A 72089-nucleotide genomic window follows, 5' to 3' on the forward strand; every position below is an offset into this window, starting at 1 on the left:
AAAGTTTCACCCTGGAAGGGTGTGGTTCGTTTTGGTAAACGCGGCAAACTCAACCCACGGTACGTTGGACCTTTTGAAATCCTTGAGAAAATAGGCAAGGTGGCCTACAGACTGAAATTACCAGCAGAACTCGGGGCAGTTCACAACGTTTTCCATGTGTCAAATCTGAAGAAGTGTCTGTCAGATGAGACGCACGTAGTTCCTCTGAAGGAACTCACGATCGACGAACAGTTGAAATTCGTCGAAGAACCTGTCGAAATCACGGACCGGGATGTTAAGGTCCTCAAGAGCTCTAGAATACCTCTTGTACGAGTTCGTTGGAACTCACGTCGCGGCCCAGAGTTTACCTGGGAGCGCGAAGATCGAATGAAACAAAAGTATCCCCAACTGTTTGAGAACAGTACAAACGCTACTGAGGTTGAAGCTACGGAATTTCGGGACGAAATTCCAGATCAACGGGGGGTGGATGTGACACCCCAGGATAACCGGGAAAACCATGCAACTTAACTAGCTTCCTCAGTGAGTGCCATCAAATTTCGGGACGAAATTTCTTTCAACTTGGGGATGATGTGACAACTCGAAATTTAGAACCTTTCGTTGTAACTTGCTTGTACGTTATGTGACTAGTTAAAATGATAACGTGAACCTTTTTATATGATAAGTGCTTTGTTGCGTGTGTATTATATATATATGTGTACGTGTTATATGTGAACCGAGAACCCGACACGAAACAACGGACCCGACTCGAGACCAAGAGGTCTCGAGTGAATAGTGACCGAATAGGCCTTTGGGCCGAGAACCTTGTGGCCGGTTGGGCCATTGGGCCGTGAACCCCCACTCGAAACCCACTAAGGGTGCACACTCTTGGAACTTGACTATATAAACTACCCTTAGTTAGTTTTTGCCATTTGTTGAACAATACAACACACACACTCTCCTACTTTTCTCTCTAAGCCTTAAGCACACAAACCCACCTCCAAGACTCTCGGATCTAATCGGTTAGCACAAGAACTCTCGGGCTTGGAACTTCGGATCGACACACACACACACTTCATTAACCGGTTAGTGCTTTTAATGTTTATGGATTTATGTTAATCATGTTAAATGATAAAATGCATGAGATGATGTTTATTGTTAGTATTTCTTGATGATTATTGATTAGTTTATGTTATGTTTGTGTTTAAATGGATGCATGAATGAGATGAAGTTTTATGTATGTTAACAAGTTATAGTGTTGGAATGTGTTGCTAAAGAACTCATGACATCTTGTGTTAAATAGAGTTAAACTACTAGATCTTGATGATACATGAAATCGGATTTGCATTTCTCATGAAATCGGACATATATAAAAACCGAGTTGTGTGCTATGTTTAGTGTTTTGATGCTTGTTCATAGTTTTGTTTGAATAAAGGATGAATACTTGATGAATATGTGTTTGAACATAGGAAGAACACTTTGAATGATAGTTGAAGATTGAAAACCCTTGTGATTTTGATCCATCTTTGACTAATAACCTGATTAGGAAATATGTTAGTGGAATTCTATTGGTTATTTCCGGATTTGGGCCTGATTATATTGTACCATTAATCTGACCATCTGCATCAACACGTGAACTTGAAAATGACAGCTTACCGACTCGCAATCACCCGTTGCGACTCGCAACCACAGCGTGATGACTCGAGACCACGCGGTTGCGACTCGCAACCATAACAGGACAAGCCGAAACCACAGGTTACGAGTCCCGTTGCGACTCGAGACCTCAGCATGATGAACCGAGACTACGGTTGCGACACCGGTTGCGACTCGCAACCATCCATGATCAACACACAGCATGACTCGAGACCATGCTTGCGAGTCCGGTTGCGACTCGAGACCACACTTTGGGCCTAAGTTAGTGGGCCGGACATATGAACTTCTGTGCTACTGTTAACGTGTTATTTGGGCCTGTTATCACAAGCCCAACTGTTTGGGCCTCACACTTGGACTTTGGATTATGTCTGACTGTTAACTGAGAACTGTTACTGATTATACGTGATTTCCATGCGTGTTGAACATTTGTACACTACTTGGTTCGAATCTGATTATACGTGATATCCGTGTTAGGACGTTATTGACTACTTGCGACTTGATTGACTTTCTGTGATTAACTGCCGAGCAAACCGAGGTGAGTTCACACCCTTTACAAAGCATGGGATTCCCTGGGTTGGGAACGGGATTCAGGAACGTGGGTTCCTCGTCTACCTTTGGGTAGGACGTCAGTGGTTCAGGAATGTGATTCCTCGTCCGGATGGACGGATAAACGTACTAGACTAAAACTCTATCACGAAGTCCCTCCTTTTTGTATCGACTAATCGCCGGGCCAATGGCGAGCGGGTCATTAGTTAGATAGCGCTATTTAGGTCTGACAAGCCTCACACCGTGCCGCAGAGGACGGGCGTGAACTAATGGATCTGGGGCACGTCAATGATGATAGACATTGATGTTTTCAGGGCACATAAACATGACTACAGTCAGCAATCGATACGGTAACGAGTCTAGTACACACATGGGGTAGCCCCCCACGGCTGGAGAGCCAGATGATGTACATGGGGTAGCCCCCACGGCCGAAATGCCTGATAACTACATGGGGTAGCCCCCACGGCCGGAGTGCCGGAGTAACTGGGAACGAACATGTCACGTTTTTAAACTTTGGGGTAACCCCCACGGCAGGATGCCAGATAAAGTAAACTGTTTTCGAAACAACTAAAACGAACGCCCACCCGTGAACTCACTCAACTAGTTGTTGACTCGTTACTACATGCTTTGCAGGACCATAGGTACTCAGTGGGAGCTTGCATGGAGGAGGATCGTTGTGGGACAGGGATTGCTACAAGACTATGTTAAACTTGAAACTTTTGGAACTTATGTTATAACTTTAAACTTATGCTTCCGCTTGCAACTTAAACTTATTTGTTTTGGAACACCAATCGTGATGGTTAAACTTTTATAACTACTTATATGCTTGTTCAGTATGATTGGTGGCTGGATCCTGGTCAGTCACGCCTCCAAGCGGTAGTACTCCGCAGGTGGGATTTTGGGGGTGTGACAGTATGAATCATCTCCATCATATACTTACTATGAGGAACAATGGTGTGAACCATCTACCTCATATGGGTATTATGAAGGACCAAGGTTTGAACTTCCGCACTCAAGCTTTTGGGACACTTATCCCGCTCAATTTGACGAACCACCAACTATCCTCCCTGAAGCCGAAAGAATAATACAACACCTCAAAACTATCGAACGCTATATAAAAGAATCCCGCGCGAGGGAAGAGGTAGTTTGTACTAAAGAGGTAATAGTAGAAGAGGTAAAAATGGAAGAACACGTAAGTGGAAAACCGACGCATGAACCAAACAACGAAAAAGATAAGTCTGAAAAAGCTAATATTCAAAAAGAGTCAAATTTTCAAGAAATTAATCTCTTAACACCTTCTTTCGAAAACCATTGTTTGGTACCTACTCATTCTAAGTTTTTAAAAGAGTTAAACACTAACACTAAAACTGACGAAACGGTAAGCATTAAGTTAACAAATGATCAAACTACGCTAATAAAAGATGATCCGTTTGAAATTAACATTACACCGGTTCCATGTTTCTTTCAAAACACTTTTATTAGTAATATTACAATCGATAAAGATCTTTGTGTTAATATAATGCCAAACTACATTTTCGAAAAGTTAAGTAGTAGTGATTTTTCTCCACTTCAAATACCCATTTTTCTTTCTAATCGGAAAATAATAAAATCAATGGGAGTAGTTGAGGATGTGTTAGTGCAAACAAATCAAACGGTAGTCCTAACCGACTTCGTCATTCTTGATGATGCTCCACTTGTGTTGGACGACCTTTTGTGAAAACCCATAAAGCTTTGATCAATCGGAAGCAAAACAACCTACCCATTCAATTAAGTGCCGACAAAAAATATATCGATCTTGACTAATCAATGAAATATCCAATCGGCAATGACGACCCCCTAATTGAAGATGAAGATGAATCACCCGATACGGAAGACGAAATCGACCACTTTGTCGACAAAGAAGTCGCCATTGAACTAACCTTTTTGGTCCTTGACCAAAATGAGCAACCGAATAAGGAGTTTCCTAAAGACCCACCACTTGAGCTCAAAGAACTCCCAAAAGGTTTGGAATATGCTTTTCTCGACAAGGATGGTAAGCTACATGTAATTATTTCTTCAAAATTAACTAGTTTAGAAAAAGAAAAATTAATTACACTTTTGAAAAAACACAAAAACGCGATCGCATGGAAGCTTGTAGATATTAAAGGAATAAGTCCTTCCATGTGCACGCACAAAATTTTAATGAACGATTACTATAAATCGGTAATACAACAACCACGTAGAGTAAATCCAAATGTTCAAGAAGTTGTTAAAAACGAAGTTATCAAACTACTTAGAAATTATAGTTTTTTTTAATGGAAACGCTTGCTCCAACTCTATTATACTAATAATAATTCTAAATTATTTACCCTTGCCCAAGATTAAACTTGGGATCTCACCTCTAAGAGACATATGCCTCTATCAAGTGAGTTAGCCTCACGTTATAATTTTAATATTATAAAGTGTATCATATATTCTTTCTCTAAAAGCTAAAATAGAAATTATAGTTGTTTTTTTAATGGCAAAGCTTGCTCCTACTTTATTGCACTAGCAATTTTATAGTATTCACCCTTACCCATGACTAAACCTAGGATCTCTCCTCTTAGAGACATATACCTCTATTAAATGAGTTAGCCCCACATTGACTATAAAAGGAAACCCCAACCTGGTCTCTTGGGTTTCCAGTGAGCCAAGCTCACAATTTCTGATAAACCATCATTGTTCCACTGCCAAGTAAATGAGGAGGCATAAATGATAAAGGTTGAATTTAATTACTGATAAACAATCATTGTTGGATTAAACAAAGTGAAGAATTGGTCATGTGGTATCAATACAAAAGTAGTGTAACTTTTATCATTTTACGCAACATAACATATTCAATTTTGGCTGCCATTGCGTTGACACGTTCAACATGATAAAGAGGCATAAAAGTAGATTTGAAGCTTATATTTGTTATGAACCTCACAGTCTATTCATGTTCATTTTCAGCCCAATTTTAGGCTTTTAAATTTATCTTAACAATCCCTCTACCCTTTTCAGTTAAATCAGGTTTACCTGAAATTTGAAACATTATGTCGATCCTCCAACAGTTGGGTCACTTAAGGATCCCATTAGAAGATGTAAAACAGGCCACCAACAACTTTTCCGCCGAAAATTTCATCGGATATGGCGGCTACGGATTGGTGTATAGAGGAGAGCTTTTACACTCGGATGGGCTTACAATGATAGCTGCAAAGCGGGTTGATCCAAGATTTAATCACGCAGAATATCATTTCCTAAGTGAGATCGAAGTTCTTTTGTCTTATAAACACGCAAACATTGTCTCTCTTATTGGTTTTTGTGACGAGTATGATGAAAAGATCCTTGTCCAGGGTTTGGTGACACATGGAAGCCTTGACCAGTATTTAGGTAGCACAAACCTCACATGGGTTAAGCGCCTCCAAATTTGCCTTGGTGCGGCTCGTGGCTTGAGTTATCTTCACAATGGTTGGGAAGGCCAGAGTGTTGTTCATGGCGTCGTGAAGAGCAGAAGTATTTTATTAGACAATACATGGCAACCAAAGATAGGTGGTCTAGGGCTCTGCATGATTGGTCGAGTGCGTCCTAACATTTTTGTCAAAGATGGATTTCACACACCAGGCTATGTTGATCCAACATACTTGAAAAATGGGGTTATAACAACGGAATCAGATGTCTACTCTTTTGGGGTGGTCTTATTTGAAGTCCTATGTGGCCGGGAGGCATTTGATAGGGACATGAATAAACCTTTTCTTGGTCCATTGGCGCGCACACATTATGAAAAGGGGACCTTAAGTCAGATAGTTGATCCCTTTCTAACGAAACAAATGAACCATGAATCCTTGAAGGATTTTTCAGCTATTGCATATCAATGCCTGGAAAAGCTTGGAACTGCACGTCCAACCATGATTGAGATTGTGCAAAAACTTGAGAAAATTCTGAGACTTCAACAAGATTTTGAGAGGGCTTTGGCTTTTCAACAAGTAAGTTGATTTATTTTATACATTTCTAGGCAAAAGCATATAGTTCTTATTTATTTTGGAAATAAAAAGCAGTCACTTAGTTAACAACATAAGTGAAAGCTCAGTACACCAGGAGCCCAATAACTTATTATGTTAACATTCCCACTCAAACTCACAATTCACTGGCAATAAGCATTGAGACTTTGTTAGACAAGAAAGTAAGGAAATCAAGTAGCTGATTGGACCTTTGTGGATATATCATATATATGAATATGAGACATGGGTGTGTGAACCCACAAATTATGGAACCTAGAGATTCATAATCTTTTTGTTTTCTATGGCTTTAGTATAGAATAGCGTGCCATGTTTCGATTGGAATCAATATGAACTAGTGCTTCTTTTAATTCACATGCCATTGCCTTGATGTTTACTTTAGAACATAGAGGGGCTTTTTGAGTTAGCACACAACTCCTTAACTAGGTTGCAAAATATGTTACATTTTTGGTTATATATATTTATTGTAACTTTAATATTATAAAGTGTATCAAACTCTTAAAGAAAGAAACTATAGTTTTTTGGCACATCAGTTTTCTTCCATTGACAAATTCATAAGAAGGCATGAAGGTTAAAACATCAGTGTAGGATTAAACAAAGTTAAAGTTGGTAAAAGGAATCATGTGAAGCATAATACAAAATATTCTTGGTAAAACGAATCATGTGAAGTATAATACAAAATATTCTATTTTGGTGCGTTGACAAGTTCAACACATGATAAATAAATTTGAAGGTAGAATTCTATTTTGGCTGCCATTGCGTTGACAAGTTCAACATGATAAAAAAAAAATTGAAGGTAGAATTTAATTATTGATAATATTTATAAGTAGGATTAGTAGAAAATTAGTTAATATAAAAGGAGTCACTGTTAAACTTTTGCTTAAAAGTTCATTTTGCTTAAAGGTTAAACAAACGGTTAATATATTATTAGCCATTACAATTATGATCCTACTCTATAGATAATCTTAAATGATAAAGATAAACTATACTTTTAACAATAATAAACCAACTTATATTACCCTGCTCTCGTTCAAGCTACCCCAATAGACCAACACATACCACCCAAAATATCGTCCCATTCGTCATGCATATGGTTGGCTACATAAGTTAGGGCTCTCAGTCTAGATCTTGTAGCCTAACATTATAAAGGTGTGTGATAAAAATGTTTTTCTTTAAAGTTGAGAGTTCTAGTTTCATAGTGAATATTGGAGACCTTTATATGCCCATTGCATAATAGCTTAGTGGAATCTTAGGGGTGAGATAAGACTTAGAGACCATTAGGTTCTGGTGTCGATTCTCACAAGAGGGTTTTCCCAGATTTATTAGGTTTTGTCGTGAATTGGCATAAAGGCATTATTGTCTAGTGGAGATGGATATGATCGGGTGGTTCTGCTGGTAGCACGATGATACTCCAGTGGTCCGTCAGTAATCCAAATCCGCTGTTAAAAAATAGTGAATATTAGTATAGATTTAGGAGTAGATTTATCGGGTGTACAAGTTAGCTGTTTTAAAAAAAAAAAAACAACCTAAAGAGTGTGAAAGAGAGAAATAAATTGAGAAATTTTAGTGTGAATGAGAAGAATCATTCTTGAAGGTGGTCCAAGGATTATTCGTCTCACTACGAAATCAACTTTCTAATCCTTATCCTTAGTTAATACATATTATCTAGATAAGTAAATAACATTTCTGTAAGTGTTGTAGAATATACCAATAACATTAGGTATTACTTATTAGTGATATGAGAAGTAATTTGTACACAAGTATTTAATAGACAACCTTGGTTTTAAAAAAGCGTAAAGCGCACTAAAGCAACAAGGTTTAAAACAGAGACGCAAAGCGTAAAAACACAGGGCTTTAGGTACGCAAAGTGCAAGGTATTAATATAATATTTTTTAATTAATTCCATATAATATTTACTATAATGTTAATCTTTTAACACCTAAAATTTAGATAACTAAAAGATATATACCATTAAATTTATATTTTCTCTATGTACTACATAAAAAGCCATATGCACAACCTAAAGAAGCACAAATCTTCATGATGCACTTAAGAAATTAGAAAAAGAAACAAAGAAACATATTAGACAAAGTTTAGGGTCAAAACTGATAGACGTAGGTCCCGAAATCGGAGTATCGATAACACAACCTAATCCTTGTTTATAGCAAACAAAGTCACGTGTGTGGAATCCACGTAACTAAGCCAAATCAAACATTTAAGAAAGTAATGACACGGTTTAACCAATGAACCACAATCTATTGATTAAACTGGATGAGAATTCCAACTGATACAAACACAGTTTTGACAGAATAACCTTAAGGGTATGTTCTCATCTCTGCCTTCTAAGCGAAACAGAGGGTGTTTATATAGCAGCTGGGCCAAGGATTTCGACGAAACCAACATGGTCTCGACGAAACAGAACTGGGCCAATACACTGGCCCATGAGAAGCCCATCAGACGATGAAACAAGTCTGTTTCGTCGCTGATCATGACGAAACAGAATGGTATGATCATAAGCCTGTTTCGTCGATAAGTGTTCGATGAAACAGCCTGTTTCGTCGAAGGCTGCTAAAGTTGAGTTGTTTGCTGCAAACAGACAGCAAACAGCAGGCAACATATAAACACTTACATATTGACAGAAATACCCTTTATGCAACATGCATCATTCATAGATCATTACATACCAAAAGGAGACAAATAAGTCAGAGACAAGCGGATAGGAGGATATCCGACTTGGTAGACGACAAATACAGACTCGATAAACGACAAAAGACCGTACAAAATACATCGTAATTACAAGACTAGTGACAGACACAAAAGTGCATCAACAAACTCCCCTTGTCTGTTACTCGTCTTCGATGTTCAAATCTTCTTTCTTCAGTGTTGTTCGGACCACGAACTGCCCACATGAATTACCCGGTAGTAGCGGAAACAAGCGACGCGCTGGAATTTCAACGCTTGATGTGCATCCTTGTCTTCGTAGAAGATGCCGTGCCTATACAACTTTTCAATGTCTGATGCGGACATGTTAACGATCCACATCAGATCTAACATTCTGAAATTTTCACGATTGCCATTAAAAACAATCACAACCTCGTGTGTGTCGGAGTCATAACACCATAACCTCATTTCTCCAAGAAAATCTTGCTTCATCGGCATCAAGGGTATCTTATCCACCACTTTCGCTGGCTCATAAACGAGCTTGTATCTGCTAGTGTTAGTTGCTGGATCAAGAGTAAACTTGATTTGTTGATAAATGGGGAACTGAGGCTTGTATGACTTGTCTTTCCAGCCAGACTTCTTGTTCATCTTTATCAGTCGCGCGAATAAAGTTGCACCTTCAAAGTTTGAGCGATTTATGAGCTCAATCTTTGTCAATGCTGCCACATCATAAAAAGGCAAAGATAGAATGCTCAGCAACGACCGAAAATACTGAATACCAAACTCCCGTTTGATGGCGATGCAATGTATTTCTTTGACAAACAGCCAGCAGAGAATTCGCCCACTCGGCTTCGCTTTCTCGTGCCGTAAGTAATCAACTTGAGCAGCCTCTGGTACTGGCTTGGAAACCTTCGACAAGAACCGTTGGCGCCACGCGAAGAACACATCGGTGGCATTTTCTGATGTATCACGATTCTTCAAATGCTCATCAATGTCTTCCACATTTTTCTTTAGCCAATCTTCATCAAAAGGGGCGAACCCAGTCCCGTCATGTCGAACATATGAAGACTTCTTCTCATTTCCCTCAAAGACTATTTCTTCAATGTTTCCAACATCAGTAGATTCCGGCTCACTAGGCATCTTATCAATCTCATCGTCATCAATATCTCTCATTTCGTTTAGAGTAATCAACTACTGATGTGAGAGATCCTCGACAATTTCACCTTCTTCAAGAAATTCTCCAGTAATTGGATGAATAACCTGCAATGCAAGATCAACTGAACTAGGAACAGAAGATGTACCAGTCAAAGCTTCAAACAGTTGTTCTTCAGCAACTGTTCCACTGGAGGTTCCTTGAGAAGATCCGATCGCTGATGGCTGAAAGATGACGATTGCAGAGGATGTAGCGGCTGGTGGCTGCTGTGATGTAGCAGAAGGATCAGGATTTCCTTGATCTTCAGGATCATCATCCTTTTTCTGCATAACTTCTTGTTGTTTACATCTATCATCCCACAGTGTAGCAACCCGCTTTCGAAGAAACTCATATCCGACAGTTATCTTCTTCACTCCCTCAGCTATCGTTGTATTTCGTGACTCGTACCAATCTTTTATGAAGTCACATCTTCCTTTAAGATCTTCAGCCAACTTTTGAAGTACAGAACTCCTTCTCTCCCTCTCTGCGTCTACAACTTTCAAACATACGTTTTCAGCTTTGAGTAGATCAATCTCAGCTTGTTGGCGTTGTATTAAAGCTTGTTGTTCACCCACAGTAGACTTCAACTGATCTATGTCCACCTGATGACTGATCTAATCATTCTTCGTGATCCTAATGAAATCAGTCTGCCTCTGAATACGATCTGCCGCTGCCTCAACTTGAGAGAATAGGAAGTTATTCTTCTCGTCTTGAGACATTTCCGAGAAAATCCTTTGACACTCACCACTAGGCTGAGAGGTAGTTGCTCTAATTGCAGCAGCCATTGATCTTTGAGGAACAGCCTGAGGAGTTATTGTTGGAGTTTCAGCAGCTGAAGACACCACAGGAGTTTCCTGAACTGGTTCTTGAGGAACAGATTGCCGAGCCGGGGTTCTCAAGTATTTTCTAGCTTTCTTCTTCTTCTGATGTTTAGCAGCTTTCTCAGCTTTCCTTTTCTTTGAACGTTCCGCTTCAGAATCAGAAGGAACGTATTCTGGATCATCTTCCTATCGAATCTTCCTGAATCTTTTAACACCACGTTCATCGAGATACATTTCGTATCCAGGCTCGAGTAGATGATCATCATCAGAATCAGAATCAGCCTCGTCATCGCCACCTGCTGATGTATCACCTGCTGATACACCACCTGCTGATGTACCACCCGCTGATGTACCACCAACTGATGTACCACCAGTTGTACCAACACTAGATGCACCAACGACACCTATATCGCCACCATCATCACCTTCATCATCACTCTCCGACATGTCCGAATCAACTGGATCTGGACCAAACTTTTCACTCATTTTTTAGTTCACCTCCGGCTCTTCGTCATCGGATTGACTATCATTGTGACGCCATTTATCATTTTCAGGAGCAACGTAGGCAGTATTTCCTAGCGCACCGATCAACTTTCTTGGAGGATCGCTTTCTTTGTATCTTTTGTGTGCAAGATTCTTGATTATCCTTAATGAATTGAAGTTCATCGCTTCTATCTTCAGAATATCGTTGTCGGCTTTAGGAAGACCAGGATGTTGAACATTCATAATCATTTGAAGAAACCGCGGATACATCCAAAACTTGTTCCCGGTTATTCTACTTCCAGTTCTCGTCATGTTTTCCTGCATATTGCTGAAGATGTACTTTGAGATGCTAAACGGTTTGTTTAGCACCAACGCCACCATGAAACCAACTAGATCATTGCCAGCCATGTCATATCCGACACGTCTATTGCTAAGGCACTGAATGAGAACATGTAGAAGAAACTTGTAGCGTAGCGGCAAATCACCCTTGTTGATTTGAGTGCTGAAGATTTCTCCTGTACAATTCATACGTAATAAGCAGCCTCGTGTACACATGATAGGAATAGAATCTGGAGCGTCCGGATGGTCTTGTAGTTGTAACACTTTGTTCAGGATATCCGGAGAGACTATGACATCCAAATTGTTCACACGGCCCTTAATAACATCCTTTCCATCCACTTGCACAACGCTTGCGGAATCCCAGAAGGCTTTGATAAGAGATTTGTAAACCGGCGTCGAGAAAGTGACAACATAATTTATCCGCGACTCCCTGATCCATTTCGTGATATCTTTCAGTTCAGCGAGCTTTTCTTCCGGATCCAGATAAGCGATTTGATTATGACGCTTTTCAGACATAATCTCCTCTTCCGACTTGTTCTCCTTCTTTGTCGCGGGTTTCCGTTTGCCTTCTTTCGGTGCCATATGAAATTGAAAATGTCCATAATAAGCAACAATCATATCACATATGCATTTAGACATGTATGGATACAAGCACATGTATCCAATTGGCAGTTAACCTATCAAAACACATCTTCTGTGAACAAACACAATACTGAAAATTTTTCTAAGGCATGGACGACGAAACAGACATCATTCGACGAAACAGAATAACGTGCGACGAAACATAATTGACAGTTGACCAACTTCATTTCGTTGACCATTTCGTTTCGTCAATCAGTTCCTCGACGAAACAGAACATTTTGTTTCGTTGACCAGTTGTTCGACGAAACAAATTCATTTCGTTTCGTTGACTGTTCGTTTCGCCGTAGTTAGGGTTTTGATCAAATTGGGCGTTTCGTCGTATTGGGTTTAAACGAAGAACAAATCATCACAACTTAAAACCGTTACTTGTTTAACCCAACCCAAGTAGGAAACATACCCAAAATCTAGTGTTGATGTGTTTTCCGATCAAAAACCCGTTTACAACGGTAAACCCACAACAATCAACAATCCCCTGTTTTTGTTACTTAAACCAAAACCCAAAACAAAGCAGATATCATCATATATATCCTAAATCTATGTGTCTTTATGAGAAAACAAGGCACACACATGATTATAGCATGAACACAACAAGCAAAGAGGGTCTCTGAGAGTTTCGGACAAGAACAGACGGTTCAATATGTTAGAAACATGAACATAAACATTTTTGTACCTTTGATTTCTGCAAGATTTCAAGGTAAAATGATGATTTTGAGTGATGGTGAATGGATATGGTGAAGGGGTATGGCATAGTGTTTGGAGAAGATGAACAATCAAGTGGTTTGAAAAATGAGGACATGTCTGACAGTTGGGTCCCTTATACACCGACTCACTCGACGAAACTGATTCCTCGACAAAATAGGTCTGGGCCTCGACGAAACAGACAGTTGGGCTTACACTTGGGCCTTCAAACTTAGCCCATGACGAAACAAAACTGGGCTATTGCGTTTCGTCGTTACCTCAACGAAACGGCCTGTTTCTTCGATTACCAAAATAGGTTTGACCAAGATTGAAATTTTGTTAACATTTTGACTTTGACCACGCTTTGTTTCGTCGATACGAATCTGTTTCGTCGACCATAATTTGATTCGTCGACATCATTTTTCAAAAATACCAAGGCATGAAAATTTTGCACACTAAACAGATTTTGATTAGTTCAACACTTTTCCATTTTGTTTGAGTTTTCAAATGCAAGGACGTTTTATGAAGTAGGTTTCAGGCTTCCGGCAGTAACACCAAGCAACAACTTCGGCTTAATCAAAAACGAACTTACAGACTACACTAAAAACAAATTTAAAGCGCGAAAAACTAAACGAAAAGCAATTGAAAGAAATAAGTAACTGTACAAGTGCAAACTTTTTGCGAGTTTCAAGGATAAGGAATCATACTAGCTTACGGTCTTAGTCAACATGATTCTGATTTCTGTTTAAAGCTCTGGATAAGTATACTACCTCGATTATCGGTATTGTTGTCCACTTAAGCTCAAACTGATCAAACGTAATCACAATTAGGAGATACGATTTACGGTAAGGATTATAATTACAAGTCGATGTGAATCCACTCACGACACATTCCCGTATCAAGGTATGCGCGAGAGTTCATCTTACCGGTGAGTATACCGATTATCATCTGTTTGACCGTATATGATGTGAGATACTCACTTATTTTGATTTAAAACAAGCCCTATGTGATAGAATCACTTATTGATGAGGAACTTGATTTTCATATGCATGAGGGCACAGAAGCAAGTCTGTGAACAGGTCAGTACTTTCGTACAGCAGAGAGACGAACTTGACTCCCAGATAAATGTGATATTTTATCACTTATTTGTTTGGACATGTGATTGTTGTTCACTTATTGAGGTCGAATGCGATATGTACACGTATGTATGGTATCATGGAAGATCTAGACTTGCGTCCCCGTTATTTTTCGGTAAAAGATACAACCATGATACCCAGATGATAAGCAGCATAAAGACCGAATATCTCAGAACTTCGGCAATCTATCAAACGAAATTTCGGTACCAAGACCATATGCCAATGAATGGTTCCCACCTGACTTGAAGTCTGTTAGGTTTGTATCATCCTGCACATTTTAGTTTGAATTTGAGCCTACCGATACATCGTTAGTAGAGATACTTATCATTTGTTTAACATTTTTAAACACGTTGACCGACCACACCAGTGAATATCATCATCTTCCTTTTTCCAAGAAACTCATTTTGGTTTTCTAATTTTTTTGAATTTTTGAATTTTTTTTTTAATTCTTTTTTGAATTTTTCAAACGAAAAGACAGAACGTAAAGACATCTTTTTGGATTTTTTTTTGGATTTTTCAAATGTTTTTATATTTTCTTGAAATTTTCTCCCCCTAAAATGCTAAAAGGTTACGAAAATGAAAATCTTTTTGTATTTTTAGAGTTTTGAAAGAAAATATTTACAAAAACGATTAGCCAAAGAAGTTTACTCGGGTATCACCTTAATGCCATTGACCAAAAGTAGATAATCAAACCGTGATTTATCAAAAGCTTTTGTAAACAGGTCGGCACGTTGGTGATCGGTGGGGATATGAACGACATCGATTAATCTTTTGTCAAAACAATCACGTATGAAGTGATATTTAATTTCGATGTGTTTGGTCTTGGAATGCTGCATAGGATTTCTAGTGATCTGTGAGGCAGCATTGTTATCAACAAAAATAGGAGTAGATAGGAATTCAAAACCGTAGTCGCGCATTTGTTGTTGTATCCACAAGACTTGGGAGCAACAACTGGAGGCAGCAATGTATTCTACTTCACAAGTTGATGTAGCAACACACGTTTGCTTCTTGCACTGCCACGTAACCATGCGATTTCCTAAGAATTGACATCCTGCTGTTGTTGATTTGCCATCAATTTTGCAACCACCGAAATCAAAATCACTGTATGCAGTCAAGTCAAATCTATCATCCCTAGGGTACCAAAGACCGGTGTCTGGGCATCCCTTCAAATAGCGAAAAATCCTTTTAACAGCTGACAAATGAGAGGCCTTCGGGTTGGCTTGATATCTTGCAAGCAGGCACGTTGGATACATGATGTCAGGCCTCGAAGCAGTGAGATACATGAGAGATCCGATCATAGCGCGATAATATGAGGAGTTGATGCTTTCACCCTTCAAATCTGGAGTAATCCCGTGATTCTGCGGAAGTGGGGTACCAATGGGCGTTGCATCTGACATCTGGAACCGGCTCAAGATGTCACCAACATATTTAGTCTGATGGATGAATATCCCAGACTCGGTTTGTTGAACTTGTAGGCCTAAAAAGAAATTCATCTCCCCTATAGCGCTCATCTTGAACTTTTCCTGCATAATACGTTCGAATTGCCTGCACAAAGAATCATTGGTAGAACCAAATATGATATCATCAACGTATACCTGCACCAGCAGAAGATCTCCATTTTGTTCCTTGATAAAGATAGTGCAATCAATAAGACATCGTCGAAATCCATTCTCCAGAAGATAGTTGGAGAGGGTTGCGTACCAAGCTCTCGGTGCTTGATGTAAACCATAAAGAGCTTTGTTGAGCAACCAGACCCGATCGGGGTGATTGGGATCTTCAAAACCTGGAGGTTGTTCGACGTACACCTCTTCTTGAACTATCCCATGAAGAAAAGCACTTTTGACGTCTATCTGGTAGACTTTGAATCCTTTGAAAGATGCATAAGCTAGAAAGATCCGAATAGCTTCCAGACGTGCAACTAGTGCATAAACTTCATTGTAGTCAATGCCTTCAATCTGGCGAAAACCTTGAACTACCAATCTCGCCTTGTTACGAATAACTACTCCACGATCGTCCTTCTTGCATTTAAAAACCCAGCGAGTGTCAATTTTCTTGTAATTTTCCGGTCTTTCAACAAGCTTCCAAACACCAAGCTTTTGAAATTGTTGCAGTTCGTCCTGCATGGCTTCAACCCAAGCATTATCTTTTAAGCTTCCTTCCAAGATTTCGGTTCTTCTTGTGAAACGTAACACGCGAAGGACCAATCATTTTGAAGACCAGATTCTCTAATGGCTGAATATAAACCAGCATTTTGGTTATTTCTCAGCTGATTACGCGTCTGCACACCGCGTTGGACATCTCCTATAATGTTCTGCTGCGGATGGGTATCGTGAATCCTCATTTCAGGATTTTCTGGAACACGAGCATTGATACCCAAATTGTTAAGATTAAGATCAACAACCAACTCCACACCGGGAATATGTGTGGAAGTGGATGCATTCCCTTCAGCAGTATCTACATTCTGCACAAGAGGAGTTTCCAATGAAGCACCTTGAACAGGAGCAACTGGAGCTGAAGATCCTTTTGCTACATCATGATATTCATCATCTTCTGATGACTCATTGTAATCAGCAACATCTTCAAATACCTCATTTTGTACCGTATTGTTAGCCGAAGAAGAACCTTGGGGGTTAACGATAACAGGTCTAACCAATGGCGAGTCAGCAGCGTTGTCACTTTCGAATAACATTCTAGCAGCTGCAGATTCTTCGTCAAAGGTTGGCAGATTAAAGGAGTCAAATAGCCCATCGTAATCGAACATCCAAGGATCACCCGGAGCTCTAACAGGACTTGTGTACCTTTAAACCTTTACTTCACTCCATAGTTCAATCTTTTTGGTTGCCAGATTCCAGACGCGAAAATTTGGAGTTGCATATCCAAGGAAGAAGCCATCGATAGCTTTAGCGCCAAACTTTCCATCCTGCTCAATCATAGTACATGGAGCGCCAAAAGGTTCTAAGTAAGAAAGATCCGGTTTCCTTTTCGGTAGAAGTTCGAAACAAGTTTTGCCATGCCTCTTAACTGTAAGAACTCGCTTTAATGTGTAGCAAGCAGTCGACACAGCCTCCCCCCAGAATTGAACAGGGAGTTCCGACTCTACCAACATTGTTCTTGCAGTTTCTATTATCGTCCAATTCTTCCTCTCAGCGACACCGTTTTATTGTGGAGTGTAGCGAGAACTGTATTCATGAAGAATGCCTTTAGAAGTACAGAACTCATCCATCACTTGATTCTTGAACTCCATTCCATTGTCGCTTAGGATCCTCTTAACTTTCAACGAGTAGAGATTTTCCAACATTGTAAGAAGATCCTTGTGTGCCATAAAAGATACCCAAGAAAATCTGGAATAATCATCAGTAACCACCAGACAATAAGCATCCCCGAATGTTGTCTTGTGTTTCATAGGTCCAAAAAGGTCCATATGAAGACGTTCAAGAGGCATAATAACAGTGTTGATTTTCTTCAAAGGGTGAGACTTCTTTGTTTGCTCCCCTTTATGGCACGAAACACAGATATCTTGTAGATGAAAACTTCTCACAGGCACACCATTCACAAGATTGTTTTTCACCAAATGGTTCATCTTCCTCAAGTGAATGTGCCCCATTATTCTGTGCCAAGATATAGACTCCTTTTCTGTGGCTTTTGAGACAAAACATGTTACTTGTGCAGAGGTCGTAATTGCTTGGCTCATATCAAGAATATAAAGATCATTAACTCTTGGAGCCAATAAGAGAATCCATTCTTGTGGAATTTTGAACCCAAGTTTAAGCACATAACAACCGGCATCATCAAAATGCACGGTGAACTTTTTATCGCAGATCTGTGACACACTGAGAAGATTATGAACAATTTGACGAACATAATTGATCTTATCGAAACATACAACACCATTGGAGATCATTCCCTCTCCAGTGATGTATCCGCCTTTGTCTCCAGCAAATGCGACATAGCCTCCTCTAATATTTTTCACATCATATCGAAGCCGTAAGTCGCCTGTCATGTGCCTGGATGCTCCACTATCAACAATCCAATGACTATTAATAGTTCATCCTGGAACATCCTGGACATATCATTCAAAGATCAGTTGAGGATGGGGACCCAAGCCTTGGTGGTCTTGGGTCGCCCCTGAGCATCACGAAAAGTGATCTCAATTTCTTGATGATTTTCAAAAACAGCAGCTCCCCCTGAACTATCACCCGTCTTAGGTTTCCAAGTTTGTTTTTGTTTACCAGATTGAGTTTTGTACACAGATTTTGAAACTTCTGGTTTTAATGGTTGTGAAACACTTGGTTCCCTTTTTACTATTTTGACTTCTGATTTTTAAGCCTTTTCAACAGCTTTGATGTTTTTACGTCGTTGTTTCGTTTCTTGTTCCTTAACAGTTCGTTTATCATGTTTTGGTGAAACGGGACGACGTCGAGGGTGAAACTTTTCAGGTGGTGCTTTCTCAACAAATTTATCTTTTGGAGTGTTTGTGCAGTTCTTAATGATATGCCCAAACTCCCCACATTTAAAACACGTTCTCCTTTCCACAAACTTAGGAGAATCTGATTGACCAACAGATGTCGAACCCGTAGAACCTGAGGTACTTGCTTCTCATCACACCCGTTTGTATGTTGAGTGTAATTGTTGTGACTGTTACGTTTTAAAAACTTGACTTGTTGTACAAAATCGGTGTTTGATTTCTTTTCAAAAGTCTCAATTTTATCTGTACCCTTCGATGCTACAAATTTGACACTACTGTTTTTCTTCTGATAATGAGCTCCTTTTGTTTCAACTTTTGATTGAGAAACGTTAGGCTTTTGAGCTCGCCTTTCTGGTTGTTTACCCTTCGAAGCAGTAGGTTGTTTCTTTGTTGGTGGTTTTTGATTTCCAAGTTGTTTTCTAATCTCAGCTTTTGGAATTGGATCACATTGAGTTACAACGACTCCTGGAATTGTTTTTCCCAAAAACTTGTTTGTATTATCTTCAAAAACTTTATCAATCGAAGATGGATTGACATTTTTAATTGGAAAATTGTGATCTGAATAGATTTTAGAATCACCAACCAAAGTGTACAACACATTATTACTCTTAATGGTAGACACAGAGGTCTTGTCATTTTTGACAGGATCTATCACTTGTTTGACAACTGATTGAACAGCAGGAGTATCAGGATCACAAAGAATATGATTTTCAAGCGGAATTTCTACTCCTTTCATCTTGTCAAGTGATTTATCCTGATCACTAACATCTGATTCTGATTCATCATCTGACGACTCATAGTCCTCAATGATTGGAGGACTTTGTTTCGTAGATGTTGAAGTTTCTGGTTGCTCCGAGGATGTACTTGAAGAACTGTCCGGTTTGAACCCTAGGCCAGCAGAAAAATCCTCATAATCAAGAGGCACACTGGGTTCATACCGAGGCATATCCTCTTCATCAGGCATTTGAGTATAGTTGTGTCTCAAAGGGGGTGGACACTTCTCATACCCTACGCCTTTCTTGTTTCCTTTCAGTTGTTGAACGTCAATGATGTGATCGAGCACAAATCGGGAGTGAGAATAACTCTCCAATTTTTGCTTGATAGCATCATGCTCGCATTTGGCAATGGCTAGTTCCTTTTTGGTTTCCTCAACAATGTTAATATAATCGTTAATGCTAACTTGTTTATGATAAACAACTTTGTTTACTTCGGAAACACTCTTCTTTAAGGTTTCAATTACACATTTAAATTCCTTTTCGTTTCGAACTAAAGCCATATTTGCCTCTTTGCACTTAGACCGTTCAATAGCTAAACTTTGATTATGACTATGAAGCTTTTCGGATTCAAGCTTCAAATCTGCACAAGACTTACAAACACTAGGAGCAGGAGTTTCAGAATTTACCTGACTCGAAGAGCCTGAGACATTTGCCATAAAGGCAGTTTGAAAAGAAAAAGATCCATCTTCAGAGAAGAACTTCTCCATTTCTTTAGATGCTACAACAGCCTTCTTGATCAGAATTGATTTCTGACATTTCAACTCCTCTGCTTCATTTAATAATTCATCAATATCAGAACTTGCTTCTTCCTTCACATCAGATTCAGATTCAAAATGATTGTCGCCCAAAATAGAACTTTCTTCATCAGAACTCCCGGTATAACCCAAACTGTCGTCACTTTCAGAAAATTCTTCCTTGTGAACGTGCTTGATGTGATAGATGATCTTTGCATAACACACTGTTCCTCCTCCTTGATCACCTTCCCCAAACTGTATAGACCAGTCACACCCTTCGTCAGCTTGAACGGTCAATGCTCGATTGGGATTTGATGGTCCAGACTGGTTCTGATTGTTATTCACTGCTACAATCCTCCTTTCACGATTCTCTTGATGGGCATTGATATTGGAAGTACTCGTCTGATTTCTGAATGGGTTCTGATTGCCTTGTTTGCTAGGTCGGGTGCGCTCACGTTTGAAGTGCCCCTTTTCCCCACAATTGAAGCACGGGACTGCATTTATATCAAACCCGTACTTCATATCTCTTTTGCCTTCTAACGAAGTTCTTCCAGTTCGAGCCATGAAGTCCTTTGCCCTTCTAACTGCACTTGCAAATGCCCATTTGATATCCATTAACTCCATTTCATCACAGTCGATCTGTTGATAATCTTCATTGGTCATATTGATGTTTCCAATTTGACCTGCGACCAAACCGCAGTAAGCACCGAACATTGTATTAATGAGTTCCATATGCTCCTTTGCTACTTCAATGCTAACTTGTGATAGGTTTGAAGTATCGACTCGGACCGTGTTAGGGTTTTGAGGTGGAGGATTGTTGGTATAATGAGCTTGCTGTTGTGGTTGGACTTGTGGTTGTGATGGAACAGGAATGTAAGCCCTCGGATCGAACTGAGGTTGAGTAGTATTAACTGGAGGTGGAGGTTGAGGTGTTGGAATATAAGCCCTTGGATCGAAAACCGGAGTAGGAGCTGACTGAGGAAACGGAAAGGAACTTGTATTGGACACAAATGCCGTTTGCAGTTTTGGTTGGTGAGCTGCACTGGATCTGGCCAAAGAGTCGAATCCTGGAAGGTACATTTCTGTATTTTGAGGAGCAGGAGCTCGTTTAGCTTTCCGGATTTCTTCATCATTCTTGTGTTCCAGCTTCTGAATGAATTCATAGATATTGACCGTATCTAGAGTACCCGTATGCTTCAGCAACTCAATAAACGAACTCCACTTTGGAGGTAAAGCATCAGTAAACCTAGCAACCATTTCCTGTTGACTTGCCAAAACCCCATAAGCAAACATTTCACTAATCAAATGATAAAAACGTGTAGTCATATCATTTAGGGTTTCATTTTCTAAGAACTGAAATGATTCAAACTCTTTCTTTAACAGATCATGGCGAGACTTTCGAGTAGCTGCATTTCCTTCTCCTCTCGCTACCAAGGCATCCCATAATGTTTTCGTGTCTTTGCAGTAAGAGAATTGATGATAGATTTCTTTGTTAAGCGCTTGTGTAAGAATAGCAGACGCCTTTTTCTCTAAGTCATAGGCTTTGTTGTCATCTTTAAGCAAATTAGTTGATGCTGCTACTTCGAGGGCAGGGTTGAATGCATTAATGAAACACGTCCAAAGTTCGATGCTTTGCCCTTGTACGTATGTGTGAAAGCGACCTTTCCATGATGGAAAGTCGTTCATGTGATTCAACTTTGGTGGGCGATTGTTGCTACCCGTTTCACTTTCGCTAAGCAGAAGATTTTGAATACTTTGATTCTGATTCGACACTAACGCCCATTGACTTGCACTTATGGATGGTTGAGGAAACATACTCCTTGCCCACGCGGCTGCGGAAGTTTGATCTTGACCTGGTTGTGGGTCCGTACTCCAATCCCACAGACTTGTGCAACTCATCTTTGATGTATACAAGTAGAATACCTGATCAAATATTTGAAAACACAATGTTATGACACTTTTGCAAACCTTCTGTTTAAAAATGACAACACACACGACGAAACACTTCCCACGAAACAGATTCTGTTTCGTCGAAATCTCTTATGACGAAACGCAATGTGTTTCGTCAATGGATTATGGCGAAACACTTTGTGTTTCGTCGAAGATTGCTATCGGCGAAACGCTTTTGTTTCGTCGTTTGCTTGTTTCGTCGTTATCCTGTTTCGCCGAAAAAGTAACCAGAGAGTTGATGAAGTAGTTCAAATCTTATCCTCAAGCATACAAAGTACACGACTTTTTCAACTCACACCATGCTTAGACCACCAACCAAGTATGGCTAACAAATTTTTAAATGATTATAATTCTTTTCAGTTTTAATTTTAAATCTAAATTCAATGAATATTCAAGAACACCTTGAATGTTTCTTGTATATATGAAGAACAAACCCAGAAATATGAATTTTCCGGTCACCTTCAAACTTTCCGAAACATGAAATTGCACAAGACTTTCACTAAAAACCCAGTTAATCACTAGAACAATCAATCTAACAAGGTTTTTGACAAAACTCTTTAGCAAACAACAATATTTTAGCAGATTTTAAGGCACTTTTCTTGAAAATATGAGTTTTTTTAAGAACACTTTTTCTGAAAATCAACCACAAGATAAAACCGAACGATGTTTGATTTTAAACAAGGATAAAGAGCCAACGCTCTGATACCACTTGTAGGTCCCGAAATCGGAGGATCGATAACACAACCTAATCCTTGTTTATAGCAAACAAAGTCACGTGTGCGGAATCCACGTAACTAAGCCAAATCAAACATGTAAGAAAGTAACGACACGGTTTAACCAATGAACCACAATCTATTGATTAAACTGGATGAGAATTCCAACTGATACAAACACAGTTTTGACAGAATAACTTTAAGGGTATGTTCTCATCTCTGCCTTCTAAGCGAAACAGAGGGTGTTTATATAGCAGCTGGGCCAAGGATTTCGACGAAACCAACATGGTCTCGACGAAACAGAACTGGGCCAATACACTGGCCCATGAGAAGCCCATCAGACGACGAAACAAGTCTGTTTCGTCGCTGATAATGACGAAACAGAATGGTATGATCATAAGCCTGTTTCGTCGATAAGTGTTCGACGAAACAGCCTGTTTCGTCGATAAGTGTTCGACGAAACAGCTTGTTTCGTTGAAGGCTGCTAAAGTTGAGTTGTTTGCTGCAAACAGACAGCAAATAGCAGGCAACATATAAACACTTACATATTGACAGAAATACCCTTTATGCAACATGCATCGTTCATATGTCATTACATACCAAAAGGAGACAAACAAGTCGGACACAAGCGGATAGGAGGATATCCGACTTGGTCGACGAAAAATACAGACTCGATAAACGACAAAAGACCGTACAAAATACATCGTAATTACAAGACTAGTGACAGACACAAAAGTGCATCAACAATAGAAACTTAAAAATTGAGGATGAAAAACGTAATTTAGTAAAAAGAAAAATCACAAAGATATGTAACCCTAGTATCTCCATTTACCCCGTCGCATTCTACCCTAATATCCAGCCGTCACACAAAATCTGCTCCATCTACTCATCTCTTCTCCAAATCTTCATCTTCTCTACGTGTAAGCTTTATTTTCTTCTTATTCTTACATAGATTTTTAAGCATAAAGATTTAATTTTATCTCCCGTACATGAATCGCTCGCTTCTCACTTCACCTTTCTACCAGAAATGCGTCAAAGCACGCACTTTATATACAACCCTCGCCTTATGTAACACAAGGCGCAACAACTTGCACCTGAGGTCGCTTTGCGCCTAGGCGTGCTTTTTTAAACCAAGTAGACAACTAAAGCGAATTCTATGTATTTAATAGACAACTAAAAGGAATTCTTTGTATCTTTTTATAGTAATTAAGGGGCATAATATCAAAAAGCCTAGGACCGAAGCTAGTTGATATTTTGCAAAGGAATAGACATGAAAGTTGATGTTGAGAGGGAGTGGTAAAATTGCAACATCAAAGGGGGAGTGTAGTTGATCTCAAAGGGGCGGTTTTGGAGGAGGGCATAAATCTAGGGACTAAAAGTATTAATTTAGCTTAAACTTGTTAATTATGGTAGGATTGGTTTAATAGTTATCTTGTGGGTCAAGTTGTTAGCCTATATAAGGCATTGTAACTCTCAATTTTATTAAATACGAAAGAGTCGAACAAAACTGTTCAACCGTGTGTATGTTCATTGTGATAATCGCTTGGTAATTTAACATAAGTAGCATGACATGCTGTGGTTGCTGCTACAATCCCCGAGAACCTTTTGTCGTGAACCACTTGTTGGATGATAAGCATTGTTAGATAATATGTATTAACCTTTGTATGAGGTTAATTTATATTGTACATATGAGATTCTTTAGGTGTCAAAGTGTAAATGTGTTGTTTATATTGTAAATAGGATTTTATTAAATGAGAAAAGATCTTTGAAATTTCCACATGGTATTAGCCGATAACCAGAAACATTAGTTGAGTTTCCTATTTCTTTGCCCTTCCAACCCATCGCATTCTAACCTACCCATCGTAACCCTACTTCTCCCTCCATTGTCCGTCTCTCCTCTTCGATCATTTCATCATGGCTTATCATCTTCTATTGCCAATCTCTCATGTCAGGCTTGGCTCCGATGATTGCTATTAAGCTTTGCTCCACAAATTATATCTATTGGAGAACTCAAATGCTTCCAATAATCACTTATCAAGGATTGTTACCTCATGTTGATGGTTCTCTTTCACCACCATCTCTTACTATTAAAACCAATGACAAAGAAGTTCAAAACCCTGATTTTGTTACTTGGGTAAGGGATGAATAACATGTGATCATTCTTCTCAATGCGTCGTTAATTGAAGAGGCTCTCTCTGTCACGGTTGGTCTCACCTCTGCTCGTGATATTTGGACTTGAAGCGGCGTTTTGCATTACACCAGTTGAAAGAATTCACAATTTACAAGATAATCTTCGTGCACTTAAGAAAGGGGATACATCTGTTGCTGAATTTAGTTGTGCCTTCAAGGCTACTTGCGAACAAATTAGTGTTGTTGGTCACCCTATTGATGCTATGGATCAACTTCATTGGTTTCTGTGCGGTCTTGGAACCACCTTTGAAAGCTTCTCTACATCTATTTGATTTGTACGTCCTATTCCCAGCAGTTTTTTTTCCTGATCTTTTAGCAAGTGCGGAAAGCATGAATTGTTCATGAAAAACTTGCATGGAACCCATGAATCGCCTACTGTTGCTTTTGTCACCAAAATAATACCCATAAGCCTAATAATTTGGATCCACTTATAAACCAAATCGGGCTCCTTCGGCCCACTATAGGCCCAACAGGCCAAATTTCTCTAACAACAGGGGACGTAACAATATGTTGGCCGCCAAAATAGACCTCCTACATGTCAACTGTGTCGCAAATCCAGACATTATGCTTCACAATGTTTTCAACTAGCTTCTTTTGTTGCATCTGCCTCTCCATCTTCGGATCAACTAGCACAAGCTTTTCATGCTTAGTGTCACATAAACTCCTCAATCCCTGATTGGACATCTGACACCGGAGGTTCTACTCACATGCTTCCCAACAACAATACTCTTTAGAACTCCACGCCGAACTCATGAAGCTTTAATCACCACTACTCATGCATCCTTCAATTTTCTCTTTGTTTTTCGACATCTGCTTCAGCATCTCTTAATTCGAACGCATCATCGAACGCTCTATCGAAAAAATTCCAAAGATTTTGAGACTGTATCACGGTCTTAATTCGATGCTCTGGAATCTTCTTGATGATGAACACAATGATAAAGATCAATAACAAACAAACTAGTACCTTTGATTTCTGAATGAACAATGATTGTGAATCTATAAGTGAATAATTACAATTGAAATTTCTAACCCTATTTATACTAATCTAAAAGGTCTGATCCAATAGACGCGTCCCTTCACAAACAGTTGTGTCCCTTTGATCTTGTGGGTGAGATTGATTGTGAAGAGGTGTTTGTTGATGCCGCCAATTCCAACTTGTGCGACTCCAAGGAGAAGTCGTATCCTTTGATTTGTAGGTTATCAACTTTTAGTTTGACACCTTTGGCCCTTGTACTTCATAACTTCCTTTTATTCTAACATAAACTATCTTTATACTAATTTCATAACGAACCTGCTACTTTTGACCCACATGTATTAAGGAATTATAATTCAATATTCCCCCTAATTTCTTAATCCATGCCTTCAACATCTTCATGCTTTAGCATCTTCATTCTTCAAGAGAATGAAGTCTTCATCTTCCATTTGATCTTCTTTACTTGCACCATGATCGTTCTTCGTGACTTGATTGCCATCATGTGCTTCTTTATCTTTATCACGAACTTGTTGTAGAAGATCCTTGCAGTCTTCTTTGATTGCCATTAGGAGAGTTGGTTCCTCCTCTTCTTGCACGAGATTTGATTCCTCCCTTCTTTGGTTTGATTCAGGACAAGGACAATCTGATGCATAATGACCAAACTTTTGGCAGTTATAGCATTTTATCTTGCTTAAGTTCTTCCCAAACTTCTTTTGGTTGTTTCTATTCTTGTAAGCATTCTATGAGGCACTCTCCTCCCTTCTTTGTTCTCTATAGTTATCATGTGAAGAATCTTCATCCCCTTCTTCTTATCTGAACTTTCCATCACGTCACTTGCCTTGTGATGAATTGAACCTTCCTTGTCCATTGTTCCCAAAATGCCTTCCACGACCATATTTCTTGTCGCGTCGTGTAAACATAAGTTTCTCTTGATTGTATACCGGGTTTTCATCCACCTAACCGGTCCTTTCTTCATAGGCTTTCAACCTTCCAATTGTCTCATCCAGCGTCATTGTTACTAGATCGGCGAATTGTTCAATGGTTGCAACAATTTGAACGAACCTTCTCGGTATAGAACTTAGAAGTTTCCATACTAAAGTCGGTTGATCAAAAGTTGATCCAAGACCACTTGCCCTCGTAACAATACTATTTAGTCTTGCAGTGAACGAATCGATAATGTCTTCCTCTTTCATTTTTAACATCTCAAATTCTGTTTTGAGTGTTTGAAGACGTGCCTTCTACACTCAATCTGCACCGACGTGCCTTGTCTTTAACGCATCCCAAATTTCTTTTGCACTCTTGCAACTTGCAACTTGCAACTTGTACTAGTACTATCATATCTTCCGGTAGTGCTTGAAATAAATACGCAATCGTCGTCATATCCTTCTTTTCATCAAGTTGCGTATTTTCTTTGGGTTCTATCATTTCCCATGATCCATTTTCCCTAAGTATGGTTTTTATATGGATTGCCCATACTGTATAGTTTGTAGACTTTAAGATAGGACACTGAAACTGGGAGAACGAACTACCCTCTTTAATTATTACCGCATTTGACGGAGAAGTTCCACCTGAATCCGCTATAATTTCTTTCCCAACAATTTTCACTTTCTATACTTTGGTTTTCTCCTAAAACCGAAGTCTATGATTCCACAATTCACACTAACTTTCTAACGGAATCAAACCAATTTCTAAACCTTATATAAATTCAAGAAAAATAAAACATAGAACCTAGAATTTGCGAACCGACGTGATTCCGACTTCACATATCGTGATTCTCCGCACGATTTTGCTTACTTTTCTTAGCAACCCTCTTGGCTGCGTTTTTTTTCTTTTTCTGCCTGCTTGATTCGCGATTGTCTAAACACGAACAAAAAAAACAGCACCAAGCCCGCTTGATTTGCGACTAAACTTCACAACCTAACACCCTCTTGATGCTTGATTACTTGCGGTAAAACAGACCACAAAACTTCTCAGGTTTTGTCTCTTTTGTAAATTTCAAATAACCCAAACTTTTCTAATTCGCGATTGCTTCTTCAAACCAGAATACAAACTTCTCAGATTTGCTTCCGTCTTCTTAACCCGAATCGCAACCTCTTGTCATGATTTGAATTAACAAAAAAACAGAGAATCCAAACACCCTCAATGATGATTAGATAAAAAAAATCGAACACCCTCCTGATGACCGATTAACCAACGAACAACAATCGTACCCGCTTGATGCGATTTGTGTTAAAACTTGACAAGAACAACCCAATCAACGCCTTCTGCGTGATCAGAATTGTTACGGAATTCAACCACCCGCTTGATGATCGTCTTCCCGAAACGAGTTTGAGCCCTAGGCTCTGATACCACTGTTGCCAAAAATCTTCTTGATGATGAACACAATGATAAAGAACAATAACAAACAAACTAGTACCTTTGATTTCTAAATGAACAATGATTGTGAATGTATGAGTGGAAAATTACAATTGAAATTTCTAACCCTATTTATACTAATCTAAAAGGTGCGATCCAATAGACGCGTCCCTTCACGAACAATTGTGTCTTTTTGATCTTGTGGGTGAGATTGATTGTGAAGAGGTGTGTTCCTTTCCGGTTTGTTGATGCCACCAATTCCAATAGGTGCGACTCCAAGGAGAAGTCGTATTCTTTGATTTGTAGGTTATCAACTTTCAGTTTGACACCTTTGGCCCTTGTACTTCATAACTTCCTTTAATTCTAACATAAACTATCTTTATACTAATTACATAATGAATCCGCTACTTTTGACCCAATTTCAGCTAGTTGACATAATGCCGATAACCACTATGTTATCCTAAACTGAATGGAATGCTCAAAATGCTTTATCTAATTCATTTCCTTACAAAGGTTTAAATAGGCAGTATAACTGAAAAAGAAATTACAAAAAGTAAATGAAATCAAAACTGAAACATCCTACATCAACTTCCTATTTGAACCAATTTCAACGTGTTACTCAAACTTTGCCTACAATAATTGTTATTTTATTGAATACAACTAACTCGAATACCTTTTTATTGATATTATATAATATACCTCGAGATAGTTGGTAAACGGGCAACAAGCTGCGCCGCTACCCCTTTTTGAATAGCAAAACTAAGCCTTTTAAAAACTACGTCCATAGATCTCGGGGTCATAACATTACTATGCATGACCCTTTGAACTCGACTAAGTAGGTCCACAGCCTCTGGTGCCAGAACACCAAAAGTATCAAAAGCAAATGGGATAAACACGTGCTGGTTGTCAAGGCACGCTTTCTCATGCTTGATCATTTTACCCAAAGCAGCCTGACCCACTGTGAAAGCACTACTCCCTAAGCCCACAAGCGGGGAAACCCCTGTTAGATCCACACATGCGTGTTTTCCTCCTACCCATCCAAAGACCAGAATGTCGGCTGGTCGAAGGGTAGATCTCGCTTCCAACGGGTCTGTTAAGAAATTAACGGGTGCCTCCTTCTTAGCAGAAATACCAGCGCACCTAAATATGTAAAAAGGACATACTTAACCAAATCACGTCGGTATTTGAACCCGGGAGCTCTCTACAATGAACTGCATGCTCACCAAAAGAATCCAAACACGCCCCGACAAACTGGGCATACCTCATCAACTGGAATAAAGGAATCATGAGGCGATACTTAAGGATATTACGGTACTCCACCGACGACATATGCTGGCCTAACCCATCTATAGGTATAGCAAGAAGAAATTCTTGTGCATGTGGTGCTTCGAGACACTCAAAAACGGCTTTTTGTCTAACGGTCAAGTCAAACTGCACTTTGATTTATTGGACAATTTTATTAAAAAGAGCACTCGCCAATGCATGTTGGGCTTTAGGGGGGGGGTGTCCTTATTAGTGAAACCGCTGATGTCAAAGTTTGGAATCGTATCACGAAGACAAGCCAAAGCACAAACATAATCAGAATCCATACCGCATATGCCACTGTCTCTTAAGATGTGGTCCTATAGCACCCACGATTGGGCCCCCGAGGCCACAAAAGCGTAGGATGAAGCCTCTATAGCCGAATACAACCCCAAACCTCCAAACATAATAGGTAAAGAAGCAAGTCGCCACTGGAGGTCTCCAAATAAAGGACCTCCACAAACCACCAATTCCTCAATCGCCTCACGCAAACCTTTGTCAAAGATAACGCTACATCTCCCATGTGTACAGGTTGGCATATCCTCAAGCCAAAGAAAAGTTTGGCAATGCCCATACAAGATCGAAGCAAGAGTAGTTCATTCTGCGGGTCACCGAATTTCGGCAGAAGACGCATCAAATCTACTGCCTTAGCAGCTCTTTTCTTTGCCAACCCACTAATAAAGCTTGCGACTCTACTAACAGCCCCCCCCCCCCCAAGAAGCTTCACCCCATTATAATGGCCTCCCAATGTCCTTAGGAAATAACCCTTCACGAAACTTGCTACCATCAAGAAGGCCAAAATAGCTCAGTTTTCTTAATATTAAGTTCAAGACCCAATGTTGGAGCCGACACCCTAATGATGTCCAACACTCTAGCCACCTCTTCTGAACCTCCAATGACAGTCCCATCATCAAGATACCAAGCATGAAGGAGAAGCTTGCATTTGTCTCTAATCTGATGCACAAGGGGGTGCAAAAGAAGATCGAAAGAAGTAGTCCCAATGGGTCCCCTTGCTGAACTTTCGTGGTAGACCAAATGTGCCCATCTCCAAGATACAATCTTGCTGGCTACCCATATAGAAATTCCACCCACAAAGAAATAGAAGGGCACCTCATCCTGACCTCATGAAGTAAGGCTGATTTATCCACCTGGTTAAAGCATTAGAAAAATCTACCGTAAGCATTGCAAGAGACCCATCAGTGTGACGTTCACTTAGAACCCTATTGACGCTGTGTAAAATGGCCTCAGCGCCACCCGACACGCCGACCCAAACTGAAAATCATTAAGGTACTTGGTCATTTCTGTACCAACACCCTTCATAGCAACCTTGGAAACCAAACGCCTCCATATAGTACCCACTGCAATAGGTCTATTCCCATTGTCGGGTTTTAAAAGCGGTGTAAGGGGAGCAGACGCGACAAACTCTGCCAAACACGATGGACATTTCCCCTAGCCATAAGTTGACTACCGCAATGATAGTGCATAAGAGATCAGTGGCAATAGCAGACCCCTCTCCACATAAAGCATCCAAAATGTGTTGTGCCCTCAAGCCATCCCTCCCACATGAGGTTCCTTTAACAAACGATTTAATGCAGCAAAGAACACTATCCACCTCTGCGACAAGGGGAGGCTCAGAATATATAGTACCTGGCATAGATGGAGGTTCTCTGTACGGGTGTGTAGCCTCTAAAGCCTGTACGCTATAATCATTGTATGGAGCAACACCGGATGAACATAACACCTTCACTGCAACTGTAAAGTGGCCATCAGCAACCTTTTGAAGACACTGCCTAACATTGGTATTACTAACACTACTCTCCTCAGGATTATCAACACCTCCTTGACCTAGAGACCCCACCGTAGGACTATCAAATATATTTTTAACTAACATAAAAATACCATCTTCTTTCCCCCATGTGGCTAAAGAATCAGAATTGATCTTTGTTGCAATGCCTTCCTATTCCCAGACCTTCTTTCTTGCCTATTTTTTGCTCTGACCACTTGCAAAGTGCAGCGAGGAAGAAGGAACAACCTAACCCACGCTTCAATGGATCTAGGTTGGGCAACCACTTTGTAGAGAGCGGTTTTCAACGCATGAGAGAAAGCCAACCGACAGCAGCTATGAGGGATGTTCTTCACGATGACAATGGTTGCTTTAAAACTTTTGTAATAGATTTTTCCAACATCAATTTCCTATTTGAACCAATTTCAACGTGTTACTTCCAACATGTCACAACTTCTTGAATTAATTTTAACAATTATATTGACTCATTTTCTTCTTATTCACTGGATGGGTGTAACTATTAGGTTGCTCTTGGATTAAAAGGAAAACCAGAACACAAAGCTGATTCCTACAAGGTAACAAAATTCATTGCCTTCTAAAAATATGTATAAAGTAATTGTTTTTCTTCTAAATTTCTCATGATCATATATGACCCTTATAGTTTCTAGAAAAGATTAACTTCGAATTGCCATTGTTGTTTAATATGGTGCAGGTGAAAAACCTGGAACACATGAAAATTCCATTAGAACAAATAAAGTTAGCAACTCATGATTTTCATGATGATTTTAAAATCGGACGTGGTGGATATGGGAAAGTATACAAAGTAGATCTCTTCCACTTTGATGTACAAAAATATTATAAAGATAATATACATCAGAGAGTGTCGGTGACGGAACTCTTGGGCTATCGGAGAAGAAAAAGCACAGTTGCTGTTAAGCGGTTAGATCGTAAATACGGTCAAGGAACTGCAGAGTTCTTGCAAGAAATCTCAGTGCTTCCATATTTTAGGCACCAAAACCTTGTCACACTTCTTGGATTTTGTGATGAAGATCAAGAGCGCATTCTTGTCTATGAGTATGCCTCAAATGGAAGCCTTGATGAATATATTTCTAGCAATGATAATAAGAAAAATTATTCATGGGCTCAACATCTACAGGTCTGCCTTGATGCAGCCCGTGGTCTTGAGTTTCTCCATAATGGTGTTGGAGAGCATCATAGGATAATTCATCGCGATATAAAGAGCTCTAACATTTTATTGGGACATAATTGTGTAGGCAAGATTGGTGATTTTGGGTTGTCAAGAATTGGGCCTGCAAATCTGCAGGCCACATTTGTCATGACTCAAGTTGCTGGCACACTCGAGTATGTTGATCCACAGTATCACAAGACAGGTATGCTCACAAAGGGGTCTGATGTGTATTCGTTTGGGGTGGTTTTATTTGAAGTATTGAGTGGAAGATTGGCATATTTTCAGAGGTCCAAAGATGACCAAGAATATCTACTCCACATGGCCAAACGCTGCTTTGAGCAGAATAAGCTCAACGAGCTTATCAGTTCTAGATTAAAGAAAGAATTTGAGAAAGGATCTTCTACTTTTGATGGTAACACCTTTCCAGATTCCGTAAGCATATTTGCAATAATTGCATATAAATGCATACAAGAAAATCGTGACGACCGTCCCACAATGTCCCACGTTGTGGAAGAACTTGAAAGAGCATTGAAATCTCAAGTAAGTCTTATTTTATGACAACCATGTACATTTGTGACAACATTTAACTATTTATTGTACAATTTTAATTAGATTTACAACATTTATGCAGGTAAAAGGGGTTGAAGCCTTGAGAATGTCACTTGAAGCAGTTAGATTTGCTACACATCACTTTAGTGATATCATTGAGAAGGGAGTGTATGACAAGGTGTATAGAGGAGAACTCTCAGATTCCAAAGGACATAAATCTATTATTGTAAAGAGACTAGATCATACAATGGGTTCATATGAGGATGATTTTTATAAAGAGATTGCAATTCTTTACAGTTTTAGCCACAAGAATGTCATTCCTATTATCGGATTTTGTGAAGAGGCGAGTGAAAGGATTGTTGTTTTTGAGCATATGGTTAATGGAAGTCTGAAAAATCATGTGAAAAATGCTAGTCTAACTTGGAAACAAAGGCTACAGATTTCTATTGATGCTGCACGTGGGCTAGCTTACATTCACAGTGGTTCTGACTCCCAATATTCAATGCATGGAGACATTAAAAGCAGCAGCATACTATTAAACAATGATTGGGAAGCTGTTATTTCTGATTTCATCATATCCAAAGGTGTAAGCACACTAGGCTATTACGATCCACTCTATACTAGCACGGGCATCCTAACACAGAAATCAGATGTCTATTCCTTTGGTGTGGTTTTGTTTGAAATCTTATGTGGGAGATTAGCAATTGAAACCATAAAAGTTGATCAACAACAGCCAGTCAATGGTGATCATGAAGATGGCCAAGTGGTTTTTCTTTCACAGTTGGCTGTACAATGCTTCAAGAACAAGAGACTTGAAGAAATAATCTTTGATAATATCAAAGAACAAATCGATGCAAAATCATTGGTCGTTTTCTCTAACATCGCCTATCAATGTTTGCAAGAACTTCCAAAAGACCGTCCAAGAATGGTTGATGTTGTAAAAGAACTCGAGAAAGCATATGAATGTCAAGTAAGTTCTAATATATTCATTATGATATCAATGAAGCAGTACTCTACTACTTACTATTTGAATAAGTAAATTTATTTTGTCAGGAAACAACTACTTGTAGTTTTATTGTTTTCATGCCTCACAGGATGAGTGGGAATGGGAGCAAAAGCTGCCTAAAGATTACAGGAAGATAATCGGGATGTCAAAATTTCCATTAGCCAATACAAGCCGAAAGAAGGATCTCTGGTCTCTCCTTTCTTTGGGAATTCTCCTTCACAATGATAAACTGGTGATTCAATCTCCTTAACCGTCTCTGATGCCTGCTTTCGACAAAATTGTTGTTTTAATTTGATTGCCTTTTAATGCAACAGTGGTTTTCCATTAGCATGAATGGAGTGAAAAATGAAATGGTATCAGCAAAAATGTTTTCATTCAAAAGTGTGAAGTGGAGATCCATAAAAAAATCCAGGTTCTCTCCCCTCTCCCACGTTTTTCCCAGTGCGCACGCTCTTTTCATATTATACGAATTTCTTGGGATACAAGAGGCTAACCTCTAGGGAAAGGGATAGTTTGCTTTTAAATGTCATTTAGTTGACTGCTAAAGAACTTTTTTGTATTATGTAATATGAACCAACCGAGCTAGAATTACATAATCATTGTATTTTAGAACTACTTATGGTTATCCCTTTTAGCATTTTCACTGTGGTAAAATAGGCTGAGCATATATGTTTCAATGTAGTAACATACATATGTGTAGGTTTTCGAAGGCTGCAAAGATATCAGACAACTTAAATCTCAATATCCAAATCCAGATAAAGCCTCAACTTTTAAGTCCGGGGATAATGTATGGAGCTTACCTAGTGTTCAAGTTTTGCAATCGAAGAAAAGTTTCTACTAGACCATTATATGTGAATTTAAAATACAAGATGGCAGGTGAAACCTTAAATGCATATTTTGCAAAGTGGAGACCTGGAGGCGAGTGGTTGATGGTTGAATTGTTCCGATTTTGGAATACTAATGAAACTGTTGATTGTGATATTTTACTCCAAAGCTTTTCTCAGTATTATTGCGGTAACTGGGGTATTTTTGTTGAAGGATTAGAGTTTAATGCCATTGCTAGTGTAAGTCTAAGAACACATGCATGTTGTTGTTTGCTTATATCATTTCTTTTGTTTTATATATGCATGAAAGGACAAGATGTATATGAATATGCAGTTAGAAGAACATAAAGAGAATAACAAACTGAGCGATGAAAACAATGTCCAAAGACTCATGAAACCTGAGTTGGACTATCAGGAAATATTCAAGAGGTCTGAATACAATATCCAAAATACCCCTAAAGAGGAGCTATGCCACCTGCTTTTCAATGGGTTTCTTATTGACAAGGGTGAAAAGGTTTGATTTCTTTCTTGTTTACCAAGTGTTTTACATCAAATACTGAGGACCATATTATTCTATCTTGTGATATACTAATGGAAAAATTGGTACTTTATGATGAATAGATATTTTTTCTAAGCAAAGCGAACCAGAAGAAATGCCATATGCTACGAGCAAAATCAGTTATATGCGATGCTTCAAATGTGAAATTCTACCGTATTAAACCTGAAGCACAATCAAGGTTGGCTTTTAGAACCAGCTTTATTACTCCCTTCATCCAAGTACCATTTATGCATTTGGTTGAACCATCTCACCATATTGATAACTCTATTTAAAACATATATATCAACCAAAATATAGAAATACAATGTCTATAATATATCATGAAATGATGTAATTACATGAATTAATATAGGTGCATATTTGAAGATGCTGCTGAGATTCTCTATTACCATGAATTCCGCATCAAATGTGACGTTGATACTCGGATGCTCTCATCGGATACGTCTTATGCGTGTTTCTTAGTGTTCAAGCTTTCAGAAAAATATCGCGGGCTCAAGTTTCCAGTAAAGGCACGAGATCTTCTACCCTATATAAAGCAAAGAACCAACATTATTTCTTTCACTGCCCCAAGCACAGTGAATTTAAACAATATTAAATGGATTCCAGAACAAAGGGAAGATGGGTGGATGGAGGTTAGAGTGTGGGAAACTATATCTGATAGGCATAATGAGGAGTCTGTCCCCATGGATTTGAAACTAATAAGTTTTGAAGGAAATATGTCTGGTCTTATTATATCTGGAATTGAGTTTCGTCCAATGTAGAATATATGTATCAACAAGTTTCTATTTTTTTTGTTATTTTTATTATAGTTTATACTAGGTTAGAATCTGGTGCATAATCCTACTCTTGATCCATAGGAATGACTCAGTCTTAATGTCTTCCATCACTTTATAATCCGGCTTATTGAACTCTTTATCATTTCTTACCTTCCAAATTTGCCACATTGTTGTTTGATACACCACCCCGATCAATTTCTTCCATCCTTCTGAGCCCACCAGTGTGTCTATACTTGCCATGACTTTGTTGCATGTCGTAAACCATATTGAAGCCGCTATGCATGTTGCCAATAAGTGATTTAGCCGCTATGCATGTTGCCAATAAGTGATTCGTTGTTTCTTCATTTCAGCCGCACCTTGAACAGATTGTTGTTTCCATTATTACTCCGCGCCTTTGTAGTTCCGACTTCACCATTATTTTATTACTTGCTGCCCTCCAAGTGCTGCCACTCTACGTCTTGTTCGGTGGCTGACACCTTTTGAATTTGTTCGTGAACTAGCTTTACCGATTGATCGTCTTCCCTAGCCGTCTTCCATCTCCATTTGTCCTAACCAACTTTAAAACTACACCTGCTAACTCTTGTTTTAACTGTTAAAGTTGATCATTCTCCAGACTAGTGTTTAGTGTTTGGTCCACACACCCAATGTTAGATTTACAGGAGTATGATCTGGATTTGTACGAAGTAATGAATGATAAATGTGTTCTTGATTGAATTGGTGAAAAACACCGAACGTACAGATGAATGTATATATACATTAGGGTTTGATAAGATAACCGCTAATACTTAGGTTATCATAATAATAATAATAATAATAATAATAATGTTACATAATAAAAACTAAGATAAATAATACTTATTCTAGCTTAATATCATTCTCTAACACCCTCCCGTAAGCTAGAACGCTGCAACATTCATGAGATTCTTCATGTGCACATAGTCCTTCGGCTGAAGTGCTTTGGTAAGGTGTAGGTCCGGGTTTCAGGACCGAAACCGTGATTTTCATGATTATGTTCAAGATGGGAAGAGATTAGAGATGATAAACAAACAAACTTTGTATTAATCCGGTAGTAAACATTACAAGTCGGCCCGATTACATGATAACCGAACTAATACCAAAGAAGTATACATCCAGGGAGAAATCAAGTGGTGATTTCTCCCGGTGAGGTCTCAAACCTCCTCTAACTCTCTTGTGTTGCAAATGACCAAGTGTTGGTATTTATACCCAACACAGGTTGTATGGTCGAAGGATCTAACTGACTGATCGATAGATCATCTGTCGATCATCCAGCTATCGAAAGATACACATATACCTCGAAGGATGACATATCCTTCGAGGTCCATCTTCATCCTTCGATGGATATCTTTCGAGCTCATCGAAGGATATACATAATCCGTCGATGCCTTATCCTTCGACACCAAACATTATACAACCATAATTTGTCTAGCAAACACACACGATCAAACGAATAACCCTCTCGTTTGACCACTTCAAACGAGCGGGTCTATACACGCTCGATAGACCGTTTCACTAACTATTACAAATTCAGCGTAAAATAATAACTAATCTATTCGACAAGCATCGGACACAAAATCTGCATCAACAAATTCCCCCTTGTCCGTTGCTGTCGAATGCTGAAAATTCAACTGCAATCGATCTTCAGTCAAGTATTCATCTTCTCTGTGTTAACAAATTCCCCCTTGACCGATGATCCAGGTAAGTAGTATCTTGATGCTCCCTGTATAATATTTCCCCCTTAAAGTACGCGTATCCGTGTTGGGTGTTGTGCAATTTCCTCAAAAGGCTCAATTGATCGATCTTCCGCTGATCTTCCAATACGCCAACCGGCATTTGATAAGGGTTCCATTCTTGAAAAACTGCATCAAGTCTTGATCTTCAAGCATACTACATTGATAGAGATTTCTGGTGAACTGTCTTCTGTAAACCGTCTTTGTGGAATCGACCAAGTAATGCACTTTAATCTTCAGCATCAACACTCAGGAAAGTCAGCTAGACCAAGTGTATCCCTTGCAAGTTCAACCAAACGGCACGCTTAGTTGAACTACATCCAGATCTCATTGTCTCGCCTTTGTGAAGTTGACCACGTAATGCACTACGAATCTTCAGCATCAGTACTCAGGAAGTCAGCTTGACCAAGTACATCGTTTGCAAACTCAACGAATTGAGTTACCCCCAGATCCCTGTAAAATCCCAAAGAAACATCAAACCCAAAACCGAATCCTGCAGGTCTTCAGCCTTGAATTATCAACTTCCATAAAGATTCCCCCAGGTCTTCAGTAAACAGCGCTTTGAAACAACTGTCGACTTTAGATACCTGTATGTTTCCGTGCAAAACCCTTCACGCTGGCTGGAGAATTAATTAAAATCCTCAAATATGTGTCTGTGCAAAACATTCCACTCCGAACCGTTTGTATCACCAGAAAATCACAAACTCTACCACCTGTGATTGCGTTTAGAAATTTACCGAAGAAATTCAACATATGAAAATTTTTATCCCCCCATTTCTTTGGTAAAATCTCTAAACCTTAACAGATTCTTTCCACTTCAAAGAAACTGTCGTCAAATGTTCACCAATTCCCTCCACTGAGCGGAACTGTCGTCAATCTTCATTGAATGTTCTCGGTTCCGAAAATTCACGAACATGACTTTCTTCTTTGCATATTCTAGTTGAATAAAAACGTCCCCTGGTACCCCGTAGGATCTGACTTGTATCCCCCTAAAGAATTTGTGAACTCGTTAGGACCGGTATTGACATTCTAGGTTCATTCATTCGTTACCAAATGCGAGAATATGACAATAAACAAAAAGATTTCTTCGTTGCATATTCTAGTTGATAAAGAAATTTCGCCTAGTACCCCGTAGGATCCGACTTGTATCCCTCCAAAGACTTTGTGAACTCGTTAGGACCGGTATAGACATTCCAGGTTCATACGTTCGTTTTCAAATGCGAGAATCTGACAATAAACAAAATGCTTTCGAACATTTCCGAATAACCGGTAACAATCATAAATTTTGACGTGCGGAAGTGAACATACGGTGTTGTTTTTGGCCCATAATAGTCGCGTCACCATTTTTGCCATTTGCATCGGTAACCGTGACTACCCCACATTTTTCAAAAATCAAGTTTTCATCATCTCTTGTTTTCATCATGCCGCATCATCCCGTGCGCTCCCAAATCCGTACAAATTTGACGTTGACATTTAGAAGCGTGGTTCAACTAAACTTCACGAACACCCGACCCCACTCTACAACTCACGGAAAAATTTTTGGCCCATATAATAATCTTAAACTCTTGACCCGGCTCGACCTTGTAGCAAATTTTGTTGATCCATGTTAAATTCGGCTCAAGACTTAAGATTGTCATCACTATTAATTCAATCCAATAGAGTTGCAACATCATGAATCACAATTTAATTCAATCTGGTGGGCCTAACAAAGTGATGACATTGCCCGACATTTTCAATTTTATTCGTCTATTCCCATTCTAATATCTTGAATTATGTCAACATGTCAACATGCTCCAAGAAATATGTGAATGGCCCAAATAATAAAAAAATTGTCTAACATGTATTCACGGCCCACTATGGAAATTGATTAAGTGATGTGCCCAATACTTGAACATTATTAAACATGGCCCAAAAGTCAAACAAACCTAAACTTCATCAGCCGCTATTCTTCATGTCTATCTCTCTCCTCAATACACACCTCAAGAATCCAAAACCCTACTAACTTCTTTTTCCCCAGCCGCTAACATCTATCAGACTTCTTCTTCTTTTTCTTTGATAAACAACAAGCAGCCACCATGAATAAACAACAGCAACTTCGAAAGATCATCTTTCTTTTGTATCGAAAGATCATCTTTCAAAGTTTTCTTTTGGATCTTTCGAGGTAGTTGAAGTTTAGGATCTTTCGAAACAGAAAAATCGGTCTATCGAAGTTGTTGGGGCGTAAAGTTGATCTTTCGAATTGTAGGGGGTAAGGTTGATCTTTCGAGATTGTTAAGAGGTGAAGGGATCCTTCGAAGTTGTTGAGCTTTTGAATTAGTTGATCTTTCGATTGTGGTTAATCCGACCCTTCGAAAATTTGCCTGATCTTTCAAAACAAAAGATGACCTTTCGAAAAACAAAATGATCCTTCGAAACATCAAGATGACCTTTCGAATTCTCTTTGAACTTTCGAAAAACATCACTGAATCTCTTTCATCTTTCGAGGTATGAAGATGTCAAGAACATCAAGAACACAGGAGGCTGTGTAAATCTGCAGATTGATGAAAACACTTTGTAGATAATTTTTGATGATGATAACTTGAGTACTTAGGTGAAAAACATAACACCCAACCTTCGTTTTAGCACAGATCTGAATATTCGGGTCCAGATCTGAGTTTTTCTTGATTTTCACCTTTTTTACATCTTGAATAAAAAGCACAAAAATCACAGATCTAGAGCACATGTGACTTAGTAAACGGTTAGATTTACTAAATCGGGCACCATGGCTCTGATACCAATTGTAGGTCCGGGTTTCAGGGCCGAAACCGTGATTTTCATGATTATGTTCAAGATGGGAAGAGATTAGAGATGATAAACAAACAAACTTTGTATTAATCCGGTAGTAAACATTACAAGTCGGCCCGATTACATGATAACCGAACTAATACCAAAGAAGTATACATCCAGGGAGAAATCAAGTGGTGATTTCTCCCGGTGAGGTCTCAAACCTCCTCTAACTCTCTTGTGTTGCAAATGACCAAGTGTTGGTATTTATACCCAACACAGGTTGTATGGTCGAAGGATCTAACTGACTGATCGATAGATCATCTGTCGATCATCCAGCTATCGAAAGATACACATATACCTCGAAGGATGACATATCCTTCGAGGTCCATCTTCATCCTTCGATGGATATCTTTCGAGCTCATCGAAGGATATACACAATCCTTCGATGCCTTATCCTTCGACACCAAACATTATACAACCATAATTTGTCTAGCAAACACACACGGTCAAACGAATAACCCTCTCGTTTGACCACTTCAAACGAGCGGGTCTATACACGTTCGATAGACCGTTTCACTAACTATTACAAATTCAGCGTAAAATAATAACTAATCTATTCGACAAGCATCGGACACAAAATCTGCATCAACATAAGGATATCTGCAACCTGATGTTTTGTTGGACAGAATAAAACTTCTAATTCATTGTTCTTTACCAGGTCTCGAATGAAATGATACTTCACTCTTATGTGCTTACTCTTTCCATGATACACTGGATCCTTTGCCAAGCTAATTGTAGATTTGTTATCACAGAAAATGGTAAGAGATTGATCAACCTTTTCCTGCAATTCCTTTAATATTCCTTTGAGCCATAACGCTTGACATCCAGCCATAGAGAGTGCAATATACTCTGCTTCCGTTGATGATAATGCCACTACCTTTTGTTTCTTTGACTGCCATGCTATAGGTCCTGAACCCAAATGAAAAAGATATCCGGATGTGCTTTTGCTGTCATCTATACTCCCAGCATAGTCACTGTCGCTAAAACCAATTAAGGTTCCTTTGCTTCCCTTGGAATAAATTAGTCCGTGATTCAAACTGCCTTTTATATATCTTAAAATTCTCTTCCCAGTGGCTCCGTTTTGGTTGCTCCATGAATTGACTTAGTTTGTTTACGGCAAACATAATGTCCGGCCTTGTATTTGTTAAATACATAAGACTTCCAATCATGCTTCTGTAGAGATTTGAGTCCATTTCTTCCTCAGGATCTTGTTTAGATAATCATATTCAATATTCCATCGGTGTGGAAACTGCTTTACAATTCATCATCTTGTATTTATCAAGTAAACTTTTTGCATATTTTTGTTGCGAAAGTATTATATCACCGTTTCTGTGAGGCACCTCCATACCAAGAAAATAGTGTAGAACGCCCATGTCTGTCATCTCGAACTCCTGTTTCATGGATTCTTTGAATTCTAGAATCATGTTCAAGGAGTTTCCGGCTATAATTAGATCGTCTACGTAGAGACAGATTATGATCTTTACATCATTATGAATCTTAGTGAATAGAGTATGTTCGTATGTACACTTCTTGAACCCACATGATGTAAAATAACTTTCTATTCTACTATACCATGCCCTTGAAGCCTGCTTTAATCCGTATAATGCTTTCTTGAGCCTACAGACTTTCCTTTCCTCTCCTTTTGTGACATACCCTTCTGGTTGTTCAGCAAATACTTGTTCTGTTAACGTGCCATTAAGGAAGGCGGTCTTCACATCCATTTGGTGCAAGTACCATCCATAGTGTGCAGCCAAAGCCAAAATAAGTCTAACTGTATCAAACCTGATCACTGGAGCAAAAACATCTTGATAATCAACTCCATGTGTTTGACTGTAACCTTTTACCACTAGACGAGCTTTGTGCTTGCTTATGTTACCGTGTTCATCATATTTAGTCTTATATATCCATTTCATGCCAATAGGAATTTTATCTTTTGGAGGATCTACTAATTCCCATGTATCATTCTTGATAATTGACTCCATTTCCATATCCATTGCCTTTTTCCATTTTGTCTCTTTACATGCTTCTTTGTAGGTAGAAGGATCTGCATTTGTGAATAGAGCAAATTGTGTTGAACTACCAGCATTCTGTTGATCTTTCTTGTACAATTCTGCAACTTGTGTTTTCGTTAAAGCCCGCGATCTTTGGTATACATCATTGACACTCTTGGTTCTTATAATTTCATTTCCAGACGACGAAGATTCTGAGCCATTATAATTATTAGAGCATTCATCATCGCTGTTTTCACCATTCTGTCCTACACTTTGATCGTTTGGTGCTTGTATAGTAGAAATATTTTGACTGTTTGATGTAGCTTCCACTGAAATTTCTTGATCATCTTCGACTACTAGTGGGTTATCTTCCTCATCATTTCTAATCTCAAGATATGATGTTGCTTCCTTTCTATTCTCATTAACAATCCAGTGTTGGTCTTCATTGAATATTACGTCTCTGCTTATGATTATCTTGTTTGATATTGGGTTGTATAGTTTATATGCTTTACTATTCTCACTGTATCCCACAAATATTGCTTTTTCTGTTTTGTTGTCGAGTTTGCCTCTATGGATTTTTGGTATGTGAACATATGCAACACATCCGAAGACTCTTAGATGTTCCACATTAGGTTTTCTTCCACTCCATGCTTCCTGTGGTGTTATTTTAGGTGCACTCTTTGTGACAGCTCTATTTAATAATTAAGTTGCACAAGCAACTGCTTCAGCCCAGTAATCATGCGTTAAATTTTTCATTTTCAGCATACTCCTTCCTAATTCCATGAGCGTTCGATTTTTTCTTTCTGCCACTCCGTTTTGTTGTGGCGTATAACTTGTGGTAAGTTGATGACGTATACCATTTTCCTTAAGAAAATTTTGAAACTCGTGGCCACAATATTCCCCTCCTCTGTCGGACCTAATGCTTTTTATTGTAAGACTTGCTTGATTTTCCACATGTTTTTTGAAGAATTTAAATCGGGCTAATGCCTCGGACTTAAGCTTCAAGAAGTATATCCATGTCTTTCTAGTGTAATCGTCTATGAAAGTGATGAAATACCTGCAACCTCCTATTGACTGGGTTCTCATAGGTCCGCATATGTCTGTATGAATGAGTTGAAGTGGTTTACTTGCATGCCATGATGCTTGTTTAGAGAATGGTTTCCTTGCATGCTTGCCAAAGATGCAACCCTCACAAATGTTTTGAGTTCTGCTTAATTTTGGTAACCCTTTCACTGTTTCATTTACTCCCATATCACATAAAGTGTCTAAATTTAAGTGCCCATATCTTCTGTGCCACAGCGTGGACGGATCGGTTGTTGTCACATTGCATACTCGGGATATTACATCTTTGCTTAAGTTTAATGGAAACATTTTATTTCCAGTCATTTTCACCGTTCCGATGTATGCTCCATTAGAGTCTTTAATCATACACCCTTGATTGTTAAATCTTACTTCATAGCCTTTCTGAACTAACTGTCCGACACTTAATAAGTTGTGCTTTAGTCCTGCAACGTAAAACACATTTGGAACTCGTTTTTCTTGACCTTTAACCTTGATGGTAACATCTCCGCAGCCCAGGACTTCGAGTCGTTTGTCATCCCCGGTTCTTACTTCTCTTCTCTCTGATTCATTTAAATTAATGAATAGATTCTTATCGCCCGTCATATGATTACTGCACCCACTATCCAGATACCAACAATCATTCCTTTTTACTTCCTCTACATTAAAAATCATGAACATGGTTTCTTCGCTTTCTTCCTCTGTCTCATCTTTGTGCATTAAGGCACTATTCACTTTTTCATCATCATCCTTTTTGTTACAGAATCTGGCCACATGTCCTAGTTTTTGGCAGTTAAAACATCGGATGGAATTATTGTATCTTCCTCGTCCCCTACCACGTCCTCTACTCGAATAATCTGTTCTAGATGATCTAGATCTTTCATAGTTATTTCCTTGAATCTGAAATGCCTGTTCTATTGGTACATCTTCGTATTGTTTTAACCGAAGTTCGTGTGATTGTAGAATTCCCAGCAATTCATCGGTAGTAATCATATTTAAATCTTTGGATTCTTCTATGGCCACTACTACTGCTTCATATTTTCGCGTTAAACTTCTTAAGATCTTTTCCACAATACGTTGTTCCTCTATTCTTTCTTCATTTAATCTTAACTGATTTACTATTATGGTCGTTCGATTTACATAATCTTCTATCTGTTCATTTTCTTTCATCCTTAATGAATCAAATTCACATCATAGGATTTGTAATTTTACCGTTTTGACTCTATTTTCACCCCTGTACGCTTTGTGAAGAACATCCCATGCATCTTTAGATTTCTGACATGTAGCAATCCGTTCGAAAACAGTTTCATTCACTGCTTGAAAAATGATATGTAATGCCTTCTTATCCCTTTTAATCTTTTCTTTGTAAGTGTTCTGATCAATTTCGGACGCATTCGGGGCAATTTCTGCATAACCTTCTTCCACTATTGACCATAAATCTTGTGATTCTAGTAACACCTTCATTTGAATATGCCAGTGATAATAGTTTTGTCCCAGGAGTTTCGGAATTTGAATTTGGATTCCTCCATTTGTCGTCATCGAGAAAAAAAACGATTTAGGATTTATGAAGAAGAAAACTGTAAGGAACGATTTTCCGGATGATATTCACTCTAAGTTACGGATCGGTGGCTCTGATACCACTTTGTTAGATTTACAGGAGTATGATCTGGATTTGTACGAAGTCATGAATGATAAATGTGTTCTTGATTGAATTGGTGAAAAACACCGAACGTACAGATGAATGTATATATACATTAGGGTTTGATAAGATAACCGCTAATACTTAGGTTATCATAATAATAATAATAATAATAATAATAATGTTACATAATAAAAACTAAGATAAATAATACTTATTCTAGCTTAATATCATTCTCTAACACCCAAGCCCATTCCCACTTCACATTATTATCTTCCCTTTGCGCACAATCTGAGACCTTTGCCTTTTTATCCTTTGCTCTGGCATAAATAGCTGCAAACCGATCCATCAAAGGCTCGTTTGGTAACGGTTCCATGACCGCATTAGCTAAAACCATTCTACCTGCAAAAGATAGACACTTGCCTTCCAAGCCGACAATTTTGCATCAAACTTGTCGACAATAGGTTTTCAATGTTTTGCCCTTTTCATGTTAATTATTTTTTTACTTTATTTGTTTTAGTATGATTGTATTTAAACTTGAATGTCCGTTATTTTAAGTAGAGTATTAATTTCAAACCTGTCTTCTTTTAAGACCTATAAAATACTAAAATAACTAAAAATGATATTTTATAATAATATCTTAGAAAATTTGGTGAGTAAATAGAACTTATTCAACAACGAACTTATAAAAAAAACATTAACTTCTCCCTCAAATTACACAAACAAAGAAGGGAACTCGTACACGAATTCAAAGCGCATCACCAATTTGAAAAACGTTCCAAACCCACTTTTTTTTTTTTGAAATTTTGATGATTAGAAGTTAATGTATTAACTTTACTGCCACTACCTCATGCCTATATATTTCATTGCGTGGATATAAACTAGATATACAACAAAACTTTCTTAAGAAGCTTTGAATTTACATAGATAAAGCAAATGATATACTCTTTTGCAATGCTATCTCTCTATCTCTTTCTCTATCTCTCTCTTTAGTCTGGGATAGAGAAAAACTTTGTGATTGGAATTGTTTGTATTGAAATTGAATTGTACAAAAAATAGGATTACACAAAGATAGTGTTTATATAGCACAACATATTACACACTAGCCCCTATATTATCTATTTCCTTCTTTCTGACACTCCCCCTCAAGTTGAGTAGTGGGGTCACAAATACTTAACTTGCTCAAACAGTTACTAAAAGCGTTTCCGTTGACTGCTTCTGTGAGAATATCTGCGAGTTGATCTTTTGATGATATATACGGGAGCTCTATGTTCCTTTCTTCGAGTTTTTCCTTGATGAAATGTCGATCTACCTCCATGTGTTTTGTTCGATCATGTTGGACTGGGTTCTCTGAGATTTGTATTGCAGCTGTATTATCGCACATAATTTTACTGGGTGCCCTTTGGGAAAAACCAATGTCTTCTAAAAGCTTCCTGATCCAAAGAACTTCTCTTAACCCTCGAGCTATGCCTCTAAATTCCGCTTCTGCACTTAACAGAGCGACCACTTTCTATTTCTTACTTCTCCAGGTAACAAGGTTTCCACCAACCAAGGAGAAGTACCCTGATGTTGACCTTCGGTTTCCCTTATCTCCTGCCTAGTCTGCATCAGTGTAGAGCTCAACATTTAAATGTCTATTTGTTTTGAAAAACACTCTATGGCCTGCGGTTCCCTTGAGATACCTTAAAATTCTCTGCGCAGCTTCCATGTGGGCAACTTGTGGTTGATGCATAAACTGACTTGCCACTCCAACAGCATAAGCTATATCAGGGCGGGTGTGAGAGAGATAAATTAACTTGCCCACGAGTCGGCGATACCTTTCTTTGTCTGCAAGCTCTCCACTAAGTTCCATGTGAAGATTGTGGTTCACCACCATCGGTGTATCTGCTGGTTTACAATCGATCAACCTAGTTTCCGCCAGGAGATCAAGGACATACTTCTTTTGGTAGATGAAAATCCCCCGTTTAGACCTAAGAACTTCAATTCCGAGGAAATACTTGAGATTCCCAAGGTCTTTCATTTCAAACATTGAAAACAAATTCCTCTTCAGCCGTGCTATTTCTTCTACATCATTTCCGGTAATAATCATGTCGTCTACATATATGATCAAGCATGTTACGAGGCCATTTCTTCTCTTGAGGAACACAGTATGATCAGCGTTTCCTTGGTGATACCCGTATTCTTTCATGGCCAAGGTGAACTTTCCAAACCATGCCCGAGGAGACTGTTTTAGTCTGTATAGAGATTTTTTCAACCGACAAACTTCCCCATCTTTAAAACCCCCTGAAAAACCTGGAGGTGCTTCCATGTAGACTTCTTCCGTTAGGTCTCCATGGAGAAATGCGTTTGTAACATCAAACTGATGGAGAGGCCAATCCTTATTGGCTGCCACGGAGAAGAGGAATCTGATAGTGTCCATTTTTGCAACCGGAGAAAATGTCTCAGAGTAATCGATACCATACGTCTGAGTGTACCCTTTGGCTACAAACCGAGCTTTGTATCTTCCAATGGAACCATCTGGTTTATATTTAATTGAATACACCCACCGGAAACTGACTGTTTTCTCTCCTTTTGGGAGAATGCACTTTTCCCATGTATTGTTTTTCATAAGAGCATGCATCTCTGTTTTCCATTGCTTCTTTCCAGTTCTTCTTACCTTGCGCTTCCTTTAAAGAACCAGGTATTTGTTCGGAGTATAATGAGGTGACAAATGCTTTCGCACTGTCAGATAAGTTCCCCGTAACCATATTAGCTACAGGATAACTTGAATTTCTGGTTTCCCTCTCTGGGGAATACCATTTTGGAGGGACCCCTCTATTGGCTCTAGGAGGGAGAGGGTATCTTCCGGTTGTCTCTGCTGCAACCGGTTTAACATGTTCAACGACTGGTTCAGCCTCTTCCACATCTGGTTCAACATGTCTTGTAGGTCCTGTTGTTGTCGGTTCTATGTGTTCCCATGTTGTCTCATAGTTATAAAACGTAGAACATTCAGGGTTCTCAGTATTTCTTACCTCTGGTATCACGTTGGATGGACTTTGTTCAGTGGTACTGTGCTCCGCATATTGTGTGGCTGTGTTTGAAGGACTCGAATTACTGTGATGGTTTTCTGTTGTTACTTTTTCAGATGATGGAAGTTGAGTTAGCCAACTCATAGTGTCTATACGTTCATTCACCCCCTGGCCACTGAGTTAGGTGTTATAAAAGTATTTTGTTTCAAGAAAGTCAACGTTCATTGTGGTGAACATTTGATGAGTTTTTGGATTATAACACCGGTAACCTATTTGATCGATCCCATAGCCGACAAATACACATTTCTCGGCACATGGGCCAAGCTTGTTTCTGTTGGTTTTAGGTATGTGGACAAATGTTGTACACTCGAAGATTCGAGGTTCAAGTGTAAGAGGATGGGGAATACTGGCAGACTTAGATAAACAATCTAAGGGAGTCTTAAACTTAAGAGCTTTGGTGGGAAGCCGATTTAGGAGATACACGGAGGTTGCAATTGTCTTCGGCCAGAATGATTTAGGTACCTGAGATTCAATTAAAAGAGCTCGAGTCATTTCAATAATAATATGGTTTTTCCGTTCGGAAACACCGTTTTGTTCGGGGGTATGAGAACAAGAGGTTTGATAAATTAATCCTTTGGTTTTAACGAATTGTTTCATGGATGTATTGACAAATTCCCCCCATTGTCACATCGAAGGATTTGGATTTGGCTTTGAAATTGAGTGTGAATCATAGCATAAAATGTGATAAATTTCTCGTAAACTTCGGCTTTGATTTTTAAAAAATATACCCATGTCATACGAGTGCAATCATCCACGAATAGTAGAAAGTACCGAAGACCCTGCCCCCCATCACAGGAGCAGGACCCCACACATCAGAATGGATTAGTGAAAAAGGTGAAGCAACTTTCGTATTGCTAGGTTTAAATGGTTATCGATGGCTTTTAGCATGAAGACAAGTTTCACAATTTATTTTTCCATTTGAAGGGAAGAGTTTTGGAAACAAAAGGTTTGAATAACCAGTGGATGGGTGTCCCAAACGTCGATGCCATAGCCAGGCTTCCCGGTTTTCAGTTTCATGTGCCAAAATCACAGTACCCTGTTGAGCCACTTCATCCACGTTGTATAATCCTTGGCGCTCAGTACCACGTCCAATAATCACACCCGTCCTGATATCCTGTAGGAGGCAAAAAGTGGGATGCATTAGTACCGTGCAATTTAGTTCTTTGGTAATATGACTGATTAAGAGTAGTTTGTACGATAATGATGGAACATAAAGACAATTTAATAATTTAATAGTTGGTGAAATTTCAATTGTTCCTCCTCCTTTCACTTCCATAGTTCCGTTGTTTGCGGTATGGATTTGGGTTTTTTGAGGGTTGTTCATTGACCGTATGTCCGACGGTTCAAATGTCATGGTGTCAGTAGCACCAGAATCAAATATCCAAGAACTGTTCTTTTCAGGATTGCTTGTCATATTCACTTTTCTGATACCGAATCAAATATCAAATACACGGTTGTTTTTTAACCAAGTAAACTCGCATATTTAGGTTGTGTATTTAACCAACTGACCAAGCGTATTTATCAAATACGCTGGACACTTGAACTCGTGTTCAAGATTTAAGTCGCCGGGAAACAACAAATCCGCTACACTAACCGGGTGTGGTTTGGTTGCGTATTTAACCAACTGACCAAGCGTATTTATCGAATACGCTGGATACTTGAACTCGCATTCAAGATTTAAGACGTCGGGAAACACAAATTCGCTAAAGATGGACAACAGCGTTATCTAACCATTGGGCGTATTTATCAAACAAGTGGATATCAAATACGCTAGTAGGGTAGGGGCATATTTATCTAACAAACGACGGATGTGCTTTTAGAATAACTTTCTTTGACTTAGCCTCTTGTTTCTTGCCTTCAAGAAGTCGAGCCTCTTGTATCTCTCTTTCACGTCAGGTTCACCAGATCCAGATGCAACAAGGTTCACCAGATCCAGATGTGACCAGGGTTTTCAAAGAGATCAGAAGAGGATTATCTGTGGCTAGAGAGTATTTGCGGCTGGTTCTAGGTTTTCAATCGATGAGTTAGGGTTTACCGACAAAGATTGGGTTGGAGGCTATTGATTTTGATTTCCAGGTTTGACGTTGGATTGGATTGGTTGTATTGCTTGATTGTAGTGAAGATGAGGAGTTCACCAGAACTGTGGTTTGATTCGCCGGATCTGTGGTTTGATTCACCGGATCTGAGTTTGACTTGCCAGAACCGATTGGATGATTGCGCTGAGATGGTTTGATTCGCTGGAGGTGAGTTGATTTTGTTGTTAGGTTTGAGATTGTATTAGCTGGGATAGATTGTAGGTGATGAGCAAGGTGTTCAAGAATCAGAAACCTGCTCTGATACCATGTAGTCTGGGATAGAGAAAAACTCTGTGATTGTGAATTGTTTGTATTGAAATTGAAATGTACAAAAAATAGGGTTACACAAAGATGGTGTTTATATAGGACACCATATTACATACTAGCCCCTATATTATCTATTTCCTTCTTTCCGAGACTCTCTCCATATATATATATATATATATATATATATATATATATATATATATATATATATATATATATATAGGGAGGAGCTCATGCGAGAACCACCCTTATTGTGAGAACCTTGAGAACCAATGTGAACACAACCTAAAATAGCTAAAAAACCTAAAAAAAACCTAAAAAAAACCTAAAAAAACCTAACCCCCAACCCCCCCCCCCCCAAAAAACCTAAACCCCCCCCCACCCAAAAAAAACCTAACCCCCCCCCCCCAAAACCTAACCCCCCCCCCAAGCTAAAAAAACCTAAAAAAACCTAAAAAAACCTAAAAAAACCTAACCCCCACCCCCCCCCCCCCCAAAAAAACTAAACCCCCCCCAAGCTAAAAAAAACCTAAAAAAACCTAAAAAAACTAAAAAAAACCTAACCCCCACCCCCCCCCCCAAAAACCTAAACCCCCCTCCCCCACCCCCCAAAAACCTAACCCCCCCCCCCCACCCAAGCTAAAATGCTAAAAACTAAACCCCCAAAAAACCTAAAAAAATCTAAAAAAAAACTAAAAAAATCTAAAAAAATCAAAAAAAAAATCTAAAAAATTTTTTTTGATTTTTTTAATATTTTTTAGGTTAAAATCGCTACTTTTCGAAGCAAAAAAAAATATTTTTTTTTTTAAAAAAAAAAAATTAAAAAAAAAAATTTTTTTTTTTTTTTGATTCGAAAAGTAGCGATTTTAACCTAAAAAATATTAAAAAAATCAAAAAAAAAATTTTTATGTGATTTTTAGCTATTTTTAGGCATTTTTGGTGTGTTCACATTGGTTCTCGCGGTTCTCACAATAAGTGGTGGTTCTCGCATGATCTTCTCCCTATATATATATATATATATATATATATATATATATATATATATATAGTGTAAGTATCTATAGAAAACCCACTTTAATTTAGAAAACCCGGGAAACTCAAAGCTCCCGATGTTTTTTTTTTCTTGAAAAAATTTACACATGTTATATACATGTTTTTAAGGGTTTTGGGCAAAAAAAAATCAAAAAAGCGCCGAGTAGATATTTTTTAAAAAAAATAAACAAGTTTTGCTGTAACACATGTTACAAATATGTCAGATGAATGTAACATGTGTTACAGCAAAACTTGTTTATTTTTTTTTTAAAATATCAACTCGGCGCTTTTTTGATTTTTTTTGCCTAAAACCCTTAAAAACATGTATATAACATGTGTAAATTTTTTCAAGAAAAAAAAAACATCGGGAGCTTTGAGTTTCCTAGGTTTTCTAAATTAAAATGGGTTTTCTATACATCCTTCCCCTATATATATATATATATATATATATATATATATATATATATATATATATATATATATATATATACATAGAATTTTAGGGTTCTTATTAGTTTTGTATTTTGGATGTATTTAGGCTGCCAGTCACACTGTGGTAGAGGTCGGACCCAGGGGAGGTAAGGGTGGTGTACGCTGAATACAGTCAGCTGGTGGTGGTAAGTTTACTTTGATCATTATCAGAGGTGGAGCTTGTATTTTTTCCATCCAATGTGTATTTAAGGACATACATAATATTGAATACCGTCCGGGACGATTTGGTGATCTTGGTGACAAGGCTGAAACAATGAGCCATTAGTAGATAAATCTTAATACATATATACGTGTATATATCAATGGAGTCTTATTATGTTTCCCAGTGGATAACTAGATTACCTTTGCGGACGATGAGGAAGTCCACACAATTAGCGGGACTATAGGATCATGGGGTGGCAATACGTGTGTTAGCTCGCTCACTTTTGATGCGGGTCCAAGTGTGGAGGAGCGGGCCATCTTGTATTTGGAGGACCAAGATCGTGTGACAAAAGGGGCTTCACTAAAATGACTCTAACTTGGGCTACAGGGGTCCGTTTTGGGCGTGCGACTAGGCGAAACGATCGTGAGAATGAGCTCCATCTTGCTGCAAATGCCTATGGCAGTTTGGGTCATCGTTCGGGCCTAAAAACGCTTATTTCTATCAGTTATTTATCTTTTTATATTTTTTTTGGTGTTTTGTGCATTTTGTTTTTGGGCTTGTGTTTGGTCCATGGCCTTTTTGTGGCCTATTTCGAGTTTCTGTCTTTATTTATATGTTTCTCTTCTAAGTTGGATGAGCAGAAATGAATTTCGAATTTACTCAATTTTCACTTCAAATTCTCTGCCCTTTGGGTTGAATTTTGGGGGTTCAAGGAAGATCATCACGGGTATTCGCAGAATCAACGTGAATTGTTCTTCGTTATCATAACACACGCTACATCAACTTTTTACACACCCAAAAAGGAATATGGGCCGTTCGGCACGGTCACTCACTGGTTCCCATTTCTCACTGCCAGTGGCCAAGGGTAAGTTTGCAGGATTCTTTGGAAGGAGTGGAGACGTCCTTGTCTCTATTGGTGTTGTGCTTGTTTAGTAACTGAAAAGGCTTGATAAGATGATAATAAGAAGCTAAGGAGAGACTTTATGTTTCTAAAAGAGTTGTTACTTTTGCAGCTCCTATGTATGTATCTTTCAATTTCCTGTGTTGTGATGAAAATAAGCACATACGTGCATTGAATTTCTGTACTCCGCAAAAGCTTCTAAATGGATATTTTAATCTTTAAATTTATTACACTAGCTATATGTATTTTCCACAATGTACGTACTAACGTACGACGTACCTTTTATAAGATTATTATGATGCGACCCAGCCCGTGAAGACTCACTCTAACTCCACGTTTAAGAAACTGCGTGTTTTTATGATTTCATTTATGTTTTGCATTTGTTTTTCATCCCATGTTTCCATGTTCTCATGCATGCATGCAAACTACTAATTATGTTTCTCTGTTTAGTTAACAACTAGTATTCATGATCTGGTCTGTGGCCTGGTCTGTGGCCTTTCTCCTTTAGTATTTATATATGTAGTTCGCTTATCGGTGAAACTTAGAGAAAATTAGTGCATATTGGTCTTGTTTCTTATTTGTTGTTCTTTAGAGCCTAACCCACTCTATGGGTCTCTTGGGAGATTAGCCATCTCGAATCGACTTTCTATTATTGGTGCTTTCAATCGATACTACAATACCTCTGAATACTTCACGTTACAAAGACGGCGTCATTGCCTTAGTCTATATTGTCGACCGGCTACTAACCCAACAACAAACCATCATGAAATTCCGGTTTAGGACCATTGACCATTATTAGTGCAAGATTAAGTGCATAGACAGAAGTCAGGGATATTCTTGTATTAATTCGGACAACATAATGTTACAAACTGACAAATAATAAAGATATCCTATCATATCATACCGAAAGAGCTGACATCATGGAAATTGGGAGAGACCATGTGGTGGTCTCTCCTCCAAATCTAAAACCTTTATTTGCAAGTCGTGGCACTTCACTCGGGTGGTTCGGATTGGGACTTCCTCCCGTCCAAACGGTCCTTATGAGGGGTGTGGAATAGCATCGTCTCGGTGATAAAGAAGTCGGTAGTTTGTAATGCTCCTATCAGGAATTTCTTTAGAGGTTTAGTGGGAAATGGTGAAATTATTTTTTCTGGCATGATCCATGGTTAGACGACATCCCGCTGAAGTTTAAAACTCTGAATCTCTTTCGCCTCAAAATGTGCGGCTTATGACTCTGGAAACATGATCTGGCCTCTGTGGACGAGGTCAGCGAGTTGGAGTCTCTTTGTCGTCTTTTGGGCACGGTTTCACTATCTAGAGGGAGGGACATGTGGCGATGGAATGGGATCGGGTCCGATATGTTTAGTGTGGCTGCAGCGAAAAGACTGGTAGTGGACATGGGGGATTACAACAACAGGTACGTGATGGATTGGTTTAATTGGGTTCCGATTAAGTGTAGAATTTTCGCCTAGAGAGCTGAGATGAACAGGATTCCTACGGTTGAGGCGTTGTTGAGACGTGAGATTTTTATTGATGATAGTCTGTTCGTTTTGCGCGTCGGAGGTGGAGTCAGTTGAGCACTTATTTATGGAGTGTTATTAGGTTTTGGTTTTTTGGAAGAAAAATGCTTTGTGGTGTTGGGTGCCTCAGTTTTTCGTTTTTTCGTTTTTTCGTTCTGATATTTGTTCGAGATTCACAACCACCGTGGCGAACGTAATGCGGAAAAGACTATTCTGCATGGGTGGTTATTGTGTCATGTTGGTGTCTGTGGAAAGCGAGTAACGACATGAGATTTTCGGGTAAACAAGTTAAGGTGGATGATGTTTTTAGTGAAGTCAGATCTTTGTGCTTTATTTCGTTTAAAACAAATCTAAGTTCAATTCATAACCTGGTCGGATTGGTGTAAATTTGTAATTTTGTAGTTTTGTTGTGGTTGTTGACCGGCCTGGTTTTCGGGTTCGGTTTCTGTTTTATAAATTCTATGTTTCAAAAAAAAATATATAGGACTTCGAAATTCCAAACAACATCCCCTTGTTGTTTGAAATGGTCAAACAACAACCCTATGTTCTTTGTCCATGCTTGTGTCACTTGTTTACAATAGTCAAACAACAACCATATGTTGTTTGACCATACTTGTCCCACTTGCAAACGCACAAAGTCAAACAAAAAAACTATTTCATTTGACCACTTCAAATGAATGGGTCTAAACACATTCGTTCGGCCGTTCACTAACTATTACATAATCAGCTTAAAATCCATCTGGTTTATTCGCACAGCAGCGGACACAAAAACGGCACTAACACATCGCCGCCTAACAAGCCACACACACCATGTTGATGTTTAACCTCATGTGGAGTGTTCTCGAGGTACAACAACAACTTCTGCTTTTTTGCTCCTGATTCGACATAGAACTTCCACCCCCACGGCCCACTCTAGCAACGATTCTCACCAGAAATAACCCGCCAAAATTCACACCCACGCCGGCTTCGACCGAGTGCTATACAACACCACAAATACCATTACCAAAACATATCCTGCCGCCAAGCCAAAAACCATCCACATTGACAAGGACAGCGATACCCAAACGGTCACCCCATGTTCCCGAACCCGTTCCCAAGTCTACTTCACAAACCACCCCAAACCTTGTTAGAACCTCTACGAATTCACATTTGATTCCATGCTAGACTAGGGCTCTTGAATTCTATGAATTGGGGATTTTGACCTTAGAGACTTGTTTGCTGAGATTGAAGTTATGTTATTGCTCATGACCATGTTATATTAGTTTATAGAAATTTTGTTAATTTTAGGACACAATATGGATTTATCATGAATAAAATCGTATCTTCCTATACTAATAAACAAAACTCTTTTTGTACACGTGTCACTCTCTGGTGCCTCCTCCCTTTTAATAATAATATTACATATTAATTTTTATACACAAAATATAATATAATATTAATTAATATAGTTAGAGATAAACGTATAAATTCAAATTTAATTAATAATTATCTATAACTAATATAAATGTATCAAATATTATTTAATATATTTAGAGATCAAACGTATAATTTCAAATTTAATTAATAGTAAATTACTTTTTGAGTCCCTATGTTTTAGTGGTTTTAACCATTTGAATCCAAAATCAAAAAGTTTGACGTCCTGAGTCTCTAACCGCTCATTCACACCCCCTGTAAAAAAATTCAAAAAACCTTTTGTAAGACCAAGTTCTCTAAGTTCTCACAACTTGTCGAAATTTTCATTTTAACCTTACCATATATTACATATATATTAAAGACAAAGGTCGGTGGAGACCTTTGTCTTCAAGTCCTCAACTTTCACAAAAATCATATTTACCCCTATACATTTATCTCCTTTTAATTTTCACATATTACAATTCTAACTCCTATACTTTTACATTCTAACCCCTTACTTTTATTTCTTTCAGTTCACACTCTCAAACTAAGTAAGTTACACATTCACTTCTAACTTTTGGTAATTGACAACTTTAATCTGCCAACTTTTTCTACTTAATTGCTTTTACGACTTTAGACCATAGGTTACACTGAGTTTGATCGGATACGTCAAACACGTGTTTTATGTGGTCAACACATCATATAACGTGCCGTCAGCTATAAACAACTAAGGTGTCGCCGACGTAACGCGTTGTGTATCGCAGTTTTAACGCACCTGTCATTTTAAATTCACGTTTCAACGTAAACGACTCACGTTTTTACATAAACTTTTTTCTCAAGCGAGTCTGGTAAAAAAATAATACGTTTTATACTTATTTTGTATACGTTCGTAAACTGTATTCAAAAGCGAGTCGGGTCAAATATAATACGTTTTCATTCGACGACGACGTAATTTTTTTCAGTAAAGAGTCGAGTCAAATATACAGTATAAATACGAATTACTTTAACTTTTGACGCCGCCGCAACGCGCGGCGGGTCAAAATCCTAGTTTATATTATATAGAAAATCATGTTAAAATACTAATGTAACAACAAAATATATAACAAATACCATTATTGATTTTTTCATAAAATATATAAGTTATAAAATGCCTTACAAAAAATTCCTTAATTATTGGTAATTTATTTGTAATAAAAGGATTAAACAACTTATAAAACCTAATTTATTCTTTTAAAAATTTAACTTTTTTACAAGATAATTAGAATTGTATAGTTTATAAACTCATTAGATGAATTTATGAAAATATATTTAAATATAGAATCATACACAATATAAAGCATTATAAGTATTTTCTTGTTATTATTTCCAACACCATTACAATTAATTAGGAATTCATATGATCATTTATTAATTTGTGGATTTATATAAAATAGGCCTCATATTAAAGGTTGTGATCATCTAGTAGTAAAATTAATTAGGTGGTTAAATATTATTCATTTCCATTTAATATTCACAACAAGGAATATAGTAACTTAAATATTTTTATGTTTTGGACTTAGGTTGTTAAATGTATATTTATTTACTTAGGGCTGTTTGGTAGCCTCTGAATGGTCATTAAGAGGCTACCTTTTAATGGAAACATTAAGAATTTTATCAATGAGAAGGTAGAAGAATGTGACATGTGATGATTTATCATTCAGAGGTTACCTCTTAACCATTCAGACTTGAGGTTACCTCTTATTCATTTAGAGGTTTTAAACCATTAAGAGATAGTATCTGAATGGTCATTAAGAGACTACCAAACAGCCCCTTAGACATGTTTTGTACTTAGGTAATTATTGATTAGGAATTGGTGAATTTAATGTTGAAAATTTATTATCTTTAAAATGCAAGACTTACAAAAGTGATAATATAATTAATATTATTACTAATCAAAGTTACTTTTATTTAAATATATAATTCATTGTATATTTTTGGATTAGGAAACTTTATACCTAATATTGCTTTTACATAAAGGTCCCCAAATCAAGAATCCAAATCCTTTGTTTTGTTATGTTGTTTCGTTTATTTAGAATATTTTATTATGAATATTTTAGGGTGATATGGTCACTTGATTTACCTCATACACTCGTGCGATAATTCTCGTGGATTAACTCTTTGCAATCGATGAGTAGATCTATTTCTCCCCTTTTTCGTCATTAAATATTTTTTCGGTGTATCATGTGTCATATTTTCTACTATTTTCTAGTTGATTAAATAACATGCAAAGTTAATGTGTCACTATGTTTATCGTGTTCATTGTTTCTATTATTTCTAGTATCTATCGGTGCATTTGTGTGTATCTATGTGTTTACTCGCTTTGGTCACAGGTTTGGTTTCGCGTGGATCCACCTGGCTGACTAGGTTCCCCACGGCCATGGGTGGTAGCCTAACATTGCCACCAGTATTAGACTCGCTCTCTAGGGCTTGAGACTAAAGCATGCTATAGTGATTGTGGTGATTTGTTGATTGTTGTTGTGGTTGTTGTGATTATGGATGTTTCTACAACACATGTAATTGCATGTTAAATGTAACGCCTCGTATTTCCATATTTCCATGGTTTTTAGGAAAGACGTGATCGCCTTTCTATTTTAAGAATTTCAATCGAAACCGAATCGAGAAAACGGATTTAAAACGCGAAACGATGAATATCGACACTATGTTTACACATATATTTTTTTATCTAAAATTTTATTTTACGCTCTTAGGTAATGTTCGGGTTTTGAAAACGGGTCTCATAGGAGGTTAGGGCCACTTAAACACGGAGATTGGGCTTGTGGGCCTTGGGCCCAAGCCCAAAGCTCACTAACTAAACTTACCTTAAGTGATGAAAACCCTAAACCCCCTGACTTGAACCAGCCGACACCCACATGCTTTACCTCTCAATTCTTTTTTCTTTCCCTATAGATGTTATCTTCAACAAATAAAAACACAGGGAACTCATCTCCTTCCATACACACACATAGAGATCCTTTCATCTCTACAAACTCTCAAGAGTCAAGACAAACCACATGCACCATAACCTCTCCTCTCCCTTTCCAAACCAGCGACCACAAGGAGTGTCGCCGGTTAACTGGCGAGACACCCCCAAACACCTCCACCCTCCCTCCGATGAACACCCGACGGCAGCGGATGAAGACACGCCGCCGCTCACGGCGGCGGTGGTGAGTCGGAACACCGGCGACAGCCCCCTCTCTCCTCTTGAACAACGACCAACCACCATCTGCTGGGTGGCGGAATCGAACGGCGGCGGCGATGATTCGGGCCCCAAATTCAATCGAAGAAGATTATACGAAAAACCATGTCAACCACCACCAGCAGTATATGGACCTTGCCGGAAACCCACAAGCCACCGGAGACTTGACGGAGGACCCGTACTCACACCGGAGACGTTTGGAGGCACGACGGAAATCGTGTGACGCATTTCGGTATACTTTTCATTCCTTTTTCGGTTACGGTTAATTCCATAATAAAACACGTATGGACCTGTCATAAAGTTCGAGGCCATGTCATTTTGATTGGTGGAAAGTTTGGAAGTTGAATATGGAATTGGGTTGGTTGAATTTTTTTTACTTATGTCGATTTCACATAAAAGAGATGACACAAAAGTGAAGGTTTTATCAATAAACAAAAATTAAATTGTTTGAAAAAAAAACCAAACTGAATCATGGTTTTGGTTTGGTTTTATAACTTGGGCATGCTAAGCTTTCCAAGCACGTTGGTTTGAAAAACAATTCTGCTATGTTTTTTTTATATACCATTTATTATTTTCAAAGAAATTTAAACATATTCGTAAAACTATTTTAAATCAATTAATGTCCAAAAAACAATATGTTCACAAAAAAAAAGGCCAAGAAACGTAGTCATTGGCAACACCATAATAACAAAAGGGAGTTCTCACTTGCTTTTATAATGTAGCTTAAAAAAATCAAATAATAACATTAATACATGATGATTCGTTATAGTTCCTTATAACTTTAATGGTTAATAATTTAATACGTTAAAATGCCTAATTAATTTATAAATGTTAAACATTAGAAATCATATTTAATCTATAAATATTAACGGGATCCTTATGTGAAATTTGAACATTTAGGATATCCGTTTCGTTCATTCCCTTGGACTTTCTCCATCGTTACTCGTGCGTTATTTCAAAGAATTCTCATACGCAACCAATGTGAGTACACTCGACCCATTTACATTTTAAACCACTTTTGGGTTGTAACATGTTACCGTACAAAAATTACACTTACACACACTTAAACATGCTTTGTGAACTCAATCCGTTATACATGCTACTTGTTATACTAGATAATACATGCTTTATGCCATTACTATGTTATACCCTCGCTTAACAAATATAGCGCTATAGGAGTAGCACACCACCCGACGGGGGTTTGTTAGGTCAATATACTATACGGTCTCGTCACTTTTGTGGCGAGGGATGCTAAATACTAGTGGACACTTTGGGTTTAGACGTAATGTTCTGCATGCTAGTTACCTCGTATACAAATTGTCATGTGGATTCGAGTAAAATGCTTTATACTTATACTATACTATTTAAACCTTGTGTACTCGCCTTTGCTTTTGCATTGACTTTATTTTAACATGTTACAGGTGGATGTTGACAATGCATGGAATTTAGTAGGATGCTTAGATACACACTTAAAAATTTGTATTCATATTGTATTATTTCAAAATTCATGTTGATGTATTTGTTTCAAAACCTTGCAATTGATTCTTTAGAAATGGAATGAAATGATTATTTAAATACTTGTCACAATTATTAGTGTTATGATGTCTCGAGCAATCTTCACACTTCGTCTCATCCCGATGTTTCCGCCATTGGTTGGGGTGTGACATTAAATATATTTTAAAAGCTTTCTAAGTTAAATCCATCAATAAAACAAAAAATTTTATTTAAAATCTAGATCTATTCACCAACATTTTGTTGATACAAACATTTTTACGCATGATGCAGGTATACAACTAGGAGATTGAGTTGAAGGCAAAGACACGTAGGACATGCATTAGTAATAAATCGGACTTTTATTCATAACTATCTATCTTTTGAATAATGTATGAATTACATTAAATTTTTTCTATGATTATGTGTGAAAAATTTAATTGGTGACTTTAAATATCTAAACTTATAATAATGTCAAAAGCTATGGCCAATCATCATGCCCCATACCATATCCGCTGCGGGTCGGGTGTGACAGATTGGTGTAAGAGCCAATGACTATAGGGAATTACGTTTAGGTTATTAGACCCTTAGACTTAGTCTATAGTTCATTAGGTACCTTATGTGCTTAATTGTTGATTGTCTTAGCTAAAAAAAAATATTTAAATTGCACATTATTTAAATTTTTTAATGTCACACACATATGCATGTGAGCACATTTAATTGTTATGTGCTAAGTATTATATGCCTTAAATGACAATATGTGCTTTATTATTAAATCATAGTTTATTATTTCTTTTTCCTTGTCACGTTGCACACGCCTTATACGAATATTCAATATTCTAATTCTTATTCCTATATATCTAAGGTCTTGGATCAAGTTATTTTCTTTTAATGTGTTTCAATTATTCTTGGGTTTGATTTTATTTTTGAGTTTTAGATTTTAATTAATATTTCATTCTTGTCAAAGTGAGTTCTTGTGATGAACATGTAGTAACTGGAAGGGTTACGTACAGGTAGTCAAGACGTCATGTTTAGGCATGTATTCATATATATCCTATTAATGGACCAGTTTGCCTACCTGGGGACAAACGATGGGAGTACTGATACCTATTAGGCCAAAGCATGTCATACCAAACATCACGTGAACTAACAACACTTTGATACGTCAAACGTGTCCGTGTTAATTCATGATACCATCCCAAACATTGTTTTACAACACCCCAAAACTAGAGTCATTTATTAAATCACGATTTTATTCGGGTTAGTTAGTACATCAATAGGAAAACATATGAGAACCATACGAAAGCTCGGTAATTGCGGTGCACATGTAATCACGGAAGTGATGCACGAAAGTCATACTAAACCCTATGATGTGCCAAAACCATGATTTCAGTATTTTAGTATTTTATGATGAAATATTATTTTATCATAAGCTTTATTATTTTATCCTACTCAATGTGGTTATTATACCGTTTTATATTTAAACCACCGGAATAAATCCTTAATATTCCACGAGATTCTAATAATTTTCAAATAAATCACCCTGTCTTTTTGTATTATGTCGAAAGGTTTGACTTTTGCTAACCTTTAATACTCCCATAATATTTTCATGTGATTTGTATTCTTGACTCATGGGATTTTCCCTAACTTCCATGATTTCAGAAATCTGTGACTCCCCTATTTGAGCAACCAAATACCCACCTTATCATCCAACTATATGTCTAACCAGACACTCCACCGATGGATCAATCGATCGACTCGTATGACACCCAACTCGTTCTTTATAGTTGAGCCGTTCAAGCCAACCCAGATAATCAGGATAACTAGAAGGCACGCGAACGGGCACCCATCAAATTTCAAGACAACCAGGACGTGGTCAGCAGCACGACTACGTTTTTATGTGATGAGTCTACTTTGAATAAAACATTTTGAGTTTTACTTTGAACTAATTTAATCAAATAAAATTTTGTTATAAATTTTCGATTACAAATGTAATAATGTGATTTTCGGTAGTATGTTTTGAACCTTAACGAGTTGTCTATTACGACTTGAACGTCACAACCATAACCACTTTCATAACCGGTGCCCAGAGTTCGGCAAATTCGAGTTGAGGGCAATGGCGACGATAAAATTTTCCTGACCTCAAAATTTGGTTTTATAAAATGATAATAAATATATATTATTAATCTTCTACTTTAGACCAAAAATCTTTTTCCTAACCGTTAACGAAAATAATTTTCTAAATAAACCAATTTGCTTATGGGCATGAAAAAACTTTAAAATACTAACAATTTACACTTGGTGAAGTGTAAATACAGTTAAGTATATAAAACGCAATAAACATGAGTTCAATTAACAAAGTTATGGTTAATGTGAGATCGTTTGATAAATATTTTTTTAGTAAAGCTAGAATTTCTCATGATACTCCTTCATCACTCGAGACACGTCATCAGATTGCTTGCTGATCCAAGAGCATACGAGTTGTTCCTTTAATCTATCTTTGGACCCTTTTACGTTTGTTCGAAACGTAATCTTCTCCCGACTCGTGGAAGTTAAGATCATTGTTGCTACTTCATTTCTTCTGTCATTTGTCTTCACATTTGGTTTACCCTCATTATCGACTTTATCTTATCTGCTACTCCCACTTCGTATTTGATATACTAAATGTGGTCAAATAAAAAATAAACTAAAATAACCTAAATTAGACACTCTAAGCTTTAAATTTATAAACTTAGACTCGATCTAAACCTAAACCACACAACCGGCAAGTATACCGATCAATGTAGTAAAGCTAAAGTAAGTTCGAGTATCGAACCCACGAGTCTCACTAATAACGTTAATTAAACTCTATCTAGACCTAGACTGACACAGACACGAAACAAACGATTTTTATATTGGGGGGGGGGGTTTCCTAAATATCCTAAAATTGCAAATTAAAAGTAAATTAATTAAATTAACGAAGCACGAATTAATTAGGCTTTACTCAATTGATGGAAACGACTGCCTAGACTGGATTCATGATTTATTTCAGTAATGAATTTATTATGTTTATTAATTATTATGGAACAGAGATCTTTATGTTCTAAACCTACCGAGATACCGAACAAAACCGTCAACCCTTCTCAAGGAGACACTTATGGAACTCTAAATATGCTGTTATGATTACCGGTTACTAGACTCCTTCACAGGTTATCTTGGTTAACAAAAGTACCCTAATACGATTCACTCCCTCACGGGTTATAAACCTAGGATAATTTGGAATTTCAGTTTAACTTGTTAGCCAACTATCACTAAGGAAACAATAATTTCACACCTCACAACTATTGAAATCAGTAGAACACTTTAATTTATTAACTTATCAATTATGACTTCTAAGGTGTATCGCACGATTAACCTTAAAGATAATAAATTATTCCATGATATAGACACTCACCAAAACTTATAACCTATAGCATGCGTATACATTAAACCATAATAACAAACCGACTACTCTTATCAACAATCCATAAATAACTAATTAAACATAATAAAAATCAAAACTTATAAATCTATCATCACAGTCTAGGCAGCTAAAAAGATCTAGCGAAGCAAAGTCATGAAAAACATGAGAACAAGAGTAATTTTAATTGTGAGAAATATAGTTAAAAGAATAGGAAACAAAGAATAAGGAACCCGAATGATGCAAAGATGATCCGGACAACCTCCTTGGTTTCCAATCTTCAACCCGTAGCTTCAAGCTCTTAAAACTGCTCCAAAAGCTCCAAATTTGCGGTTGAATTCGTCCCCAAAGGTTACTAATTCGTGAATAGGGTTTGTTGGGGTTTATGTTGTATTTATATAATGTTAAAAATAAGAATCATAACCCTAATAAACTTCGTCCGCGTTTTATACCCCTTCGCGGCACGCGAAGGGGTCTTCTTCTATTCTCCGCGTCACGCCAAGCACACAAGTCAATGCTGCCGCCTCCATTTATTAATAATTGGAAACCACTTCTTGTTTTTTTCCTTTTATTCGTTCACACCTGCCTCTATTTATTAGCCGCCTCTAACTTTATTAATATATGCAATTCCTCAAAAATAAAATAATAATAATAATTGCCTTTAACAATAATAATAATAATAATAATAACAATAATAATAATAATAATAATAATAATAATAATAATAATGAAAATAATAATAGTAATATGGCAGCTCTCTAACTTATAAACTATGCAGTTAATAGTTAATATCGGTGATATATCAGTGAGATATCGGTTATATCGGTCAAATATCGGTCAATATCGCCGATAAGATAATATCGGTACCGATATTTGACACCGATATTTTACTAGGGGACCGATATAACCGATATCTCACCGATATATCACCGATATTTGACCGATATATCCGATATATCACTGAATTATTATTGTTAAATTGCTATATATGTAAATTTTGCATTATATTAAAATTGCTGATTTCCCACCGATATCTCACCGAGATAAACTATATCTCAAATATCGGTCCTTGACCGATATCCGATATTTTACCGCATTAACTGCATAGCTTATAAAATAGAGACAATGGCCACGACCCACTCACGGAAAATAACAGCAAATTTAATTCGGTCACTGGCGTTCTACTCTGCTGAAGTGGCTGCTTATTTCCTTATTACTTGTTTTCGCTCCATTTGCACTAGGACGGACCTGGCAAAACACAAAATAATATAATAAAACACTAAAAACTAAATAAAAACAAATAAAACCTATACAATAATTATACATTTTACAAGGGACAAATATGTGTATTTTACCACACATCAATATTCCCACACTTAACCTTTTTTTCGTCCCTGAAAAAGACTTATGCAAACGGAATCATAGTTAAAGCAAAAATCCAGGTTCAAAAATTATTTTACTTTATAAATATTAAAACTCGTAGTAACCGCAATTGCAAATATACATATCCACTTAAACCCAAACCCGGTTCCAAGCCCTTATCATGTAATTTATATTTAATTTCGATCAATCCACTTAGGGTCTTACATTAGATGCCGCAGTTTCATGTAATCCCGCCTCAAGCTCGTGAAACAAAAGGAATGAATCACTAGATTCTTTCGTAACCGTTTTATACCAAAATTAAGAGAATTTAACATCAAACTTTTTCTTATTATTTTTTTCTTATTCTTTTTGAGCACTAGACTTTACATTACCAAACACAGAGTGTGTCTCAACTAAGTCATAGTCACCATCCCCAATGAAGATTACATAGGCCTCATTTTTTCTCAATCTAGCTCATTTATTCTATTTTTTCTTTTTATCAAAAATTCTAACAACTTTAGCTTAAAACGGCATTTCTTACACTATTTTTGGCGGTTTCGGCTTCCTACTTTTTCTAGATGAAAACCCACTAGTAAACTAACAATTAAAGTATTTTAATATCAAAGGACTCACATATCCCAAGCTAGACACAAGTTTTACTTTATTCTGATATTATTATTATTTGAAACTCGAATATGCTTGACTTTACCATCACTTTCCGTCGTTTTTATTTGCAAAATTTCTTAAACGGGAACATTTTTCTATTTTTCAATTTTTTGGATTTTTTGTATTTTTTGTATTTTTTGAAAATTTATGAATCAAACAACTCAATAACTAAAACCTAAACGATAGTTTCCCATCCCCACACTTATACTCTACATTGCCCTCAATGTAGGATGGAAACCGACTCAAAAGACAAAAATAAATAAGAAATAAAAAAATGAAGGGCAAATTGGAAAGGACTTAGCTGGTTAAACAATCGCATAAGCTCCAAAACTATTGTCCAATCCAGCTCCAATCGTATAGCATTTCATTTGCGATCGGCTTTGACTATGACTGGTATGCTTAGTAAATGTCTTGAAATTTTGATAAACATAGCTTCAAAATCACTAGAATGGATGCTTAGTAAATGTCTTGAAATTTTGATAAACATAGCTTCAAAATCACCAGAATGGAGATTGCATACGGGTGGTGGTACGATTCAAACCTGCATAAACAAAAACAAGCAAAAACCAAAGAAGTGCCGACTCTAGACAAAAAATGACTCAAAACTATTAAATTAGACTCATAGTAAAAAAACAAGTAAACACATACCATAAATGAATCGGATGCAAGAAACTGATCAAACTGGCACGGAAACAACTCAGTAGGAAAACACACCCGTCGCGCTACGCGACCAGAGTATCAGATGCCCTTCACGTGACACGAAGGGCCTGTTTTCACATAAAGTTTCTTGTGTTTATTGCCTCCATGCCTTAGAAAATTTTCCATATTCTTTCTAACTCGTCCAAAATACTTTCAAAGCCAAATTTTTTACTAAAAAACACTTTGGAACTCTGTTTCTTCGCATTATTGACTCCCCTAAAGACATGAGTACCTGCAAAACAACTCAAAAATAGAAAACGAAAAACACAAAACTATCTAGAATACGATAAAGACTCAAATTCCACAAACTCTACAAAAGGGAATTTCACCCCAAATTCTTCACTTCCCTTCCACTCACGGATGATCATGTAAACCCAGCTCACCTCCGTACCAGAACTCTCAGGCTGTAGCACTATCATACCTACGAAACGAATCTCTCCATATCCCACAACCTCTCAACTCATCATCGGGTGGTTTGAACCTAGATGTATTTAAGATATATCTAGATTCCAACCACTCTATCCTCTTCTCTAAATCGTCTACCTTCTTATCAGATGGATCCCCACAATTGGGTCCCATCATCTGCTGTAAACTAGGATCACTCACACCTCATTTCTCTTCTCTCTCATCCCTCTCACTCTCCTTAACTGATGCTACCGCTTCTACCCGAGCACCTGAACCTCTCGCCTTATTAACCTTAAAGATTATCATTTCCTCCCCAACTCTAAGTGTAATAGTGCCTAAGAAAACATCTATGAGGGCCTTAGCGGTGCACAAAAATGGACGTCCTAGAATTAGGGGCATATTCTCGCCTGCTTCCATGTCTAGCACCACAAAATTCACCGGGAAAACAAACTTTTCAACTTTAAGAGCAGATTTTCTACTATTCACCGAGGATACTTAACGGTTTTTTCAGCTAAACCTAGGGTCATGCGAGTTGGTTTGAGATCACCGAGGCCTAGTTTTTCGTAAAATGAATATGGCATCAGATTAATACTAGCACCTAGGTCGACTAACGCATGGTTTTGAATGTCACCACCGAACAAACATGGGATCGTGAAGATACCCGGATCAATGAGTTTTTCCGGTAGCTTGTTCATCACAACAGCAGAACATTTGGCATTCAAAATGACATTCGAAAGCTCCTCTAGTTTATTCTTCCCTTTCAGGAGATCATTTAAGAACTTAGCATACTTCGGCATATGCTTGAGGGCTTCTAGATTAACGGAAGATTGATCTTGAGTTATTTAAACATGTCTAGGAAATACCCGTATTCCTTAGTATATTTTTGATTCTTTAACCGTTCAAGATAAGGAAGACGAGCATGATCAATCTCTGGATTTGGTCTAACTGGCTCAATCGGTTTCCTAACAGTCTTTTATAATGGAGGGGCTTCTAACTCTATCTCTTCATCCACCGGTTCCTCTTCCTCTACTTAAACTGGTGGCCTCTCAACTTCCCTTAACTCTCTACCTGACCTAGCGGTTATGGCTTTAACATGAGGGTTTGCCCGGTTTAATTTGAGTGTTGCCCGAGAACTGACCCGATGGTCGTTCTTGCAACTGACGAGAGATTTCACCTACTTGTCTTTGGAGATCAAGAAAGTTTGATGGGTTGTTCTTAAGCATGATGGCATGTTCTTCTAGACCACTACCCAAGTCTTTTAGGGTTTTCTGAGTGACTTGGTCCTTAACCACTAATTGAGAAAGAAGTTCCTCAATCCTATCTAAACTACCACTTGAACCCCCACTCATAGGTTGACCCTCTTGGTTTGAACCCCTACAATAGAATTGACCCTGTCCCCGGTTTTGATTTTGACTCGATTAGAAAAACCAGGGGTGTTATCAGAAAAATGCCAATTATTATTATTATTATTATTATTATTATTATTATTATTATTATTATTATTATTATTATTATTACTACTACTACTATGCTAGTTAGAATTATAATTGGAGTTATTAAAGCTGTTAGTGGAGTTTGGATTTTGACAAGTGATAAACTCGACTTGCTCTTGGGTAAGCATTGGGCACTCTACTGTATCATGACCTCCCCTACAGACCTCACATCTATCTACCTTCTTCCTAATCTCTTGAATTTGGCTACTTACCTCTCGCTTAAGGGATTCTAAAGCAGTGGCTACCGTCGTTTCCATGCTAACTTGGCTACCGAGTAAGTACCAGACACATGAGTTCAATTCCTGGCTGTATATTGCTGTTCATGATCAGAATGAGCAAAACTTTCAAATAGGTCATTGCATTCGGCCACTATTTTCTTACCCATTAAGTGGCCTCCTGCAGAGGTGTCAAATCGAGCTCGGATTTCAGGAGTGAGACCGGTGTAGAATTTCTCTACAAGTGCCCAGTGCGACAGACCATGCTGAGAGCATCAAGAAAGTAAGCTTTGGAATATTTCCCAAGCTAGGTAGTAGGGCTCATTAGGCTCCATCCAGAACGAATGGATCTGATCTCGAAGGCGAGATGCTTTGGCGGGTGGGAAGTACTTAGCAAGAAAAACATCTCTAATGGCAGTCCAAGTGGTGAAGGAACCTACTGGCTACAAATCAAGCCATGTGGCTGCGTGGCTAGCAAGTGAAAATGGGAAAACCTAAAGGTAACGGGTGTCAAGATTAGCACCTTCGATAGAGAACATGCTGCAGATTCGGGTGCGGCGGTTGGGCAGCACCATCCCCGTCATCACGAGCGTGAAATTGGCAGGAATTGTTAATAGCAGTCATGATGTATGATGGGATCTGCCAGGATTTGTCATTGTTGACTACGAGAAGGGTCATGGGCGAGTTCACACCGGTGAAACCGGTGGTGGATTGTTGGTGGACGGTTTGATGACCTGCCATATTTGGCGCAGCGGTTTGTAGACTAGTAGGACGGGATGGTGGTGGGGAATTATGAGGTGATGACTTCGGTGTGAAGTCAAATGCTAGTGGTTTAGATGGAAGAGTGGAGTCAGAACAAGTGGAAGATGAAGAAAAAGAAGTACTTACTTTAGGGGTTGATTAAGAGAAGGAAGACTTGTCCGTTTACGGCTTTGGCGGTGGTCCTTGCGAAAGCTAAAATTAATTACACAAAATAAACGACTCAACAAAATAATAAATAGACACTAAAATTAATTAGACTACTATGACTCGAATAAAAAAACAATTAGCACGTATGATGTCAATTAGATCCTTAAAAATACTTCAACGCAATTGCCAAAGAGTCCCCGACAACGGCGCCAAAAACTTGATGAACTAAATGTGGTCAAATAAAAATAAACTAAATTAACCTAAATTAGACACTCTAAGCTTTAAATTTATAAACTTAGACTCGATCTAAACCTAAACCACACAATCGGCAAGTGTACCGATCAATGTAGTAAAGCTAAAGTAAGTTCAAGTATCGAACTCATGAGACTCTTTAATTACGTTAATTAAATTCTATTTAGACCTAGACTGACACAGACATGAAACTAACCATTTAGGGGGGGGGGGTTCTAAATATCCTAAAATTGCAAATTAAAAGTAAATTAATTAAATTAACGAAGCACGAATTAATTAGGGTTTTACTCAATTGCTGGAAACGACTGCCTAGACTGGATTCCTGATTTATTTTAGTAACGACTTTATTATGTTTACTAATTATTATGGAACTATATTCTAAACCTACGGAGATACCGAACAAGACCCTCGACCCTTGTCAAGGAGACACTTATAGAACTCTAAATAGGTTGTTATGATTACCGGCTACTAGACTCCTTCATAGGTTATCTAGGTTTACAAAAGTACCCTAATACGATTCACTCCCACGCGGGTTATAAACCTAGGATAAGTTTGGAATTTCAGTTTAACTTGTTAGACAACTATCACTAAAGAAACTAGTTAAGACTCTTCACAGATATCCTACCTAGCAATTTAATGATGAAGACCTAATAATAATTTCGCACCTCATAGCTATTGAAATTAGTAGAACACTTTAATTTATTAACTTATCAATTATTACTTCTAAGGTGTATCATGCGATTAACCCTAAAGATTATATATTTATTCCGTTATATAGACACTCACCAAAACTTATAACCTAGTATGAATCTATTCTGTGATATAGAAAGTCACCAAAATTTATACGAAGCAACAAAAGAAAATAAAACAATTTAAAGCATCCATATATATTAAACCATAATAACAAACCAACTATTTTTATCAACAATCCATAAATAACTAATTAATCATAATAAAAATCAAAACTTATAAATCCATCATCACAGTTTGGGCAGTTAAAAAGATCTAGCCAAGCAAAGTCATGAAAAACATGAAAACAAGAGTAATTCTAATTGCGAGAAACATGGTTAAAAGAATAGGAAACAAAGAATAAGGAACCCGAATGATGCAAAGATGATCCGGATGACCTCCTCAGCTTCCAATCTTCAACACGTAGCTTCAAGCTCTTAAAACCGCTCAAAATGCTCCAAATTTGCGGCTGAATTCGTCCCCAAAAGTTACTAATTTGTGAATAGGGTTTATTGGGGTTTATGATGTATTTATATGAGTTTAAAATTAAGAATCATAGCCCTAATTAACTTCATCCACGTTTTATACCCCTTTGCGACACACGAAGGGGTCTTCTTCTATTCTCCACGTCAGCCAAGCACACAAGTAAATGTTACCGTCTCCATTTATTAATAATTGGCAACCACTTCTTGTTTTTTTCCCTTTATTCGTTTACACATGCCTCCATTTATTAGCCGCCTCCAACTTTATTAATATAT

At 37.9% G+C, this 72089-nt stretch overlaps 2 protein-coding genes across 2 annotated transcripts; one reads left to right on the forward strand and one right to left on the reverse strand.

Moving 5' to 3' along the window:
• The first annotated feature begins 5142 nt into the window (after positions 1–5142).
• On the forward strand, positions 5143–36293 carry LOC110877092. The gene is made up of 10 exons (XM_022125251.2): positions 5143–6155; positions 31906–31956; positions 32094–33110; positions 33202–34089; positions 34214–34357; positions 34440–34537; positions 34826–35189; positions 35284–35463; positions 35571–35686; positions 35861–36293. Exons 1-10 carry the CDS (start codon positions 5226–5228, stop codon positions 36267–36269), a joined length of 4197 nt encoding a protein of 1398 aa, XP_021980943.1. The 5' UTR covers positions 5143–5225; the 3' UTR covers positions 36270–36293.
• A 31644-nt stretch (positions 36294–67937) lies between these two features.
• On the reverse strand, positions 67938–68530 carry LOC110875190. The gene is made up of 2 exons (XM_022123389.1): positions 68251–68530; positions 67938–68152 (listed from the first exon to the last, which is right to left on the reverse strand). Exons 1-2 carry the CDS (start codon positions 68528–68530, stop codon positions 67938–67940), a joined length of 495 nt encoding a protein of 164 aa, XP_021979081.1.
• Positions 68531–72089: the final 3559 nt, after the last annotated feature.

This window comes from Helianthus annuus, chromosome 9 (genome assembly GCF_002127325.2).
Source record: "Helianthus annuus cultivar XRQ/B chromosome 9, HanXRQr2.0-SUNRISE, whole genome shotgun sequence".
NCBI lineage: Eukaryota > Viridiplantae > Streptophyta > Magnoliopsida > Asterales > Asteraceae > Helianthus > Helianthus annuus.

Bases quoted from the DNA above. Each gene is read 5' to 3' on its own strand.
- LOC110877092 (XM_022125251.2), top strand. From the start codon at position 5,226: ATGTCGATCCTCCAACAGTTGGGTCACTTAAGGATCCCATTAGAAGAT. The intron at 34,358-34,439 runs GTGATTCAATCT...TTAATGCAACAG, and splicing joins TCCTTCACAATGATAAACTG to TGGTTTTCCATTAGCATGAA. The intron at 35,464-35,570 runs GTTTGATTTCTT...TATGATGAATAG, and splicing joins TTATTGACAAGGGTGAAAAG to ATATTTTTTCTAAGCAAAGC.
- LOC110875190 (XM_022123389.1), bottom strand. From the start codon at position 68,530: ATGCCGAAGTATGCTAAGTTCTTAAATGATCTCCTGAAAGGGAAGAAT. The intron at 68,153-68,250 runs GTTTAGCTGAAA...TTGTGGTGCTAG, and splicing joins ACCAACTCGCATGACCCTAG to ACATGGAAGCAGGCGAGAAT.